The following is a 72,089-nucleotide window of genomic DNA, read 5'->3' as shown; positions in this document are numbered from 1 at the left end:
ATTTTTGACAGGAAAATTCAAACCTATCCGAGCCTGCACATCCCTAGTGTAGGTGTACAGTGCCTTGCAAAAGCATTCACCTCCTTTGCATTTTTCATGTTTTGTTGCCTCACAACCTGGAATTAAAATGGATTGTTTGAAAGTGTGCATCATTTCATTCACAGAACATGCCTGCAACTGTGAAGTTGTTTTTTTTTATATTGTGAATAAAACAACATTTAGTACAACATAACAGAAAACTTCAGCGTGCATAACTATTCACCCCCCCTAAAGTCAGTACTTTGTCGAGCCACCTTTTGCAGCAATTACAGCTGCAAATCGCTTTGGATAAGTCTCTATGAGCTTGCCACATCTTGCCCCTCGGACTTTTGCCTATTCCTCAAGACAAAACTGCTCCAGCTCCTTCCTGTTGGATAGTTTCCGCTTGTGAACAGCAATCTTCAAGTCTGACCACAGATTCTCAATTGGATAGAGATCTGGGATATGACTAGGCCATTCAAACACATTTAAATGTTTCCATTTAAACCACTCGAATGTTGCTTTAGCAGTATGCTTCGGGTCATTGTCCTGCTGGAAGTTGAACCTCCGTCCCAGTCTCAAATCACAGGCAGACTGAACCAGGTTTTGCTCAAGAATATCCCTGTATTTAGCACCATCCATCTTTCCCTCAACTCAAATCAGTTTCCCAGTCCCTTCTGCTGAAAAACATCCCCACAGCATGAAGCTGCCACCACGTTTCACTGTGGGGATGGTATTCTTGGGGCGATGGGATTTGTTAGGTTTGCACCAGGCATAGCATTTTCTTTAGTCTCATCTGGCCAGAGCACATTCCTCCATACATTTGGGGAGTCACCCACATGCCAAACTCAAATCGTATCTTTTATTTTTATCACTAATGGCTTTTTTCTGGCCACTCTTCCATAAAGCCCAGTTCTATGGAGTGTACGGCTTATTGTGGTCACATGCACAGATACACCAGTCTCTGCTGTGGAACTCTGCAACTCCTTCAGGGTTACCTTTGGTCTCCGTGCTGCCTCTCTGATTAATGCCCTCCTTGCCTGGTCTGTGAGGTTTGGTGGGTGACCCTCTCTCTTGGCAGGTTTGTTATGGTATCATGTTCTTTCCATTTGATGATGATGATGGATTTGATAGTGCTCCGGGGGATCATCAAAGATCTGGATATATATATATATTTTTTTTTTTTATAACCCAACCCAGAATTGTACTTCTCAACAACTTTGTCCCTGACTTGTTTGGAAAGCTCCTTGGTCTTTATGGTGTGAGGCCTCTTGCTTAGTGGTGTTGCAGCCTCTGGGGCCTTTCATAAAAGGTTTGTTTATACTGACAGATCATGTGACACTTAGATGTCACACAGGTGAACTTCATTTCACTAATTATGTGACTTCTGAAGGTAATTGGTTGCACCAGAACTTTTGAGGGGCTTCATAGCAAACAACATACGCATATGCACATGTCAATTTTCAGAATTTTATTTATAAAGATTATTTTTTATATATTTTTTTTCTCATTTCACTTTACCAAATTAGACTATTTTGTGCAGATCCATCACATAAAATTCAGATTAAAAAAAAAAAAACTTACAGGTTGTAATGAAACAAAAAAGGTTAAAAAAAACCAAGGGGGTGAATACTTTTGCAAGTCAGTGTGTGCGTGTGTGCGTGCATGTGTCAGAGAGGATCGCAAGATTACACGCCGAGAAATATATATGGCATATACTCGCATACAATTTACTACAGAAAATTAATATAAAATTATAATTTTTTGCCTAACAGGTCACATTCTAAAATTGTATTAGCTCTTTACATTATTTTAATGGGAAAAAGTAAAAGTTATATTTTAATACTGTAATCAAAATCCATTATACAAGGAATCAATGGATTAGCACACATTAACTCAGTGCTTACCACGTGGGGAAAAGGCTAAATAATTGAACAACTATTCCCCGAGCGGCATGATCAATTAGCTGCAGGGTATATCCCACAGCTAATTATATTCCCCCCCCTAAGTCATTAGTAAATGAGGAATCCCAGTCTAGCCCAGGATTTCACACAAACAGGCTCACTGACATTTACCAACATGAGCCCAATCAGTTAAAAGCAGCACAATTTTGGATAAAGATCATTTGGGCCACACTTGTTATAAACAGAAAAAAAAATATGATCGCCAAATGTGCAGAATAAGAAGAAATTCTGTCTGGTGAATGTAAAAAAATAAAAACACACAATGCAAATTTGCTTCAGACAAAACAGATTCCCCAGATTTGCTAAATCTTTTCATACAATGTCAAATGTTGATAAGTTACAGTTTGGAGGATTTAACCTCTTTAATTAGCAGCTCCAAAATTGGCTGCAAATTGTTAGTATGCAGGAACTAGGAGTGTGACTGACTTCTGCCCCCTAATATCATCTTCATATTTTCAGCTGGATGAGTAGTTATAACATTTATGTCTCAATTGGGAATTGGAAAGGCGTGCACACACAGCTGTCTGCAGATAAGATTGACACTGGCTACTGTATCCTATACATTCAAGAAATGACAGGTTACCAGTAGCTGTGGGACATTTACAAAGACTGGTGCCATGTAATATCTTAATTAGTGACAAGTGGTCTGGAAAGAAATCAGTGTGTTGCTGCTGATGAACAAGAGGGATAACATTCCAGGGAAGGCATTACTGGATACCTACACATTATGTAAATTGGGTAAACAGGTTCAATAGTGGTAGCTCTAATTAAACACTTAAAAAAAAACCCACACAGGATAGAATGCAGACGTAGGTTTACAAGAGATCCAGGAAACATTCAAACATAGAAAAGTAAGTTTAATTGTACAATTTAAATAGGAAACTCAGGTCTGTGTTTTTTTGAAAGTCAACCAATTTTCAACAGGTGAAATAATTGTGTACTTGTCACCTACTTAAAGTTTAATCTATTTGGTGTACTGTGCAAGTCACGTGCCGTGCACATGGGGTGTGACATGCGTGTGCACTGCAGCTGTGATAACGGGATAGAAGAGGACCAAGAACGGGGGTAAATATAACGGGACGGTGAGGGCCCATTTACTAGTTAACGATAAACGCATTACTGCTCCAATACCGAACATTCCTTATTGCAGAGTATTTCAGCAATTTGGATTTGGGGTAGTTTATTAAGGGCCAGTCACCTGGATAAGAGCATTAATAAGATAAAAGCCCTTCAGACTTGGCCATGCAAGTGCAAAGTGGAATAGTTGCAATGGGAATTGCAATAATTTACAGCTCACCGGGAATGGATCAGAAGACCCCTCTCCTGTCGGACTGCTCCTATAGGGGAATATGGGCCAGCTATCACAGTGAGGCTTGGAAAACGTGTTTTACAGAACAAAAATTTACAAATGTAACATCCAGACACATTGTATGGGTACTTTGGTTAAATAAAAAATAAAAAATCTAAAATAGCCAATGTGTAAATCATGCAGAAACTGCCGTTTCCGTTTCAGGTATGAGGACAGACAGCTTAATAAATAGGCCCCTAAGAGAGCTACCAATCCAGGGCACACTAGGGGTATTCAGTTAGTTGTGGGGTTTACCCCATGGCTAATTGCTGGACCAGAGTATTTCAATTAGCGGGGATCACCCCGCTCGAGAGTCCCTACAGTCGGACTGAACCCCTCAGCTCATGGAGGCGCAAGGTAAAGTCCGTGGGAAAAAGGCTATTTAATTGAGTAGCCTTTCCCCGCACCGCATGGATTTTGGCCAGCAATTAGTCGGGTGGTAAACCCTGCCGCTAATTGAATACCCCCCTAAGCGGTTCTAATAAGGAAGGGAACACAGCTTTGTTTTATCTAAGAAAAAGTACCGGCATTCAATTAAAGTTCCGAGTTGATTCAAAATGCATAGTAGTGTCCATAATTTGGAAGTCGTCAAATGCTTATTTTAGTCATTTCTGAAGAGATTTTACTGATTTACTTGTTTCCAGGAAACGTGCAAAATTATAGCATAATAACAGGTTGCAGTGCTGCGTATCGTTGGGTACAAACAGAAAAAAAGCACTGTATGGAGGGAAGCATTGCAGGTGGGAACAGCAGACCATCTGCATGAATGTTAAAGTGAAAATACATTAGAATCTAGTAGGGAACATAGCCTGGAGTACTTAAAATACGGAAAGTTGCACTTCTATAGCATTCTGCTAGTCTGTGGAAGTTAGCAAAGGAACAGAAAATGAAAAAATGGTGGTGTATACTTTGGTATGAAATGCTTGTGCCAAAAATCCCCCCCCCCCTCCCCTCACTGCCATGGGAACTGGAGCATATAAAAAGAGTGAGGGGTATTCAATATGGGAGCGAAAAGTCCGTGCTGGACTTTTCGCTCCACATCGGAGATTTTCCTGGGATAAAGTATCGGGCGCGCGCCCGCTTTATCCCCGTATTCAATATGAAACCTACGAAAACGGGAAGGTGTGAAGTGGGATCTGCGTAAAAAAACTAATTTTTCCTGGAATAAATTGTAGGACCCCCCCTAAAGTTGTAAAAACATGGGGGATCACTATGGGTACCCCGTTTTAGCCTGCAAATGAAAGTCAGGGATTTAAATAGCCACAGCAGGTGTTTTTTCCCGACATTGAAGAAGTGTTGCAGAAGAGCACTTAGGTTATTTTTTTTTGTTTTTTTAAGTGGTCCCATCAAATTTGGGGTACATGAAAATGGCTACTAGCATATTTTTATGTCCCTGAAGTTTGTTTTAAAAAAATTCTGCAACTATGCACCTGCCGCTAATAACCTATTCTAGAAAATACCTGCATATTTGCAGAATAGCCCTGAACCTATTTCCCTATTTTTAAACACTTTTTTTTTTTACCCCAATTTTTTAATTAATTTTTTGGGGTGTCCCTATTTTCTTTTAAAACTTTTTTTGACAGTTATTTTGAAAATGTCATTCCCAGGGGTGCAGGCTATTTTTTTTAAGCCTGCACCCCTAAACCCCAATTCTGCACTTTTTTTCGCCACCTATTCAAGTGGTGAAAAGTTATCCCCGGTTTTTTTCAAAGACTTTTCGAACCTGCGAAAAGTCTTTGAAATTGAATACGGTGTAAAACCAAAACCAGCGAAAATGACGTAATTTTTTGCGAAATTATCACAAAAAATGACTTTTTGCTCCATATTGAATGCCCCTATAAGACACTCGCTATACTGTATTCAGGATCCTGTTGTCAGATGAGGGCAGAGAGCAGAAGTTCAGCACTTTCTACATAGAAAATAAAAAGTTAAATAACACCTGAGTTAATTATTGTAGAGGAGGAATGCCTCCAAATACCAATTCTCTCCCTAAAGGACATTAGGTGTGAATCGAGGTTTGTTCTAAGTAGTCAGCAGAGCAGGTAATCCTGTGGGAAACGACTGATAAATAGGACTTATTCTGATTAACTAGGTAAACATACGTGTTTACATTAGCAGGCTTAAGCTTGCTGCACCTGCAGACTTCCCTTTAGCATACAGGATTTTACCATAATGATTTAACTTATAACTATGCTATGCTGCCTCTTTACAACCGAGAGCATAGTCAAAAAGAAAAGATACATTGTCCTTGATAACAAATAAACATGATCTCTTAAAAGGTTAATTCTACTTTCTTGATGTAGGACGTGTACTCCTTTGAAAGGCGTGAATTTGAAGTAGATAGGGAACACATACATGGTTACTGAGGGAAAGTGTAGCTGACATGTGAACACTGCAGGGCAGGAGTCCTGTCATCAGTGCATGCACATTAGGGAAACTAAATTATTTCCATTACAGTACATAGAAGACTAGGATGTGATAGTAACATTCAGTGGACAGTCCCCACAGAGCAGACTTACCATAACACAAAGGGCCAAATGTAATAGGGTGAGAGTTTAGCAGTAAACTCACTTTTTAAACTCAGCCAATGTAACAGAACCCGAGAACATGCAAACTCCCATGTTATCAAAGACTGGAGAGAGAGAAATTTGTGAGAGAAAGCACTAACCAATCAGCTTCTAACTTACATTTTACAAGCGATGTTTGAAAAATGACAGTTAGAAGCTGATTGGTTAATACTTTCTCCCACAAATTTCTCTCATCAAGCTTTGATACATAGGCCCCTAAACTCTCATCCAGATGTTTTCCCATTTTGAAGATAAACCCTGACCAATGTAAGAGTTTACTGTTAAACTCTCACATTTTCTAAACGCTCACCCTATTACATTGGCCCAAATAATCTGATACATAGGGGCATATGTATCAAAGCTTGATGTGAGATCAAATTGTGAGATATACATCACCAATCGGCTCCAAACTATAATTTCTTAAACACAGCCTGCAATATGTAAGTTAGAAGCTGATTGGTTGGTGATATATATCTCACATCAAGCTTTGATACATGTGCCCCTAAAACAGTGTTATGCCATCATCTCACACAGTGCAAACAAAAAGCTAAAAACCAGAGTGCAGTTAGTGAGATATGCCATTACCAAAAAGGACACCGATTGATTAGAACAGTGGCCCCGCAATACCATCTCTTAAGGGCCCCTATACTGCATGAGCACTAAACTACCAAACACCATTCTTCTACTCCATACATGCAAAATGTGGCCCAGTTTAAAATGAATATTTCATGGACTGTATCTCAGCCCCAATGCCATCAGTATAGATAAATCCCATTACTTCAAATTTATTTTTAAAGTCCAAATTTCAGCAGCAATAACCTCTTCCTAAGAATGCTAAAATACTTCAGTCTATTGAAATCAGTCTTTGAATAAGGAAAGTCTCCTGTGTTCTTTTTTTTGACAGGGCCATGACATCTATTCAATAATACATTGCTCTAAATGCACAGGTTCAAATAATGTTAAATTCTCTTGGTAGTGTCGATTGGAAAGTTCAAATATGACTGTGTGTGGCGGGTGGGGAAACTTTTTCCTTGGCTTGGGACTGCATTAATTGCTATTAGCGACTTCCTCCCCCCCAAAAATTTTTCATCAGCTGATTAATAATGCTCAGGTGTGCAGTAACAGAGCAGCTTGCTGATCTGGGATCTACAGGCTGCGAGTAAAATGACTAATGGAGCAAGGCGTTTAAACAGTCTACAGTTTCAGATCGAATGGAACAAGGGCAGAGGACTGAGGGGAATTGTCCTTACCAGACACTTCCTTCTGCTTCTAAGTGATAATTGAAGCAGTGAATTATTGACAGATTAACCCCGCAGATCCTGTCTGTTGATGTTCTTTTGTCATTTATTCTTACCAGTTTGGGAGGGGGGATAATGACCTAACCTACAGATTTATTGTAGACAACCACCAAGACTTTGTCAGTAATTTCACGTGAGTGTATAGAAGTAACCCCCAAATATACAACAATAAATTGCCACATTCCAAACTTCCTCCCAAAAAGCCCAGTATGGACAAAGTCTAAGGGCCGAATTTAATTAGCCATGGAAAGTGCCATCTGGCGAAAAGCAGATTGAATTTGCCTCATTCGCCCGTTTTGCAGCGTTGTTTTCTCCATATGTGTCTCCGATTTTCGCCCTATTCAATTATAAAACTGGCAAAAACGCGTATAGGCGAATGTTTTACAAAGCAAATCTAGCGAAAAGGACCTCTTTTTTGGGGAAATCAATCTGTACTCCATAAAAAGCTTCAGTGACCCTGGGAAACAACATAGAATAGTAGCAGCCCTAAAAAAAAGTAGTTAGTGAATTTATTTTGAGGCAAAGGGTCGTTATATGCATATTTGCATGTGTGTGGAAAATTATAGAAAGGAATGTTTTTCAGAAAAATAAAGTACCGTAGTTAAATTTGGGGTACATGAAAATGAGTACTAGTATGTCTATGATGTCTCTAAAATGATAAAAAAACAAAAAAAAACAAAAAAAAAAAACTTAATACAACTGCTGCAGCCTCCTGCAATCTCAAAAACACCTGTCCCATCCATAGATCCCCCCAAAACACCAGCCCCCGTCCACTTCTTACCCATTTTCCAACACTTTACATTTTAGCCCCAAAAATTACATGTAATTGTTGGGGCGTTTTAAAATAATTGTATACTTTTTTTTGACTGATTAGTCATTGGGAGGGGGGGGGGGGGGTGTTCAAAAGAGTTCTGGGTCAATTCCCCACATTTGCCCCCCAAAATAGCGATTTTCCAATTCGCCTACGTATATGTGGAGAAACTTTTTCGCCTATTTTTCCATGTAAACTTTTCGCGTAGGTGAAATTGTCCTGGAATTGAATACAGAGGAAAGTAGAAAGAAGGCTAAAAGCGCAAATCAACGAAAACTTTTTACAAACAGCACTTTTAGCGGCTACTTGAATCCAACCCTAAGACAGAAGAAGGAGTTTCCTCTTAAACAATATTTTTTGCTCAAACAGTGCTCAGTAACCAAATATAGAAGACTTAATAGAAGAATAACAAATACAAAAACAGTGATTGGAGATAGTGGTAAAAAACTATTGTATGTATACACACAAAATTTTATATATAATATATATATATATATATATATACATACATACATACACACACTTAGTTGTGATATACGCTTTGCTAGCTGTATGCAAATAGAGGTCCGATAGTGCTGTCAAAGACAAAATAGGGACATATTAAAGCGGTATTTAGCATATAACTTACCTATATAAAATAATGGAATCGGTATGACATACCACCGGACCTTAGCCCGGCTGATTAAATACAGACGCCAGAAGCCCGGCAGATGAAGATCCCAACAGCGCCTGGTAAGTACCCTAACCCTCCCTTAGGGGCACCTAACCCCTCCCCCCTAGAGCCCAACTCTAACCTCCCCCCCGGGGTGCCTAAACCCCCCTCCCTAAACCTAACCCTCCCGGGGGGGTGCTTTGCCCCAAGCCCCCCCGGGAGTCCCTAAACTTAACCCCCCCCCCGTGCTTAACATGTGCCGTGGCCCGTCTTGCCTACGTTCGGTATGCGGGTGTCGTGATTTTGGCGTGGAGCTGATAGGCGTCAGTATTTACACGCCTATCATTAGTCCCATGCTGGGATTTCACAATCGGTAAGCCGGCGGTCGGCATTTTGACCACCTGGTTTCCTGACTACATACCTAAAATAACAGATTTGTCAGATATAACTGAAAACTCTTCTTAATTTGATAGTTATAAGAACAGCTCTAAAAGAGGTCTTCTAGTAGTCAGCATATATCTAGAGTCATATCTGTTTTACAGAATAAAGGAATGAGATATTTAGTACACTCACATGCAAAGGTCACACGTTAATGGTTATTCAGAAAATTGGATCCACTTTAGTCGCTGGGCTGAAGACTATACAACTTCTATTAGACACACTTCAGTGAGATCATTAGCAGAAATCGGTGGGATCAAGATTACACAGAATTCTACTTAATCGAGGTAACAGAATGCAGGAAACGTTGCGGACACATTACGGAAACATAGTTCCAAGTTAGACCAAAGGAGCTGCTTCCAGACATGATTCTTTGTGAATTGCGATTTCTTGAGACTAGTGGCTCTAGCTTGAAGATCTTATTTAAACAATCTTCTACTAGTCATTAATCAACTGCCTTGCGTGATATAATACATTGATTCCTAAAAGTTAATTATTTTGTATAACAGACTTTTCTACCTTCAGGACCTCAGAAAAGCTCATACAATACAAATCTCATCAAAATCCAATTATAACAATACAATTCTAATTTTAATCTAACACCTTTAACTTTTTATGGCTGGCTGAGTGTGGAGCAAGGATGGCAGAGACAGTAGATAGTTATGTAAAGTTAATAAGAGAAACATTCTTGTAATAAATAGCATCAGCTGGCTTTTGAAAAGAAAAATGCATCAATAGCAAGTTTTATACTATTGAGCTTAAGCACAGGTTCATAGTTAAGATGTCAAATTTATATTGTTTACAAACTGTTGATCCATTTTCATTTAACGCAGACAGTAAAAATACTAATCTTTATAAAAATATATTCAGAATGAAAGCCAAATGTATAAAACTAGTTTAAATATAATTCTCCATCCAACTTTTTTTTTTTTTTAGATAAAACATTAAAAAGGCAAGTATCAAAAATGTTGTGTTATCTTTAAAGAGGGCACGGTTTGTTTGCATGAATAGAACATTACACAAATTCTATGTATAGTTTAATCACTGTAGCATATGATATACTTCTGCAAACCTAGGGCTTTTAAATATGGCAACATATTGGATCAAATAGTTATATTATAAGTGGATTTTATGGGTATAAACAGAATGTATTTCATTTACATAATTCTTACCAATGTTATTTTTTTGTTAAATCTTTCTTCATTGCGGAATTATAATACACAGAACATTTGCTCTTTTTATGTAAATTTGCAAACACCAGAACATTATCCAAGTTTCCCACAAAATAGAAAACACAGATATGTAATTCTGGCTAGATTTTGGTTCCAAGAACAACTATACGGATTTTTTTCACCCCCTCTATACTTTACAAGACTGAATAGATCTCACATCTTATCAGCAATAACGTACACAGCAACTGCTATTAATTGCATTTTGCATGGCTCAGTCAGTAATGCTTTTCCTGGTTCTGGTGAATATAACAGTCGCTTTTCTTTCTTGACGTTGGACTAATTTCCCATTACAGATTTGGAAATGTATAGTACTGCATTTAATGCTATAATGACCATGGAAACCACCAGGCCACTCAGCAGTAGGTTACAGCATACGTCAATATTTTCAGCATAACCAATTGGGGTCAAGCACCCCCTCCCTCCCCCCAGTGTACACATACAATAGGCAGGTGAGTTTGTTAAAAGCTTTGCCTACTCAGACAGCATTGCCTCTTTAATTGTACGTGCTTTAACAACTCTCCCAAAATGACCCTGGCAGTAACAGCAGAAGGGAGCTATGCTACTGGTTTACATACGGGATGACACTGCAACTCCAAGTGAAGAGGACTCAATCCAATCACTCAGCCCTATTCAATAACCATATAAAAAAAAAAAAAAAAGGTCGGGCTAGGTTGAACCCTCAGTCACTGCCCAATCTGCTACAGGAGAAGAATGATAGAGGTGGGGAGTACATAAAGAGATGGCAGTTACCCAAAAAGCTATGCCCCAAATGTTGGTAAAGTAAAGATATCAATATGTCTGTTGAGTACCATAACTAATCTGAAGGCATCAGCCAGGGGACGAAACTATAGTATTGCAGAGGCACAACTTATATGGAGTCTGGCAATGCCAGTTCATCAGAGGACCCACTCTGCTTATGTAAGCATGCATGGGGGTGGATGCATACACTAAGAAGCGGATGTCAATTCCAGAATAGACATATATAGACCCCCATCCAAATGATGTTATGGGGACGATGATTGTAGGTTATGTCCTAAGCTTTAGCCTAGTGACCCAAGTCTTTCAGCACCTATATATAAAACAACACTCTAAGCGCCTGTATCACTGGCCTTTGTGGTTTATTACCGTGGAAAACCTTTCTAGCAGCCAGTAAGATGTGTTGAAAGCCACCTGTTGATTTTGAGAGCAGGGAATCAAGTCTGCGATTCATTAGTTATTGTTGAAAAGTTTGCAATATTCCTGCAATATTTTGATATACATCTAGATTAGTATTATCACAGTGAAATATAAAGACTTGAGCAGAGGCCAAAAAACACAAGTGAAATAATATATAATTGAAAGCCAGAAATTCCCAGTTGGAGGGTACAGCTGGAATGTACATGTAAAACAGAGATGCCTTCAAGTTTTCCTATTTAGTACTAAAATGCTAGTGGTGACTGATAGCATCTGAAAAACGTGGTTTGTTCTAGTTTAGTTCAGCCGATTGCTCATATGCATTATATTTTTTACACTATTAAGAGGTCTGAATTTATTCCTCATTCTTGGTGTTTGGTATGTGGCTTCATGAGAGTTTTTGCTCAAATGGTTTTAGCTTACATTCTTGAAAATCTAGGGTTGTACAAGTAGAATGCAAGAGGTTGTGAACTTTTCTTCAAGCATGGAACACAGATGTTAGAGTAGTTGGCCTATGCTACTTGTATACCTTGAGCTGCGTAATTTATATATTTTAAATGCATCAATACAAAGTCATGTACTAACATTAATCAATTCAACCAATAACAATGTTTCTGCTCTCAGTCTTTTTCTGGAGGGTCTGATTAATTTATGAAGTATAAAGGAGGACAGCACGTGTATAACTAGACACTACAACAAGTGTTAACATTATGTGCAATTGCATGACTGACAGTTTAGACGTGGGTAGATTCATTTGTAATATATACACCATTATACTGTACATATTGCAATATGTAAAAGGATATTTCCTCCAGATTGCCAAATAACTATTACACCAATTATAAAACAAAGAAATGAAAATATTTTGTAAAGCATAAGTCAACTAAAAGTGCTTGCCCCATAAGAAGCAATGTCACATTTCCGATCAATAAGAATTAGCAATGCAACTAAGTCCATACTAGACAAGTCACGGTTTATACTTTTCCCCAAATTAAAATCTGCTGGGAAGAATAAACACAGAATAAGCTAAGCAATGTTTCAATTTCATGATCATCAATAATAACTGGATGAGCCAAATAAGTTAATTTAAACAGATGTTAGGGTCACACACTTATAAATACCTTCAAATATTGACATAACCGCCAGCAATAAAAAAAATATGAAAAAAACATCAAAAAAGAGTAAAAGGAAAATTTTAAATTCACAGTTGTGACAAACGAGATAATGAAGGGAAACATCAAACATCTTTCAGAAACAGGGTGGTCTTTACAGATAAATCCAAGTCAAACTGAGCCAACTGATGTGTAATATTGCAGCTGTAAATAACAGCTCTATTCATTCCACACAGTACTCTGGTCTGGGCAATAGTTTGCAATGGAAGTAGGATGAACTAATCACATGCCTTACTTGTGTAGACTTATTCTTGGTGAGTAAGGCATTTCATGACCCACTAAACAACAGAAAAACAAGACACTAAGACATTAAATAAAGAAAATGTTCTACATCACAGCACATTATAAATGTCTGACATCTGAGTAGAACACAAGTGTCCTGCCGGGCTGTAGTCAAGCAAACCACTTTCCCTAAACACACTATTGGAGTTTGCTATAACCGCTTTCCTGGGATCAGTAGGTACTTCAGAAAGAGGATTTGGCTCAGTGATTAAATGTGTCTACTGTAACAAAACGTGACACTGGGACATTTGTTAGAGACCCTGAATTGAATCCCGATGTCATGACTTTAGTTATTGTTGTGTCCCAAACAAAAGATTCGCACTGACAAATACACTGATCAAAAACATGTACAGTTCAATGCATAACCCAAATACAAAGATTACCATCAGCCTTAGCATAAAAAAAAAACAAAAACAAACTTGGGAGCTACAATGGGGAACAAAAAGACAGCTCGCAGTAACAAAACCAGCAGCCAATAGCACCCATTTTCAAGTTAAACTGGTGCTAGTAGGATCACCACAAAAGCACCACTATCTGAGTCCCAACAAAAAGGTCAACAGGATATGTAGTATATAAATTGGAGTATACCCTACCCTCCTAAGCCTTCATTATAAATGCAAGGCTGGCCATACCCATAAGCATGGCAAGCTTCACTGTACCAGTGTACCTTATAATTCAGTGTCACTTCTAAGTTGAAAGTACCCTACTTACTGCGTAAAATATACAGTGACCCATATAACAGTAAGGATCATTGGAAGGAAGCCTTCCGAATGTGATGAATACATTGGCAAATGATTTTGGAATATATTATGCATTGTCTATACCATGCCTAATGTGGTCTCTACTCCCATACCCATCCTTTATCAATACAAATATAGCAAGAAATCTAGTGTTAAATAAATAAGACAACATTTTGCTTAAAATGCTACGATGAAACACAAAAAAGAATTCTGAAGAGCTAGAAGGAAAACCATGTGGGGATAAGCGGTAATACATTGTTTTAGTTGTACTTATAGTGTATGACAAATAGTCATTTGGATTTTGTTCTGTCCATAATTCAACATATCAAGCCAGGATGAATACAGAGACCTCTTCTAATCACTCTCCACTACAGGCCTTCTTATTTAGGCAGGTCAAGCCCCAGAGGCTGGGTTATACTGGGGACAGCCTTACAAGCATTTGCATTAAGCATAGGAGATACATATTACAGACAACAGTCTCATGTATGTATGTATGTATGTATGTATGTGTGTATGTGTGTATGTAATAAATTCATAGTTTGTAAAAAAAAAAAAAGGCATACATCTCTTCCTGTCCCATGCATTTCTGTAATCTCACCGATCTGCACTTTTGATAAAATTATTAGTACAAAATAAAGTCAGAAAACATTACTAAGAACTAAATTATGCACCGGATGCAAGCTATTTCATTGTATATGCAACTATAAGTTACAGTCCTTTTGGGACTTTGCTACCTGCAGATTGCTGATAGTCCTTATATGTAAAAGCTTTAGCAGGCTTTTCATTGGCGGATATCAAAAAGAAATATTGGTGGATATGTTACAAATATAAAAGCAGACAGGGAGAAGTTTTTATAACGAGAACAAAAAAAACACTGCTTTATTTGAACACCATCATTTATACACCTTAAAAAAAACAACAACAAAAAAAAGAAGATAATGGCGTCTGAAATAGAGATCTTATATGTGCGCACTATTGGATATGTTTTTCCAACTTCCTTTGGCACATTGTATATCATTAGACTTCACATCAGACAAATAAAAGGTGCTGGTCTCATAATAAGGGGTTGTGTATGGAATCCCGGCAGTCAGAATACCAACGCTGGCATCCCGACCAGGTTAGAATGCCGACGCCCAGGTAAGCCTAACCCTACCCCTCCCCGATGCCTAAACCTAACCTCCCCCCAGTGCCTAAACCTAACCATCCCCGCAGCATAACCCTAACCTCTCACCCCCCCCTCCCCCCTAACCCCAGTACTTACCTTCGGGATTTCGGCGGTCAGGATGCAGACGCAGGTATTCTGACCGCCGGAATCCCAGCGGTCAGCATTCTGACCTCATTCCCATAAAAAGCCATCACATTTCCTACTAATAGGAATGTAACTGTGCAACTAGTACATTTCAAATGAATAATCAAAAGTTATTTTTATCTTTTTTTTATTACTTTAAAAGTAATTTCCTTTGTAAATGGAAGGTGAAATTGTAAAAATGTTTTCAGTCGATCAAATACAGTAACATCAGAATTAAGAAAAGCTTAAAAATATTCTCAATATATGCAGCCTATAAACTTCTCCCAAACCTTGGGCGGAATTTAGTGATCTACCATTGTGTTTATATTCCCACTCCCCTATCCGCCATATAACATCATGAAGTGTTTTGGCCAGTATCCCAGTGTAAAGTCTTTCACAGTCAGTTGACAGCTTTACCTTATTGGCTGTGCAACTAAAAAAAAACAAAAACACTCCTTTCTGAGACAAGCTTGTCAACAATACAGTGCTCAAATCTTCTTCTGACAGGAGTAATTGAATCTAACAGTGCTCTTAAGAAGTGCATGTTCCCAACATGCAAAATACTGAAATCACTTGTCTGATTCATTGAAACTTGTCCAGATTTGAATTAATGTATGTATTAAACACAACCTTTCTTTGACCTCACACATGCAGCAGTGAAACCTGTCATAGCTGTTGTAGGCTTCTGGTTAAAATACAAAGTAGTGTCTGACAAAAATGGGTTTTCTTTAAGGCGCACCCGTCACACATACACTGTGGAGGCAGACATTTTTAGGCAGCCAATTCAGAATTAGCGAGTACTGTATATGGACCAGAAAGGGACTCTGTGACAGCATCATTTCCTACTGACTTACTAAGTTTCATTCTTATGTGAAGAAAATTACACGTATAAAGTAAAAATGTCAGGGTTTAGTTGCTACATAAAGACATTGGAAATAGACAGGGGTTACTATAAAACTTTTTCCACAACAAAACATACATTTTCAGTTCAGACACATAAGAAAAAAAAAAACCATGATGCTAATTTTTTTTCCTTAAATAATTTAATTGAAAAAGTATTTCTTAAAAAAAAAAACAATTATAAAATGCAAAGTTATGATGACATTTTCCACTTTGAATACATCCTCGTATCATTGAAAGTGTGAGTACACTCACAAAATAAAGACCGTAACATGGCTGCAGGAGGTCAGGTGGGGCGAAAAAAAAAAAAAGGTAGTAAGAGAATAAAAGGAAGGTGTTAAAAAAACAGAAACAAAAACAGCAACATGCTTGTGTGTGTGGTGGTATAAGCGAGATTAAGATGGGAGATTCCAACAAAGAAGGAATAAGTAGGAAGGGAAAAGGGGAGGCGACATAGCGAATAAGAAAACAATAAGTGACAGGGTTTTACAGCGCAAATGCCTCATCTACGAGGCACATGAGTTTCTGAATAGACAAAATGGCCCCTATTAGATAAAACTTGGTGCCAAGTATTAGTTAAAATCAGATTAATAACGATGGGCCGAGAGGTAAAAATCACAGGAACTCACACAGAAAGGTCTCTGTACAATCTCACGCCTGTAGGATGTGGACACACTATATTCTGCATGCAGGTATAAAACATAAAAAAAAAAAAAAATAATTAAAAGAGGAAAGAAGTGGGGATTATGGACGTCTGCTGTAGGTACATACAGAATAAAAAAAAGAAAATAGCTAGCTCTGCAACCCTGCACCTTTATTATTGTTATAGAGGTTTTGAAGTAAGTGGAAGACACTTTAAATATATTGCCTTTCTTGTACTCTCGTGGGACCCTCTACTTACGCCTACACTGTTCATAATTACACATTCTTCACATTCACGCTTTTCAATCTCTTGCACACATCATTCACATAAACCCATTGAGACTGATGCCCCTATCAAAAAAAACAGAAGTAGGGCTGTAATATACAATCTATCCTGCCTACAGCAGCAGATCACAATGAAGTGCAAGTAATCGGCAAGCAGAGGGCTGAGAGTTCTTTTGTGCAAAGGGACTGATTCCACTCAAAACCTCACTATCCAGGTTGTCTTGTGCGCCCTTGAGCTCCCGTAGAGCCCTTTGAAGTCCATATTATTTCTTCAATATGAAGAGCTTTGTCCCGTGGTGTAGTGATCTCACACCTGAACTGGAAGAGTTTGGCTCATTTGCAGCCTCATGTCTTGGACACTATGGAGAAGCTTCTTTTGATGACCAGCGAGTGTCACCCCGATACGGAGTAAATCCCTAAAAAGAGAGAAATTTAGATTTACAAGTTCAAACAAATCTTCAAGCCACATAGAATATTCTTAGCTGAAACAAGGATGTAACCTTTCTTAGTAAAATAGCTTTATTATCTTGCTGCCCATCTCCATCTGACCTACTTACTCAGCAGTCATTTGTGCCACCAAATGGAAAGAGGTAAATCCAGCACTCAGAAATTTCTCCTGATACTGGCCCATCTTGATGGCTTCCAACCAATCACCAACAGTAGGAAACGTTGTGTAATCTGGGACGGTACGGTCTAGAAGCTGTTGGGAAACACTGGCAGAAATAACACAACGTAAGCCCAATGTGAGACACAATATGAAAAAACAGGATCAGAGTAAAAATAAAAAATAAAACGTTTACAGTGAAGAATGACAAGGAGGAAGGGAGTTTCCAACAAAAGACAGATGCCAAGAGACAGGTATAGTATAGATAGAACATCTATAGTGTATAAATGATGTATGCAGACTAACCCTGCTTGTGCTGGACTGGTAACTTTCAGACTTGCTGCATTGCGTATTAACTTGTCCAAAGAGCTGACAATCTGTGAAAATTTGGGCCTTACATTGCGATCACGGAGCCAGCAGTCGAGCATGAGTTGGTGCAGAGCAGATGGGCAATCCATAGGAGGTGGCAGACGATAGTCCTGCTCCACAGCATTAATTACCTACAAAGAGGCAACAGGTTTACATTTGCCTATAGGTTCTCTGCAGTTTTATACCCAGTTCAGTTCCTAGATCAGCTTTGTTACTGATAAGGCAGCTTTACCAGGGCTCCACTTACATCTTGATTTGACATGTCCCAATATGGTCGCTCACCATACGACATCACTTCCCACATGACAATACCATAACTCCAAACATCACTTGCAGATGTGAACTTTCGATAAGAAATGGCTTCTGGGGCAGTCCAGCGAATAGGAATTTTCCCTCCCTGTTTAGAAAAAGATACACAACTTTAATTTGTTGTTGTGATAGAGGAGTCTGTGGGGGAAAACTTAGTAGCTTACAACAGTGAAATAGTCAAGAAGTTCACTCGCGGTCCTAAGACACCCCGACAGTTCAGATCTTAAAGATATCCATGGTTGAACACAAGTGGTTAAATCAAATTGACTGAGGTACTAATTAAGTCACCTGTGCTAAAACCTGAACTGTTGGGGAGCCTTGAGGACTGTTTGGGAACCTCTGAAATAGGCAATTCTACACCAGTTTTGCAAACAGAACTGATCTTGAGAATGTGCAGTGCCTTCACTGCTGCCCAGACCATTATGCAGAATTTTCTACAATTTTAGGTATCCAGTAGAAGCCTTCCAGATTATTTTCTCGTGGCACAGTGCTCCGAAAGTCTTCTATTGGAGTCACATGGCATTCCTTGCCAATCACCATTGCCTACAAATAACAAGCCATTAAAGGAATTCCCAGCCATCATAATAAACAAAGGTGATCTGTAGTCCCTTTTTATGTGCAGGACCAGCGAAACTCTTTGTATGTGATCATGATTCTCCAACACCATACCTATAGCTCTTCCCATGTACAAGAGGCCCCATTGTGAGGTGAATGACTGTATTCCACACAACACAATAGCAGTGTGTAGTAATTCTCAAATAGCAAATGTGCCACCACTATACCAGTAGTGACACAAAAAGTATGTACTGCTTTGGCATCATTAAATAAAAACATAAGTAAACTGAAAATTAAATGGTACAGAAAAAAACAAAGTAAAATGGATACAGCAACAGACCTGGAAGCAAAGTGCCAGGCAGAGAAGCTAATGGAAATGTTTAATCACATTTACTTTATTGCCCATGTGAGTGGTGATGTCGTCCCAGGATTCTCAGCATGCTGACAGGGATCTTGTAAGTTCAACAAATATACTTACTATTTTGATTATGTAGCTATAGTGACACAAAGGATGAAATTTGGTCCAGTGTATTTAGGTTTTATTAGGGTACTGGACACTGTCCAGATACAAAGCCGTTCAGAAACCGAAAAAGACCATAATGCAAAAATATGCAAATTGGCACTCAAGGGGGAAGATAAACAACAATTGCAATGGTTTATGGAAAATGGTAGCACAGAGCAAAATGTGGTTGCATACATACATTTAGAGTAAGCAATGATAAATAATCTCCCATGCTGCAGTTGCGCCAAATTGCCCATCTCTACGTACGAGATCCCTTGAGACTCTGCTAGGACCAGGCGTCTTGTTTTGCCCGAAAATGCGTCTTAGTCGCATCGCACCAGGAGACTCTGCTGATTTGAGATGTGACACTTGTATATCTGCGTGCGACTTAGCACTTTGTATGCGGATTCAAAGACTATGATGCAGCAGCTGCAGATTTCTTTCAACGCCAAATCCCGTTTCCAGACTTAGTCGCACACAGATATGCGACACTTGTATATCAAATTAATTAGCAGTCTTCTGGTGCATCATAGTCGCATTGCAACTTAGAAGCATTTTCAGTAAAAAAATAAAAAAAAAGAGAAATGCCCGACAGGAGCAGATTTGTACAGGAGCTGATGGCTCACTCATGCCAGGCTCTTTGCGCTGCTTTGCGTATTGAGGATACATCTGTAAATACAGCTCTGCAAAGTTTTTCTACACACACACACACCCTCACTTCTCTAGTCCTTTAGGTCCCAAGACTAGAAATCACAATCACCCACATCATGTTCTTTTTCACAATGGGACCTACGTCCACCTCAATTCGGTCACAAAAATTTCTTACCAAAGAGCTGGTGTAAGTGGGATCAGATCGGCTGTTCTCCAGGAACCTGGACAGACCAAAGTCAGACACCTTACAGACAAGGTTGCTGTTCACCAGAATATTACGGGCAGCAAGATCACGATGAACATAGTTCATCTCTGCCAAGTACTTCATTCCTGATGCAATGCCACGTAGTATTCCCACTAGCTGGATCACTGTGAACTGTCCATCATTCATCTAATCAGAAAGAAAGAATTCACACATTATAGAAGAATGCATTTATTGCTGGACAACTAAATCTCACCTATAAACTTTGGCTAACATCAATTTTACCCCTTCCCAAACTTAGGCTACCCCCTTTTAAGTCTCATTATTCTCAAATACATTTCAATGGATTTCCTTTATATGACTTTTTCCAACATTTTATGTGAAAAACTACCCAGATACATGTCTTGCCAAATTGGAGTATGGTAGCTTTTTATATTATGTCACTACATATGTTCAGCCAATCATGTCCTAATAATGCAAATGCTACAAGATATATTCATTTTTATATATGAATAGATGCTCAAGTGGGAGATTATCCCCAAAAACCCCCCTATAAAAAATAAATAATTTGCATTTCATTTTACAATGTGATTCTTCATGGACAATCATGTGAAAAATTTGACTTGCTGAAACAAAACTCACTCACTGTTGTGAAGTCCAGACAACCTTGAGTGCTTTTATTTTACTTAGAGGGGGTTAGACATTTTATCACTTTCCAGAAACTACTACAAATATTTCTGATTATATTTATTTGATCAGTAGCATTTATAAGATTTTTTCTTTTATTTATTTATTTTGCTTAAGGGTCCTTTATAATATAATCAACAAGTTGTCAACAAAGACAACCTTGTCCTATTATATGGCTGTACAGGCTCTCTTCGCCTCCATCGGCACTTTGCACTGTGTGTGACTGAACATCGCATGTGCGGGGGGAGGGGATCCTATTATATGGCTGTACAGGCTCTCTTCGCCTCCATCGGCACTTTGCACTGTGTGTGACTGAACATCGCATGTGCGGGGGGAGGGGATCCTATTATATGGCTGTACAGGCTCTCTTCGCCTCCATCGGCACTTTGCACTGTGTGTGCCTGAACATCGCATGTGCGGGGGGAGGGGATCCTATTATATGGCTGTACAGGCTCTCTTCGCCTCCATCGGCACTTTGCACTGTGTGTGACTGAACATCGCATGTGCGGGGGGAGGGGATCCTATTATATGGCTGTACAGGCTCTCTTCGCCTCCATCGGCACTTTGCACTGTGTGTGACTGAACATCGCATGTGCGGGGGGAGGGGATCCTATTATATGGCTGTACAGGCTCTCTTCGCCTCCATCGGCACTTTGCACTGTGTGTGACTGAACATCGCATGTGCGGGGGGAGGGGATCCTATTATATGGCTGTACAGGCTCTCTTCGCCTCCATCGGCACTTTGCACTGTGTGTGACTGAACATCGCATGTGCGGGGGGAGGGGATCCTATTATATGGCTGTACAGGCTCTCTTCGCCTCCATCGGCACTTTGCACTGTGTGTGACTGAACATCGCATGTGCGGGGGGAGGGGATCCTATTATATGGCTGTACAGGCTCTCTTCGCCTCCATCGGCACTTTGCACTGTGTGTGACTGAACATCGCATGTGCGGGGGGAGGGGATCCTATTACATGGCTGTACAACCTCCATTTTGAGACCTGATACAAGCTTTAATAAACATAATTGCACTCTTGTTTAACACAGCATGTGCGCATAAAAAGAAGGACTACATTCACCTAAAAGCAGTGTAGTTCCCCCATAACCAGGCAAGTGTAGCTTTACTCTGCAGACTGCACAGACAGATTATACCTGTCACTATTTATCTTGTTAAATTAAGACACGTTACTGTGACTCCCAAACACAGTATAATGGAAGTGATTAGTTTTACAGACGTTTTATCAGGGAAGAAAATAAATGTGTTCTCTGATCATGCTAGGACTTTAACCTTAAAGATCCCATGGCAGATTTTTTAGTCCCCACATACTGAACCATGCACACTGTCTGTTTGCTAGCCCAGTATACAATTTTATTTGGGAAATTAGTGTTCAGCACTCCTGCTATATGCATGTATTGCTAATAATTCACCCTTAGGAAAGAATCAAGTGCTCCGTTCTCCATAAACTCTGTTAGGATCATCACTGGTCGACTCCTGGTTACAACGCCTTCTAGTCGTATGATGTTTGGATGATCGAACTGTCCCATAATGCTTGCTTCACCCAGAAAGTCACGTCTTTGCTGTTCTGTATAACCTGCTTTCAGAGTCTTGATTGCCACCAGCTGTTCCCGGCGTCCAGCCTGTTTCAATCTTCCACGACAAACCTCCCCAAACTCACCTAGAAATGAGTAGATAAGAAATCAATCTGCCCATTCTTTTCTGCAGTGTAACAGATCACATTTCACCTAATATATTCACGATAACCTTACGTCTGCACTCTGCACTTCTAAATCCTTCCCTGCATCATTAAGTGAAAAACTAGAAGCATCTGACTCTAACGGATATGCAGTGAATGTTTTTAGGAGACAAACCTGCACCAATCACTTCTTCAATCTTCACACACGAAATGTCAATTTCTTTAGCAAAGTCTCGCACAGCTTCATTAGGATCCTCATAAGTAAACGGATCAATGTAAAGCTTCATGCCAGGAACCACTGTGAGAACAAGAAGTATCAAGTACCTTTGTCACTCCACACTCTCTTTAATAAGTAGAACTACAAAATCATCCAGAAAAGACACTCAAGGTCTCATTAGTAAACCATGTACAAAAAAAAAATATTTTTTTTTTTATAAATAATATCCAACTCAATTAATAAAGAGTTATATAGAATATAAAAATTATATATAAAATTGTATATTATTTTTTTCCGCTTATTTATAAAACCATCACAATAAACTTACATTGAATAAAACATGAATCTGCTATTGTAATTTTGCCCTAGATTTACACCAAGGGCCATCTATTAAGTAAACCAGACAGAGGTGTTTGCCGTAGACAGGCAGACTTGCTCCCATTGTCCAATGAAGACTTTAGAATGAAAGAAGTCATCTGTGTTACAAAGGGAGAGATTTATACCCCCTTATCTGGTTAATCTATTCTTGTGGACTGAGAATTTACAAAAAAAATAAAAAAATTTATGCATTTAATATGTTTGTCCCAATTTATTTTTCCCGCCAGGTTTTCATGTAGTGATCAACGCAAAATGTGAGCAATGCCTGGTTTATAGTATTATTATATTCGCCACAATGAAGAAGACATAGAAAGTATAGATTTAATTTCCCAACAAAACCTTTTTGTGCAAACTGTGGACTGTGGTGTATTCAAACTGAACAATCTACATGTATTCATGGTACATATGTCAGATGAAAACCTGGTGCTCAAAGTGAGGTAAAACAATTACTACTATCAGGGGTAAAGTAATTGAACTGGACTGTACCATTGAGTGGCAATTAAAGGTTATGTTTAACATGACACAATGTACAGATAGCAATACATTCACAAAAAAGCATATACTAGCAATCATGCATTGTGCAGGAAAGTAACATACAAAGGCTAATTGCTGTGTTACCATTATAACAAAACAGACTTCTAGACACTGTGGAAAGTCCTATAGAAAGTGCACTGCTGGAACCATGTCTTTCACAACTTCTGACCACTGTAATGAGGGCTGGTCTAGGATTCCTTACCATTTAACACACAGAACGTAGGCAGTCTGTGGCACACCAGTTGTTGTGGAACTACACATCCCAGTATGCGCTGCCATGGTTTTGGCATGCCCTAACAGCAAAACTGTGGCAGGGCATGCTGGGATGTGTAGTTCCACAGTAGCTGGAGTGCCATAGGTTTTCTACCTCTGATGTAGGCAATATTTAAAGACCACCAAGCCTAAAAATATATAAATACTAGCAACATTTACAAATGTATGTAGTCCTTTCAGGATCTTTCACATAAAACTATTCATAGGAAAGATTATTTTTCACTGTTGTTTAAGGAAATTGCTGGTGATATATTTTTCTCTCTACCTTTAGAATCTCACATAGCAGAGGATAGACTCAGCTGCATGGAAAATGCTCTGTCCCTGCATAGGAAGTATTGGGTGGCCACAAAACAAGAACATCTGCCTGTTTGAACACTAGCCAAAAGGCCTGATCTGATCCAAATACTCAATAGATCCAATGTCTTTGCAATCAGTCCATGCACGAGGCTACCTCTATACATACATCTGTGAATGTTAGGAGATCCTTTAATAAATTTGGTGACAACTTCTATTTTAGGTTTAAAAACATCAGGAAAGTCAAACAGAAAATCATACTGTGAAATGCCTATAAGTGTGTGTGTGTGTGTGTGTGTGTGCACGCGCGCGCGCGCGTGTGCGTGTGTGTGTGAGACAGTCTAGTTTTCATGAGATATACTACACAAAAACAGAAGCCATCACCATCCTATGCTATTTTTGATATGCTATAATACAGCAGACATTAAATAAGATTAAAAGAAAGCCAAGTTTAACAAGAGCAGGTACAAGTGTAATGAAAAAATATAGACAGCAGATGCAGGTTATTTACAAGCACAGAGAGATACAACTAGCAAAGTAGTTTTAGCATCTGCCAATAACTACTGAACTCCACAGGATGCTAATCACAAATTGCTAAGCAATGCAAAGTGAGAATAGACAATGAGCAGCCATCCAGAACAAGCAAGTCAGCTGTAACTAGCAGAAGGTACTGTAGGTCATCACATGTTATGACCAGTCAGACACTCATAATGATGAAAACAGAAAGGGAGATGCAAAAATCACAGGTTAAAATGAAAGGCACTGGGTGAAAGTCACTTCATACAACAGTCACGCTATCAGAAAGATCTATATCAGCCGTGCCACTAAACTATACTCACTGTATTGTTGCAGTTTTTCGGTGTACTCAGATTCCGGATCATTTCTCTGCTTTCTGCTGCATAAGGGATCACAAAGTTCTGTCAAAGTTCTGAACACTATCTACACAAACAGCAATGCAGTTTGCAAAGCTCTGCCACACCCAGTTTACTTAAACCGTTATCACTTCTCAGACCCCAACATATCACTCACCTGAAACAAACAATTACAATAACGACCACTGCAATTATAAAAATCAGCCCAGCTGTCACAGAGCCAACCACCATCGGGACCTGCTCCTGAAGACTGCTCCGATCCCCTGTGGGGCGGGGGAGAATAGGGAAGGAAAAAAATGGGAGGGGAGATGAGGGATCAGTGGGCACAGGATAAAAAGAAGTGAGAAATTACAGGGATAGAAGGTATGGGATCTGTGGGCAGAGGGGACACCAGAAGTAAGGACCGTTTGTGAAAGGGTAAATAATGGAATTGAGAGGTGAAAGGGGAAACCACAATCAGCGGATGGAGGAAAATATAAGAGCAGCAGATCTAATGTACATGCTGGGAGTCATATTTGAGAATAGGAAAATCACTTGAAGGGTAAGAATAGGTTGAGTGAAGTCAGAGGCGCCAAATTAAGACGACAAAAACATGGGAGGCGCAGCTCTCTATAAAAAACACTGGGAAAGGCTGCAGGCGAATGGTTTTTCATTATGTGACTCATGGATAAATATTAGATTTTGGGTGTAAAATCTCTGTAAGAGTGATACTAGCATTGTAAAATATGGACTTATGCTGGCCACACACACAGCGATATTTTACCCGATCTGGCCGATTCCGACACATTGGAACGACAGATCGTGTAAAATATGGCCAAATCGTGAGAAAAGTGCTCACTCACGATCATGATGCGCATCCCGCTGGTCGTACATTGCATCTTCAGATCTGCCGTGCTGTAGGGCAGATCTGCCAATCTGGGATACAAATGCACTGGAGCAGTGTCTGGCTGCACGATAGATCGTTTGAAGATTGGACACTGCAAACACCAAATCGTGTGCAGAGCTGCTGAGGAGAGTTTTCATCGTGCACGAAGTTGGATCGTGAGCACATCGCTATGTCTGTGGCCAGCTTTAAGTTATCATGCAGAATCATGCACCAGTGAGTTGCCACAGACATTAGTGAAACATTGTGGTTTGTGGCGAATTAACAATATAAACTGAATATATAAGAGGACCTGACTGAACGTAGTGGAGCAGCTTAAAAAAAATGAAAATCATCAAAAAACAAAACCCCATACCAGGCAAACAAGCACTAGTAAAGAGTAGTAAGGTTGCTCAAACGTTAGTGTGGTTACTTGATTATTGATTTACGGTTCAGAGAGGATTTATGGGGGGGGGGGGGGAAATGTACGCACCATCCTCAGCTATGGTCTGGAACTCTCGTGGCTCACTGTAAGCTCCATATCCAGCCACTGTACGAGCACGTACTTGGACCACATAAACAGTGTCTGGAAATAAGCCCTCCATACGCACACTGGTGCGCTGACTGGTCACTGTGTTTCCTGCACCGCTGTGACCCTGGGAGTGACAAATGCAAGGAAGGAAATGTAAGGCACAGAAGTCAGCAGGTGGCCACAACATACACATAAAAAGAGATGCAAGCATTTAACAACGGGAAACCTGAAAGTAGGAAAAGATCTGGGATGAGCTTGAAAGTTGACAAACAGGACTTAAATGACTCTTTGGGATGCTCACCTTTGCATAATACTTTATCTCATAATCCAAAATGATGCCATTGGGCCTTTCAGGGGGAACCCAAGATAAAGTGAGAGAACTTGCTGAGCTTCCAAGAGATTGCACAATAGGAACCGATGAAGGAGCTAAAGAGAAAATCTAGTCATATTCTGTGTATTCAATTCACTTTCCATTCCCAGTTTTATATGCATTTCACACCCTCCCATGCCATTTCCACTTCTGATCACCTTTTTATTGTATCCCTATCACATTCTTTTTTTTAGATCTTATCTCAATATTTCAATCCTCTCACACTCACCTGCTTGGTTGGTTGTTATATTTACAGAATAATAATTTGGGATGTGGGGGCTCTTGGTCGACACTCCATTTATAGCCTGGATTTCAAAGCTGTATTTCGTATGGGCCTGGAGGTGACTGACTGAGACATGTCGCTGCTTGACCCCAAGTTGACGTGGCCAAAACTGAACGTTATCATCACAGCGAGAGCACATTCGTTCCGAGCACTTTTTACAGATTACATTGTATGAAGTATCATTTCGACCGCCTAATAAGGTAGGTTCTCCCCACTCTAGGATAACAGAGGTCTCGTTCACATTGGAAATCACATGTCGTGGTCCTGAAGGCACAGCTGGAAGTAAGAAGAGATTACATGTGGCAAGTATATCAGACACCACTCCATAACTCAGGGCCTCACATAATTCTCTTCTACCTTCACATGACATCACATTTCCTTCTCCCACCTCATCATAATCGGTCTTTGTGTTTAGCTTTATGGATTAAAATGGCAGCATACAACACTGTTATATGAGCAAATTGTAAAGTGAAATACATTTTTGTAACAGCTGTACATAGTCTAGATATACAGGTGCCACACTAAGGCATAATTTATCGATGGAAAGGATCATAACCCGAGGAGAGGTAACAATGTACTTTCAATTTGATTGGTAGCCTGTAATAAGGTGAAAATTTCTAGAAGTAGAAGTGAACGTAAAATCTGCCCATGGAAGATGCATGTGAAATACGATTAGTGACACTATATGGCTCTAGGTTAGAGGAAGATAAATTGGCAGGGTTATACACGAACAACAAGTCAATTTATTGTCATCAACTCATTCTGTTTTTAGGCCATATTCTCTCCACACTAAGCCCTCTTACTTGTGCATGGCCTGTCAGGGGACTCGTTGTCGGCTCTGTAGAAGCCATTCTGGCAGGAGCACGCAGTGGCGGCAGAAGAATTGGCTCCGCTGTTTGCTGGACAAGGAGTGCAGGGTCCTGTCCCTTGATTTAGCTTGTATGTGTTACTGGTACAGGCTGGCAAAGAAAAACAAAAAAGGTTAAAGTTTAACAAATGAGATATAGGAAGGCCACATGAATGGAGGAAAGGTAGTAAACATTTGCAATATATTTCCACTTGAAAGGAGTTCTGAAGCATTTTCTTTGTACAGATCAGCAACATTGAAAACAATCCTCTTTCATCCAGTAGACATGTTGACAAATCCACGCTCTGAATTACCTTGGCACTGTGTGTCCTTTGTGGCTGCTTCATAGCCAGGCTTACAGGTGCAGGATCCCACAGGTACCATCCAATCCCCATCTCCATTGCAGTATAGTCTGAGAGGGACAGAAACTTCCAAGGCATTGGGCACACAGACACCAGGAGCAATGACCAATGAGGTGGGTTCAGCACCAGTGAGTGTCTCTGGGAAACTTGCAAATCCTGCTAAAGTTCGTGGACACTTCTTGTAGAAAACACGCAATGAAATTAAAGAAACACAGGCACCCAGGTCCTGAAACGCCAGGTAAAAGCCAGCACGAGAAAGGGGCCCAAAGCTCCGCAATTTGGTGTTAGCACGGGCAGAGTCACGGCGTTTGAAAGTCTCATCTGGTGCAATAGTGTCCACCTTAATGTATGGATTTTCCATCCAAAATGGACTGTTAGCAGATGCAGAGTCTGTATCAGACTCGTAGTAAAATAAATTAAACGTCTCTTTGCAGGATCCTGGAATGTTAGGAAGACTATTACAGTCTCGCACTGTGAACTTCAACTCCACATAGACACGCTGTACATTCTGTCGAGGGATGAACTGCGTCCGTAGCCAGTTATTCTGATTCATCATCTGAACATTACACACCTGATAAGTCCGTATCGGGTTTAATGTATCGTCATATCCACTTACTTCTTCCCACTACAAGAATAATACAGATGGGTTACTTCCTAGAGGAACTTTAATGGCATTATTCTTTAAAATATTCTCCCTCCCCTAACAAATAGAATTTCACTTGGGACCTCGAGGTTCAGGTAAAACGCCCCGACACTGTAATCCATGCAGATAGCCCAGAGAAGTCTGAAAATAAACTCTGCATGGAAAGGGTGCCAATGCAACCAACTATCCAGTGTCATGAGTTTACTTTCACACTTCCTCCAGTCTCAAAACATCTTACAGCACTAGCTGGAGCAAGTACCTCCCGCATTGGGTAAAGTACCTTTTAAAAGAAGAAATAAGCTGATAAAGCTGAAAGTAAAAAGAAATAAAGGGAAGGAGAAATATAGGTGATGGAGGAAGACAGGATTAAAGCAGGTTAAAGAATAAGGGGAGTGATGTTTCTTACCCCAGTTTCAGGATGTGAAACCCACGCCAGCTCTGATGTTGTCCATCGAGTATCCAAGAGAGTTTCTGCACAAATAAAACAGATCCAATAACGACAAATTGTTTGGAGATTAATAAAAAACATTTTCATAAACAACATTTCTCATTCAGAAGATGGACATTTTCTCAGAGAAAAGACAGAAGCTGTATCATGTTATGTTCCTCAAATACATACATAAATGAATAAAATTAATAAATACATTGCCATTTTAGAGTGCACCGTATGTACTAGGCTGTTCTCCCCATGATCAATTTCACGGGTGCCCTATATTGATTTCTTACATGTCACGTGGGGTTTGAGGGTCAAAAAAAAAAAAAGTCACTCTGCGCTCAAATTTCAGTGACAGTCACAGTAATAGAGATCCATCCCCAGTCTTTAAGTGGCAGAGTGTGGTTTGGACACTGGAAACATTGCAGAAAGGGAAGATGGAGAGTGCATACATGTGTCCAGCCAGCAAGTGGGCAATATCAGCATACATTACAAGCGCACAATCACAAAAACAAAGTACTATAAAAATAAAGGCCGCCATTTATATATTTTTCTTAAACTCACAACTAAGCCTCATCTATAGCAAAACAACTTTGTACTTGCTGTGGGGTGTACAAATACCAGCGTTTCATTCACAGCTTACAAACACACAACGCTACAAATCGTAAAATGCTATCAATACTGTGGCTCTGTCTAATTCATAGACAGAAAAACCAATACACATTATGCGGCCCTCTAACTCACAAAAAGGGGCACACATTACCCTTAATCTCAGTAATACATTTAATCTGTACATTTAATACATAAAAGAGGCTCCTATCTAATGACTTATTAGCAGGCATTTTGGACCATGCTATCAGCCACAACAAGCAAATATGACAAAGCAGAAATGACCAAGGGACCACAAATGAAAAGTACATCACAGGTTTAATCTGGGGTATTCACAAATGTATTTAAGCCCAAACAAAACCTCTAACTGCACACGTAAATGCCATCTCTACTTGTATTAATCTGAATGTTTATGGATTTTATGGCTTTTCCATTAAAAATTCTTCTCCTCCCTCCTCAATTTCCCTTCCCTTTTATCATGTTTTTAAGTCGTTAACTTATGCAAGGCGGTCTCAACAAAAATTACAGGAAGACTCAGTTTTATACCACTGACACACCAGAGACCAGTACCAAGTTTGTAGTTGGTTGGGAGATTAAAACAGTGCAGAAAATGAATAAAGCCAAGAATTTTTTTCCCCCACATTAGAAAAAAACAAAAACCTGAAAAACCATCATCCTCAGCATTGAAGACATTGTTGACTTCATGTTCTCACACAACTATTAAAATGTATACTGTATTTTAAATCATGTTCCTCTCCAAACTGCAAAATGTGATTTGCTTATAGGGTTATATGAAGAATAAGTTCCCCATAACCTGTATAACTAGCTATTTTTATAAATAATTCTAAGGGGGATATCTATTTATAGAAAAGACTACGCAGTTTCTTTCATGTGTTTTGTCTCCCAATAGTGTCAGATTAGCAAATGACATCGAACCCTGCTGATTGAGAAGATTATTTATATTTTATTTATTTTTCTATTTACTTATTCATTAAATATTTAGTTATTTATTTATATATTTAGTTTTACATTCATTATAATTGTGCTTCACAAGCACCGGGTGTAGACTAAGGTTGTCAGTGTAACCGACTAACCCCAGTTTATATTTATAGAATTTTTTTCATAGTGATATCCAATTATCCCAGATATATTTATTTTCAGGGACGAAAAACTGAGATTTTTTTGATCGTTTTTTTTATCCCGGTATTCTGAACAAATAGGATTTTTTGGGAGAAAACACTATAGGATCCATGATAAGTTCACGGACCTGTGTTTTCACCATTGCAGTGGTGAAAACGCAGCTCTTTTTAGGGATAATTTCTCAGGACACATCACGTTCCTGAAAAATAAATCCCTGATAAGTGCCAGCGTTAAGCGCTGGACAGCCCTGAGGGATCGATTAGCGCCTGAACAATTAGCTAATTTGATACCGACCTGAGGGAGAATAAGGGCTGGGACACAAAATAGTTCCTTCATACTAGTCACAATGTGGTGAGTGCATACGTATTTACTGGATAATAATTTTAGATCACCACATTCACCTTTAAACAATTAAATCCCTTCAACAAAAGGGCACAATAAACACAAGCTACATATTCAGTCACAACATCAGAGCATAACTTATTTAGAAACTGTATAGGTCAGATTTCTGGCTTATTTTATTTAGCAAAGGGGTCTATTATATGACATGACACTGGGTACTGGTAGTGAGTACTGGGTGATAGCAGATATCCCAGTTTCCCACCAAGTATTAAACCCCTTTTACACCACTAAATAATACTGTCCTACAATTCAATGGTTTCTACTCAATTAAAAATAACAAAAAAAATTTCACACTAAGGGCTGCTGACTTTACACTGCTACTATTAAACTGGACGCCAACACAGCAATATACTTTTTATTTATGGGGAGATTGTATGGAATATAAATATTAAGTGAAATTGTTCTTTATTAATGTAATTCTGATAAACACTAAACAAAAACAAGTAACGATGAGGACAAAGCTGGATTTTCTATAGTGGGATTAATAGCTCATTTGCAATGTGGTTGCAGTGTGGTTGTCAGCTGGTTCCATACATTTTAAATCTGCACGGTAATTCAGATGAAATCCATGCGGACATGAAAATACACACAAGTCTATGATACCATTCCCATTGTATCTTTTTTTTTTTTTTAAAAAGCAGCAAGTGTTTTTTGTATGAGACCCATAGGCGGTGGCGTACATGGAAACCCAGCTCAAAAGAGGTTATCTTGTAAAATTGTCCAAGTGCAAAACAGTAAAAGAAGCTGGACAGTGCCCAGGTTTTGCCATCACATACTGTACCCAGATAAAGAACATTATACTGCATTAATAATAATATATATTATTAATTTTCAAAGCAGGAAACATTCTCTGCAGTGTTTGGAGATGCACACATGCAGAGAATGTATTTTTGGCTTAGCACTGAGCAGACTGTAAAAAGGCATTTTTCTTAATTAGATTTAAGAAAACGTTTTCACAAAACAGTCTACATTTAATAGCCAACAAATGTAAATGTTATTTTCCAATAAACCAGTTTCTCTCTGGACAGTTAAGGAATTCTATTATTCTCTTATAACATCAGGGTGCCACAAGTTGGACCAGCTGCTTGGAGTTGACTTTCTGATTTCAAGATACTACCCGAAACAATTGCAGATGTAATGTTGCATATAATGAACTGTGTCCAAAGACTTGCTAGGGAGCTGACATTTGATCCAGGATAGCTGAGCCTTTGCTTTCTGAATGTGAAGTGCTTATCTGAACCTTATTGCATGGTCTAAGAAAAATCACCAGAATCTGAGGCTGGCTGGAGTATCATTATTTCCGTGTCATGTTCTAGCGTTTTTATCTCGTAAGCCAATCAATGGTGCTCCAATGAAGTATCATTCGTGCCCTGTGAATCATTTCACAGAAAGTTTAAAACCACTGCTAAGACGACATTTCACAGCTACAAAGTCACTTCACCACTTTAGAGAGAGACCGGGTTATGCAAATTTCAACGTTCTGCCCCCTGACTGTAATTAACATTTGCATTAACGTTGACTCTTCAAATCTGGAGTAAAGTACAAATCCAGTAACCCAGCAATGTCTGATAAAAAAGGAAAATTGCTTTTCCTCCCTGGCGACTCTTAATCAAAATCAAGCAAGGAAAGCTAACCTTTAGCCCATAGCAAAAAGGAAACTCCCTTAAAAAGAGAAAAATCATAACAAAATATTTGTGCATTTATATCACGATAGCAATTTTCAATGAAGCCCTTTGTCCTTTACTTTCCTAAAGCTATAGTATTCTTACATAAAAAACATGCATACGGAAACCACAGCAGCATGGTACACAGGATTGCTGCGTTAATAAACTCTGTGGAACCAGGCACTGTGCCCCTCACCAAAGGTGTCTATAAGTGACATGTGTTGTTATGGGAGTGCTCTAGCTAGTGTCAATTCAGTTTGCAGGTTATCACAAGTTTGATAATCAGGTAGACGGTGATGTACAGCTCCAGCTATGGCATTCATATTCTCTGTCAAGCATATGTTGGCACTATAATATCATTTACATAAGTCCCTGCCACAGAAGACTGTCTAAATTTGATCCAACACAAACACACGCTCACTATAGGGTGTGTATATATAGGATGTTAAGCCACCAAAACCCATTCATTGTACGTTGAACAGAATCTACAGCCCCAGCACCGTAAGCGAACAAATTTCTGCAATGTTAAAGTACTGAACAAAGATGTATTCTACAAGTAGGAAAACAGCAGGAGCACCTTTTTGTCCTTACTGTGTGGAAGAATTTCACCACTCTATTCTATCCAACCCATATTACTGAGAGTATTGGCAGGGCGAGTGCAGTTTTCTTATGGCAACCACAGATGTAAAAAGGTTACCCCTCAAAATCTGCGATTACAGCTAGGGGGAACAACAGTGATTAATTGGGGATGAACTTTGTTTTAGGACCTCAATATAAAAGCTAGGTACACACTGGAGCGATGTTGGGCTGATTTGCAGTTTCGTAATGACAAAACACCTACATCACTCAGTGTGTATGGGCAATTTCGCACTCCTGCGGTCACTAGGTGTCATGTGCTGCACATCAAACCTAGCGACATCGCTAGCGACCAGTGGTAGGATAATGAAGGATGGAACAGTAATCTTTCCGTTGTTCATTAACTCATTCAAGAGTGTACGGGCAATCCCTGTTCAAGGGAATTGCTCAGATGTTGGAATTAATGTCTGACACTCCAGTGTGTGCCCAGCTTTAAACACACAAGAAAGTACATTTTTATATTTGCTTTTAATATTAAGTAAAACGATCAAACCTGATTCTGAAGTTAACCAAAGCTAAAGCAGCATTTTATTTCCCAACAAAGTGCATGAGGCTTGTGAGGCATTATCAAGCAATTTGTAGATATGAAAAGTGGAGTCAACAAGAAGATTGATGAGTAAGCCTAAATGAGCTCCTGATGAGTAGATCAGTAGCTGACTAGGAGTAAAACTGTCAGATGCTAGTATACCTCCACATACGTACATCTTGCTCCCATTAGAGTGTAGTATATGCAAACCTAAACATATTATATATCTGTATAACTATATGCTACCTACTGGCAGAGATGACATGAGCATCAACTACTGCAGGAGGATACATAAAATGTCATAGTCAGAGGCCCTCCCTGATGAGTATGTAGCTCCTTGTCTCGTGTTGTGGATTTAGTGAGGAAAGATAGATGAAGGTAGATATAGCAAGGTAACCACCCCCCCCACTCCACTTACACAAATAATATAATAGAGAAGGGGAAAAAAAAATTGTATCCATAAGCAAAGGTTGAGATTCCTGTACAGTGACAAAACACACAAACACACACACACACACACACACACAGATGTAATATATGCATTTACAAAACTGCAGGGTTATCGGGAGTTCATAAATAATGGGATTTTGGTACCTACCGGTAAATCCTTTTCTCTGATTCCACTGGGGACACTGGAGGTGCTTACGCTGGGGTATAGAGGCGTGGATAACTGGAGCCGGCACTTTAAATAATTTAGAAGTGTGAAGCTCCTCCCCCTCTATGCCCCATCAGCCCTCAGTTTAGAAAATGAAGACCGAGGGGAGATGGAGAACAAGCGGAGTAAAAAGGGAGAGAACACACAACAATCAAAACATACAACATATGGAACAAACCGAACAGGCAGGCTAAGAGCGCAGAGGTGGGCGTCCAGTGTCCCCTGTGGAATCAGAGAAAAGGATTTACCGGTAGGTACCAAAATCCTATTTTCTTTCATCCACTAGGGGACACTGGAGGTGCTTACGCTGGGGACGTCCCAAAGTTTTCCCCACGGGCGGGAGCGCTCTGCGGGGCCTGCAGAAAAAGACGGCCAAAACAGGATGCCGAAACCGCAAATGTATCAAATTTGTAAAACTTGACAAACGTGTGCACAGAAGACCAAGTGGCCGCACGGCACAACTGTGACGTGGAGGCTCCCCTACCAGCCGCCCAGGACGCACCCACAGAATGTGTGGAATGAGCCGAAATGGACAAAGGAGGCCGGCGTCTGGCACCAACATACCTGATGAATAGTCAGTCGGATCCAACGTGCCAAAGTCTGCTTAGACGTTGGCCAACCCCCCCGAACCGCATCATAGAGGACAAAAAGTGACTCAGACTTACGAAGGGAAGCAGTCCTGTCAACACAGATGCGGAGAGCTCTAACCACATCCAAGGTAGAAGAACCACCAGAGTCCTCCACCAAAGACGGTACCACAATAGGCTGATTAATATGAAAAGCCGACACTACCTTGTGAAGGAAGGCGGCTACCGTCCGGCGTTCCGCCCTATCAGCATGAAACACAAGGTAAGGTGGCTTATGGGACAGAGCACCCAATTCCGAAACTCTACGAGCCGAAGCTAGAGCCAAGAGAAGGACAGTCTTCCAAGATAAGTACTTAATATCAACCTCTTCCAAAGGTTCAAACCTGGACGACTGAAGAAACAAAAGAACTAAGTTCAAGTCCCAGGATGCAATCGGAGGTACAAAAGGAGGCTGCACCCGCAAGACCCCCTGAAGAAACGTCTGCACCTCAGGAATGAGGGCCAATTTCCCTTGAAAGAAAATGGAAAGGGCAGAAACCTGCACTTTTAAAGTTCCAAGCCGAAGGCCAGAATCCAGACCAGTCTGAAGAAAAAGCAGAAACCGGGACAACCGAAAAGTCCTAGATGGAAGATCCCGACTGGAACACCACAAGATATAAGAATGCCAGATGCGATGATAATGCGCAGCCGAAACTGGTTTCATGGCGCGTAGCATGGTGGGAATGACAGAGTCTGGGATTCCTCTGTGTCTTAAGATATCGTTTTCAAGAGCCACCCCGTTAAACGCAGTTGCGCTAGGTTGGGGTGTACTAAAGGACCTTGCTGTAGCAGATCCGGGCGCAGAGGAAGGGGCCACGGATCGTCTGACAATAGGGACCGAAGGTCCGCGAACCAACTCCTCCGAGGCCAGTTCGGAGCCACGAGAATGACAGAGGCTGACGTGTGTTTTATCCTTTTTAGCAGTCGAGGAAGAAGTGGAATCAGAGGAAAGAGGTAAACCAAGTCGTAGTTCCATGGAACTGTCAGAGCGTCTACTGCCACTGCCTGCGGATCTCGAGTTCTTGACACGTATACCGGGAGCTGACGATTCAATCGTGACGCCATGAGGTCCCCATCGACGTATCAGCGCGTTGAACACGTCTGGATGAAGCATCCATTCCCCGGGGTGGATATCCTGTCGGCTTAGGTAATCTGCTTCCCAGTTGTCCACACCCGGGATGAATACCGCCGACAGGATTACAGACTGGCTCTTGGCCCACCTGAGAATCTGAGTTACTTCTCGCATGGCCATGCGACTCCGGGTCCCTCCTTGGCGGTTGATGTACGCGACGGCCGTCGCGTTGTCGAACTGAACTCTTACCGGACGAGTTCTTAGAAACTCTGTTGCTTCTATCAGAGCATTGTAGATCGCTCTGAGTTCCAACACATTTATGGGCCACTTTTGTTCTAGAGGGGACCATCGACCCTATAAATGATAATCAAGGACTACAGCACCCCATCCTCGAAGGCTGGCATCCGTTGTTACGATGATCCAGTCCCACACTCCGAATCTCCGGCCCGCAAGAAGATTGTTGGATTGTGTCCACCAGAGAAGGGCCACTCTGGTAGCTGGGCTCAGACGGATCTGGCGATGTAGGAGCAGATGAGACCCTGACCCCTGTGTTAGTAGGTCCAGCGGAAACACCCTGGAGTGGAACCGCCCGAACTGTATTGCCTCGAAGGCCGCTACCATCTTCCCAGGAGATGCAGACAAAGAAGGAGGGACACCCTCTTTGGTCTGAAGACCAGCTGAACTAACAACCGGATATCCCAGGCCTTGTCTACTGGAAGGAAGATCCTCTCTGATGCCGTATCTAAGATCAGCCCCAGAAACATGAGCTTCTGAGACGGATTGAGATTTGATTTCTTGAAGCTTATTATCCAACCGTGTTGGATTAGAGTCTGATATGTCAGTAAGGCATGACTTGTAAGAAGAGATACCGACTGCGCCTTGAGTAACAGGTCGTCCAATTAAGGGATTATGTTCACTCCCGATGACCGAAGGAGAGCAATCATGACTGACATGAGTTTGGTGAAGATGCGGGAAGCTGAGGATAACCCGAACGGCAATGCCCGAAACTGATAATGATCCTTCAATATGGCGAAACGCAGAAAGGCCTGGTGTGGTTCCCAAATGGGAACGTGGAGATAAGCATCCTTGATATCCATGGATAATAGGAACTCTCCTGGTTCCAAGCTCGCATAACGGACTGCAGAGACTCAATTTTGAACCGATACATCTTCAGATACAGGTTCAATGACTTGAGGTTCAAGATGGGCCTGACCGATCCATCCGGTTTGGGTACTACAAACAGGTTTGAGTAAAACCCCATACCTAGTTGATGTTCTGGAACTGGGACTAGCACAGATGACACTACTAGAGACTGGATAGCCTCCTGTAGAACCCTGGCCTTGTCTGCATGTATGGGCAGACTTGTAGTGAAGAACCGAGGTGGAGGGGGGACCTCGTACTCTATTCGGTACACCAGGGAAATTAGTCTGCGGATCCACGGCTCTGGAGATGTCGGTTTCCAAACTTGTTGAAATCTTTGCAGGCGGCCTCCCACTGTAGGTGGTCCCAGGTGGGATGGAAGACCGTCATGCCACCTGTTTTTCAGCTGGCTTAGGCTCCTGTCTACGTGCAACCGAGTGTGGGCGACCTCTACCTCTGCCGCCTCTTGCTTGGAAGGGAGCACCTCTGGCTCTACCACGAAAGGAATGTGGCGCACGAAAGGAATGAAAGGAAGGTCCAGTATAAGATCGTCTGGGAGCCGGTGCAGTAGACGAGAGGAAGGAAGACTTACCCCCCGTGGCCTGGGATATCCATTTGTCTAATTCCGGGCCAAACAGCATGTCGCCATTGAATGGTAAACCCTCCACCGCACGCTTGGATTCTGCGTCCACATGCCAGGCGCGCAACCAAAGGGCTCTGCGGCCGGAAATAGCAGAAGCAGATATGCGAGCACTAATCTGACCGATATCTTTTGACGCTTCTCCCAGGAAAACTGCAGACTCGCGGATGTGTTCAGCTAGTAAGCGTAACTCTGCTCTAGAAGTACCAGAGTCCAAACCTGTAATCAACTGGTCAGCCCAGCAAACCACCGCTTTGTTAACCCCAGCAGTAACAAGGGTGGGCCTAAGTTGAGCACCCGCTGCGGTATAAATAGATCTTAGCGTTGTCTCCAATTTACGATCCGAAGGATCTTTTAGCACTGTAGCTCCCGGTACTGGGAGTGCTGTTTTTTTTAGAAAGACGGGAGACGGATGCATCTACTGGAGGGGGTGTTTCCCACTTCTCCATCATGGATGATGGAAAAGGGTAGCTAGAAGGAAACCGGCGTGGAATTTGGAACCGTTTATCCGGTTGCTGCCACTGAGAGCTGCTGTTGAAGATGCAGTGAGAACGTAAAAACCGCCAAACTCTTTGGTTGTTCATGAAATAATTCACACTCCTGGGATGCAGGAATAATATCCTCAGGTAAGTTAAGGATTTTTCTGACCGCCAAAATTAAAGATTCCACCCTGGGAGAGGTGGACTCTAACTCTAGAGGGGTATCGTCCTGTAATGCTTCCTCCAATTCCCTTTCCTCAGTATCCTCTGTAGCGAGGTTTTCCTCGTCAGACTCTTCTGACTGGAGAATAGCCAATAAAGGACGCTTTTGTGTCGGTACTTGTAAGGAAGTGGAGTGAGCGGACACAGCTGTACCCATTACCTGTACCATGGTGTCTAGAAACTTGGTTAGCCCAGCAACCCAGGGAGGCTGAGACTTGCGTGCCTCAGCTAACTCAGACGTTAAGTCCGTCATTACTCCTACCATGTCAGCGGCCCATGTAGGCGCAGGTGAGGCAGTATTAGCCACAGGTGGATCAATTGCTATACAAGCATCACATAACGTGGACCCAGCCGCATGCAGCTTGGATAGTTTGTTGTTACACCTAGAACAACAAACATCTTTTGAGACGCCTTTGTTCTGTTTGACATGGATACACACAGTCACCACACACAGAGGGACAGAGTATATACAGAAGTAAAGAAAAACAGAAGGCTGGCTTGGGACACAGAGGAGGAGCACACCCCACTCCCTTCCCACAGATCAGATTCCCTGCACCCCCAGTGTATTATGCACAGCCTCTGCTTAACTTGTAGCTGCTGTAGCCAGTAATGGGGAGCCAAAGAATCCAGCCTTCAGTTCTGCTGCACCTCCTGTATAAAGGAGAGATGCAGGCAGTTAAGAGTTAATAAACGGCAGCCACGCTGTTATCTACAGCCGCTTGCCGAATATAGAGAGCGCCCGTGTTAATTAGGCCCCGCCCCCTTCTTCATGCCCTAAGGGTCCAATTTGGCTGCTATGTCCATCACCCCCTCCCCTCCGCGCTACCCGCGTGTATAAGCGGGGAGAGGGGAGAAGCAGGGAGCAGCGTGCAGCGCTGTGTATTTCTAACACAGCGCAGGGCAGCGCTGACATCGGGACCTTGTAGCGCTGTCTAGCAGCGCTATGCACACAGCCACACAGCGCAGCCTGCTGTGTCAGCGCGGGGCAGGAGCCGGGGGATGCGCAGCTTGTTACTCACTGCGTGTCCCCGGAGAGGCTTCTCTCGGCAGTCAGCAGAGTCTTCTCTTCTTGTTGTGAAGACCTGCTGTGGCGGTAAGGAGCGGTCAGGAGCTCTTGTAATGAGCCCTGTGCACTCCTTCCTGGTGTTTGCTAAAACACCAGGGCGCCAGGTACCCGGACCCCACCTTTTAGATAGGTGGCGAAGGGTACCTATAGGTGTGTAAAAGATGTCTTAAAATAAAATTAAATAAAATAAATGTATTTGCTGGAGCACAGCATGTAGTGACCAGCTCCTAGAGGCACATTTTCTAAACTGAGGGCTGATGGGGCATAGAGGGGGAGGAGCTTCACACTTCTAAATTATTTAAAGTGCCGGCTCCAGTTATCCACGCCTCTATACCCCAGCGTAAGCACCTCCAGTGTCCCCTAGTGGATGAAAGAGAAATATATACACATACATACATACATACACACACAAACTGGTGTCAATAGGTGCAAGTTGGTTTCATGAAACTTGCAGACTTCGCATGGATGTGCATACCCGAGAATTCTCCAATCTAGTTAAAAATGCCTATTCGCGGTACTCGCAGCGGGGGTTTACGAATTGTCAGCCAAATGCGATGTGGGTGAAGTGCATGAAGAATTGAGGTGACCATCCTGGACCCCAAAAACTGACCATTTCCTTTGCAGAATCATACAGAAGGCTGTTAGTGGAAATAAGAAAAGTACTGGAAGTATTTAAATGGTGTTAAATGGACGATTTTTGCATTTTAAAAGTAAATTTTTTAAAAATAAGTACTCTAATTAAATTTGGGGTGCATAAAGAAACAAAAGTTGATTTTGGGGTAATTTGAGGCCTTTTTTTTTAACCCCCAAAAATGACATGTAATTATTGGACTATGTAATCTAATTGGAAACTTACAAATTGCCTAATTAGTCATTAGGGGGTTCCAAGGGGTTCTGCATGGTGTCCCGTAATTTTTACCTTAAAATAAAGATCTTCCATACCAACTCTCACCCTCAGGGAGGTGCGAATGGAAAAATGTGAGTTAATCTGACTGGTTCAATGTGAGCTGCCAGGTGGATTGCAAAATTTATTTGAAGATAACAGCAACTCACACCCAATTAGATTGACTCCATTATATATATATATATATATAATGTGAGTGTGTATACGTGTTTAGCCTCAGATGTGAAATATGTCACAAGACAGGAAAGCTGACCATAGCAATGCAAATTTGACCCTAGTATGTAGGTTCAAAAATAGGACCATCTAATCAGACCAATGACATTTTCCTTAACCACTTAACAAATGGAGTGTTTTCAAACCTTCGTAATCAGAGCAAAGTTTAGGCTTTGGAGAAGAATTGGTTTCACTGGGAATAACTTTTTAAGTCTATCTAACAAAATTTGTATTGATTTTGTTTTTCTTTCCTCAGAACAGATATAGCTGTATTGTTGTAGTATATTGGAATAAAAAATTATTTTGCTGGCTAAATATAGGAAAACCATAGCCAAACAAAAAAATAACAAAAAGTACTTTTAGGCCAGGGGTGGAGAACCTTTTTTCTGCCAAGGGCCATTCGGATATTTATAAAATCATTTGCACACTTGTCTTTTCAGGACCTTTCTAGTTGTGATGGCACTACAAGTCCCAGCTCATCACAGCTGGACAGGCACTCAGTGATTTAGTTGCACATACTGTAGGAATGTTCACTGACTGGAGCACAAAGCTCTATACACTCCACTGCTCCTGACTAATGTTGCATACACACACAAAGATTTTCTGTCCAACCATCCAACTAGTTGATTGGTTGGAATGAAAATCTGGTAACGTATGGGAGTAAATGATGATCAGCAATTTGCTCCTGAATGCCAGAAAACAGATGATAATGGTCGTCAGACAAGTTGGTTAAATGTTTGATCTAAACAATTTGTTCAAACAGTTTTTGTCCATTTTCTTGCATTTGGGAGCAAATTGCTGATTGCCATTTGCTTTCATAAGTTACCAGATTTTCACTCCAACCAATCAACTAGTTGGATGGTTGGACAGAAAATCTTTTACTGTATACCCAAGCCTAACAATCTACCCGGGAGCTGGAGCAGCCGACAGCTTCCTGTTTGCATTCCACAGTGGAACGCAAATCCAGGAAGCACAACAGCTGGCACATAGTATTTGGCCTGGCCCGGCAGGCAGTGTCAGCCGGCCTAAGAGGTCCACTGACTGAGGGAGAATAGCCACAGCTGGCCGGGCCTGGCAAAATGATGTTGATGGCCGTATACGGCCCGTGGGCCGGAGTCTCCCATCCCTGTTTTAGGCAATCAGTGCAACATGAGAAATATACCTTTAAACTTAAAATAGCTAGTTCTCCCAGATATAGGAATATCAACTACTATCATTTATTTATATAGTTTCAACATTTTAAGAAGTGCCTGTCCCTGTTTCAATGGAACATGTAGCCTAAACTCTAGGAATTGAAGGCATGATTTAGAACTCTGTGTGGCTCAAGCATTCTTCAGATTAAATAATTTTAGGGAGCTAGAAACAAATATTTTAGTGGAGCATGTGGACAGAACATGGGGTTTCCAATCCATGGCCAGTATTCAATTTGAGGCGAAAAGTCGTTTCCGCGTGTTTTTGGCGGAAACTTTGCGCCGATGACATCATTTTCGCCTGTTTTGAGTTTACTCCGTATTCAGTTTGATAGACTTTCCGCCTAGGTGGAAAGTCAATGTAATAGCCGGAAAAGTTTCGCCTATGAATGGGAGGCGGAAAAAAGTGAAGAATTGGGGTTTTGGGGTGCAACATTGCGGGAACCCCCGTGCAGCCTTCAGACAGTCCCCCAAAGGTAAACTGGCAATTTTTTAAAAAAACATTTAACACCCCAAAAAATAACTGAATTTGGGGGGGGTGTAAAAAAAATGTTGGGGGACAGTTAAAAACTAGCGAACTTGACTCTGGGGGGTCCCCAAGTATGCCCCAAGTGTTTTTTTGATTGCAGGTGCTTGCGGCAGGTGGACTTTTCCCGATTTTTTTCAACTTAACTTTAGCAACTTTTAAATACGCTACCTCCATTTTCAAGTACCCCAAATTTGTTGGGATAAGTTATTTTCTGTAAAAAATACTCCTGAATACTATCCTGCATCACGTATAGAAAAATGCTATTTTTCAAGTTTCGCCGGGTCCCGTTTTTGCGTACTTCCATATTGAATACGGGGTAAAGCGGGCACGGCCGCGATATTTTTCCGCCTACAAAAGACGAGATGTAGGCGAAAAGTCTAGGAGGCGGAAGTGTATCGCCGATCCGCTCTAATTGAATACGGTTCCATATCTCACCACAAACTCAATGGATCACTATAGTTATCTAATATTACCTAACATGCCAGGTAACAGAACAGAAATGAGTAAGGGAGAGCTGAATCTACTCTTCCCACATGTGATATGGCTGTTCCTAGGCTGAGGGGGTGTTCTGGTAATATCCAAAATAAATCACCGGGTTCCTATGGCAACCCCAATCAGGAAATGGTATCTCTGCACAGACATTAGTGGAGTCATACTGAATGTATAAAACGATTGGATGCCTGAGACCCGGATAAAACAGTTCACATGCACAACTCTGAATCTGAAGCATTATTAAGAGGGGGACATTCAGACTCATTTACCCCTAGGGGTTCAGGAAGTGGTTAAAGAATAATATGCCTAATGTGTTTTCATTAGTTTTCCTGATTCATCAGTGTCTACTGTAGGATTAAGTCCTCTTTCAATTAGATAGCATTTCCTAACTTTACACCCCAGCACTTACCTGTCCCCCCTCCCCCAAAAACCTCTCTCCTCTGAAGGATAATCCCCTACTGTAATCAGCATTTTGTGGGGACTGGGCAAATTAGATCATTAGCTGTCAGGTTTACTACAATGAGGAACTGTACATAGCAATACAGAATTCCATTGCTTATTCATACCAACATTTCTACAGAATTTGCAAGAGGAAACATAAACAATAAGATAGGATTGGAAAATTGCTGCATCAACCAGGAAAATACGCCATTGGCGACCATTAACATATCTATGTTCTGCCCATGTTTGCATAGGTTTCCTCTGGGTAATCCGGTCTCCTTCCACAGTCCAAAAACATACCGACAGGTTAATCAACTTCTTATGAAATTGACCTTGCTGTATGAATGTTTGCATGTGGTAGGGAAATGACACTGTAAGCTCTACTGGGGCAGGGACCAATGTGGATGAATAAATTACCTGTACAAAACTGCACAATATTTTATAAAATTGCCTGGACCAATTCCAAGCTACTCATGAACAATTGCACAAGATATATTGTCATGTAATGATAGATCATTCTGAACGTAGTACCTGTATATGGATTACCAAATCAGGGCAGCAGGCGTGACATAAAAAAATAAAAATTTATATAATATAATATATATATATATATATATTATAATATATATACACACACACACACACACACACACACACACACATATATATATGTTCTTCTATAAGTGGGTGGTGATTGGAGAGTGTTGGAGGACCACAACCGGCCTTGGCTACCGCCGGAAAGAGCTGCTGTATCAGAACAGTTTTGTACACGGATTATTTATTAGCATTACATTACACATGCGCTGCCAAAGTACAATGATAGGATTTACAAAGAGTTTGGTACAAAACAGAAAGCAGCGGGGGAAGGGAGGGACAGAGAAAGTTCTCATCTTTTACTTCTGGTATTGTGGGAGAATTTGTTGCCAAAATGTAACACTTGTAAAAAAAAAAAAAAAAATTTGGATATCGGATACAAGCCGAAAACTGTATCCTCCACACTTTCACTATATCTGTAAATATCAGTTGGTGTTCACAAACCCATGTGTGACAGAGAAGTGTGTATAGTCTGAGGCTGCTCCCTTGGATCTTCTATAGAATTGTACTGTGCTGCTGACAGAACACGTTTAGCATTAGAACGCAGTAACACTATAGCCTTATGAGAGACATCTGTCCTATCCACATTCGGTATGCAAGACATGAGCCACACTATGAGTACTGTATAGGCAGAGTTATATACAAATCATACAGGTACATGCACATTTTTCCCCCAGAACTTTTTCTTTCTACAACATAAGGTTTCACTGTAATTTCCAACTCTGGCTACGATTCAAGGTGGACACATTTTTCTCATTAAAATAGAGAAGAAAAAAAAAGAAAAAAGAAAAAGAAAGGCCTGGATTTGGTGCAGATTGCTGTGTAAAACAGGGAAAGCTAATCCTAACACAACCCCCTCCATCAGACAGTCCCAGGGGAAACCCCCCTCCCTACAGGACAGCTCAGCTCAGAAAAGGGCCCCTGTCGAGGGGGAGGTGTGAGCACATGTACAAGCATTTTTAGGCCTTTTCTTTTTTTTAAATGTATAACTTTTTGCTATGTCTAAATGGATCCAGTGGGTTAAATTTAGCGGCACAGAATGTTAGGCACAGGTATGAGCGGTCATTTAGGGCCCCGATGTATGGGACTTTTTTCAATTATATTTATGTCAATGAATTTTAAAGTGTAAAAACATCAACTTGATCAGATATAAAAATAGTATAGTCCGCAAACTGAAATCTTAACCCTACCACACTAAACCTGATGGCTTTAGAGATGTTCCACCGCAGAAAACTCTGCCAAGAATCAGCCTGGCAAACTCTGCACAAACTAATGGTGGGTACACACGGTAACGTTCAAAGATATAGTGTTCATATTCTTAATTTTTATGCAGTGGACGACCAACGATGCACGTTCCCGCATGAACGATACCTAGGATTGTCCGTACATACAGCCCAACTTGAACGATATGGTCAACTTTGCCATTTCAGAGATGTGGCAGGATGACTTCACTGAAAGATATCTTTCAAGTAATTGGTGGTAACACATTTAAGATTTACATAAACTCTTCAACACAGAACAGGGTATAAAAGTGTTAAGTGTGTGCACCTTTATGTATTTTATATTCAGCCCCCCAGCAATTTCTCTCCCCTACACATTTTGCAGTTACATTACATTGGTCATTATAAAATCTGCACGGAGTTGCTATAGTAACAATCTGGGAATTGTGCCAAGTTGAACTTTGATATTTGTTGTATCATATTGTTGTTACATTATTCTGGGATAAGTGCCAGAACAAAGAATGACAGGCCGAAGATCTGATGTCATCTAGTAGTAATGTGACGAGTAAATCAAAAATCTTTGCAGACATATGCAAAAAATAAAATAAAAGTTGTTAATCTATGAGCAGCATCAAGCACTAAGGGTCCCATTTATAGTTCAAGTTTGATGAAAGTCCAATTCTGAGCCGCAAAAATGCGCACATGCAGAGAGGTCATCGCAATTTGCACATTCAAACAAAAGATACTTACAGTAGGGGTGTAGCCTACTTTGAGAAGACAGGGGGGGGGTCATTTATTAATCTGGGCGAGATATTAGCACACATGATCGCATGGAACCCTCTCCAGGCTAGTTTTGCGACATGTAGCCCGTAGGGTAAAGTGGCTTATGCTATCTGCAGATGGCGTAAGCTGCGGGGATAGGGTTCCAGAATGGCACTACCCCCACAAGAGGGGCAACCGGCACCAGGCCAATGTATTTATATTATACTATAATGGGGCATACTGGCAATTGTAGATCTACAGGGGCTGACATTTTGCAGGCCCTACTCCCGCTATTTCACCACACACTGATAACTCCAAGGTCAGCACAGTACGAAATGAGGACTCCATGCTGTGGGTCTCCATATAAAGATGTGACCAGCCCAGTATAGCCAGACTTTGTCACTTTTACAGGGGGACCCCATGTTCTTTGTCATCTACGCATTAGCGGTAACCAGTCACACATTAAGCATTACTTAACTTAAAAAGGCAGTCATAACCAATTACATGCTGATGACTGACGTAGCTTTACTCTGACTGCATACAGACCTAAAGCGACAACATAACTGCACACTTTCAGGATACATGCCATGCAACGTTAGCCCTATAGGCCATCATTTTGTGCCCAAACTTGTGTGTGTATGCTGCATACTCTAACTTCCCCCATATAGCCTCAGTCAACCTGTTTTTTTCTGCGGCCGCAGCTCCCATCTAAGATGACGGGATTTTTTGCAATTGTTTGTGCTGCTTGACGTGAATGCCACGTGCACCCATTATTTCTGCTGGTGCTCTCGTAAATTGGCAAGCAAAAATCCGCCCAAAGTCGTGCCTATTAGTTTGCACAGTTTTAGCAACGATACGCCCGGTGCATTGGGGCACGACATCGACGATAAGCAATGCTGGTCTGTAGCTCTTGTGCCCAGCACCACAAACAATTGAACAGTTCCCATCACTTTAGACAAAAAAAAACAAAAAAAAACTATTTACATTTTCCTCTATGTCTATCCACCTATCAAGGCCCATATTCAATTTGAAGCATTAAGTCCGTATCCGCGTTAAGTTACCGCCGATGACGTCATTATCGTCTGTTTTGTTTTGGTTTTACCCCGTATTCAATTTGAAAGACTTTCCGCTCAATGTAATAGGCGGTAAAGTATCACCTATGAATGGGAGGCGGAAAAAAGTGCAGAATTGGAGTTTCGGGGTGCAACGTTGCGGGAACCCCCGTGCAGCTTTCAGACAGTCCCCCAAAGGTAATTGTCAAAAAAACTTAAGGACACCCCAAAAATGTACTTTGAAAAAGGGGGCAAAAAAAAATTAAATTGGGGGGTACAAACTTAAAAACTAGCGAACTTGACTCTGGGGGAGTCCCCAAGTGTTTTTTTTGAGTGCTTGTGTTTGCGGCAGGTGGATTTTTTTAACTTCACTTTTTCAACTTTAAATATGCTGACCCCCATTTTCAAGTACCCCAAATTTGCTGGGATAACTTATTTTCTGGAAAAAATATTCCTAAATACTATTCTGTATCAGGTATAGAAAAACACTATTTAGCATGTCAGAGCATCATTTGGGGGGTATCAGGCTGATTTCCCCAAAACCGACAGTACTTTCCGCTTGTTAAAGTATCGCCGGGTCCCGTTTTCGTGTACTTTCAAATTGAATACGGGGTAAAGCGTGCACGCGCGCGATATTTTTCCGCCTGCAAAACAGGCGAAGTCGGCATTAAGTCCGGGCCGCGTTAACTTAACGCGGCTCGGCTCAAATTGAATACGGCTGCAAATGTGAAAAATCATGGTGAGATATTGCTTAAAAAAACAAAAACAAAAAACTCAGACATATCCAGAAAATGTAATTCGTAATTAAATAAAACTCTGCAACAGGCATCCACTGACACAAGTAAACATAAAAATGGGTAACTACTATACGAGAGCTATGCTTTGTTCTGTCAAGGTGGTGCAATGTGTAAATAAAAAACATTTTCTTAAGTACTTTTTAATTATACAGAAACCACTGTAACTTACCACTACAATACACTTATTTATTACCAGCTATTTATAGAGCACACACATTCTGCAGAACTTTACAGGGACTATTTGGTCATTCACATCAGTCCTTGTCCCAGTGGAGCCTACAATCTATATTCACTACCACATACTCATACACACTGCAAGGATCATCTTTTCCTCAATATGCCAATTAACCTATCAGTATATATTTGGAGTGTGGGAGAAAATCGTACAGGGAGGAAACCCCTGCACGCACGCAGAAAATATACAAACTCCACACAGTTAAGGCCGTGGCGGGAATCGAACCCAAGACCTCAGTGTTGCAAGGCAGCAATGCTAACCATTACACGCTCCATGCTGCTTTAATTTTAACTGTGGCTTCAAATAAACTGCTGCATAGCTCAAGTCAGTGAATAAATCTTGTCAGATAGACAGAGGGAGATATAAAACAGCTGGTTTGCCAACTGTAACTCACCAGCGCCACTTTGTTTCAAAAGTCCCCAAGAACACTTTGACCACAGACAAGAAACCGGCAGCTGTTTTCAGATCTCCCCCTACCTGCCTGACAATCATTCATTCACTGACTTCTGCAAGGCAGTGGGAAGGCTGAAACACTGGTTCAAGTGGCACAGCCTTGGTGAGTTATAGTAATTCTCACTTAACTACTAAGTGACCAGTCTATTTTACAGCACTTTGGATAGGGGACAGACTCAAAAATATAGAGGTTTACAGTGAGACGCTGTAACTAGTACCTCATTCACATCGCAAAATTAACCCGCGATATTGCCGGGTTGACCTAGTTCGAGGTGCAGTGTGAACGAGTTACCAAAAAAAAAAAAAAACACCTGGCATTTCAACCCTACAATCGAGCAGGGTTCAACACGGGAACAAGCCGGGTTGAAGTGCAGTGTGAACGGGCCCTACCCAGGTTTTCCAACCCGGGACTCAGCAAACACCACTGATTGGATGTTCCTGGGTCTCACTTGATGATGTCAGCAGCCAGACGCACAGGCAGTACACTGCAGACAACAGCAGAGGCAGTATTCTGGCAGCCTGGATGGGGTTAATACTATGACTATCATTACAGTGATGGCTAATTGGAGTGATGAATAAGTGAACTCTACACTATGCTGTCAGAAGCTGCATCATGCTCTCACTGGCTGAATCAAATAGCAGTAAAAGCACAAACACTCAAGAACTCAGGGCTACACAGTGGTATTCCATCAGCCATGATTCCTGCAAGTCCCCAGCCCTCCCTTTTGTGACCTTATCTTTAGGAACCTTAAAAAGTACATTTTTAATGACATGCATAGGGTTTTACAGGGCTAACCAGGGTTCAGTGTGACGGGGTCCAACCTGGGAATAACCCAGGTCAAATGTGCAGTGTGAAAGGGGGTCGCAGCGGGTTGGATAAGTGTTCTAAATCCCGGGTCAGAGACGGGTTTTCGATGTGGGTGAGGGTTATATCCAAGTTCCAATGAAAAGTATGACAGTGTACAACTACAGGGAACCTACAGTAGTAATAACTAACAAAGTGTACTTTATTACCATTATAGGAAAATATTTATTGTGCAGTAGACAAAATATTGAAAGCAAATTCTTCTCAAATAATTTAACAATCTGCCAGTCGATCAAGAAAAAGTTGAGAAACCCATGACAGACTAGAGATACTTACATTAATCAAACATCGGGGTTCACTGAAAACTAGTTAAGTGCCGTCACTTCCAAGGATATTATATACAATATATATATATTTTTTTAATCTGCTATTCTCGAGTGCCGCCTGTCTGTAGAGATAGATATATCCACACACACATATATACATTCATGCAATTATGTAAATAAATGTGCTTGAGCCATGTGTCTGCCGCATACTCAGTAGAAAGCTGTAGGAATACCCTGTCCTCTTTTGCATATCGCAGCTCTCACTTACTGCCTGCAAGATACAGCCTGCACTGAACCCCCCCCCCCCACCCCCCTCCCACAGGAGGAAAAAGATCCTGAACCAGATTCACCTACGCCAGAGAAGGTCCTGAACCCAATTGCCCTCTATATAGCTGGAGAAGGTGGTGACCCAGCATGTACCTCAGAGTCCCCGATGTCTGTGAGGGGCTGACAGCAAGCAGGGTCTTATATGGGACAGGCAGCGCATGATCCGGTGTATGACAATGCAATGCGTCGTTACATGCTGCATGTAACAGTACCGAATCATCCTATCTGCCATGCAGAAGAGCAGATAGGGCATACACACTATACGACGTGTACGATATACCGTTCCAAATCGTAGTATATTGTACAATACATATAGTGTGTACCCAGCAACCATCCTCAAAGACCCCCATCTTAATTCCAGCACAGCAGCGGGGCAGGAGACTGCAGCATATTCCAGGAGGAGGAATAAGAGAAGGAGCTACAGAAAATAGTCTGCAACTGCCAGGTATGAGGGATTAGAGGGAGGAGCTAGGGAGAGATAGGCAGCCTACAACTACCAGGTATGAGCGATTAGAGGGAGGAGCTAGGGATAGGCAGCCTACAACTACCAGGTATGAAGAGTAAAGCTGGGTACACATCATGGGTACGCACTAGACCAGTGGTGTCCAACCTTAATTGGGGTGGGAGCTACTTGAGAAAGTCTTGAAGAGACGTCTTGAAGAACCATATGTTATTATTGAAATCTAAAATCTTGCCAATAACCAAATTTTTCATAGATAAATCACTATTAATAAATGCATCATTGTTTTTCTATGAAAAATTTAATTAGTTTTTAGTTTTCAAAAATAAAATGTGGAGAGCTGTCAGCGGGGAGCAGGGGGGATGCTGGATGGTTTGTGCAGGCAGGACAGTGGCAGTGTTCACTCTAGCTAGAGAGGGCACTTCCGTGGGGAGTGGAATTCGGCAGGACTTGGGCGGAGATTGATCGAGGAGAAGCTGCAGATTGTGATTTGTTGGGGAGACGCTAAGGAACGCTATAGCACTTTTGCAATGAGGGAGAGGGAGAGAATTCTACACAAAGTGAAACCAAACTGACAAAAAGTTAATTAGCAAAATCACTAAATTTTCAAGGTAAATTTTGTCTAAAAAACATCAGTGTTTCCTATACTGGTGAAGAGGGTATGCGGTCAGGAAGCAGACTGTTGAAATGCCGACCTCTGGCTTCCCGACAGGGAACTAATGATAGGCGTCGAAATCCTGACGCCTAGCATCCCTACGCTGGGAGCCCAGCATACAGAACGAAGGTAAGCCGGGTGACAGGTGCAGACAGCCCGCGGGGCAGGGTTAGGTTAGGGGCTCCAGGGGGGGGGGGGGGGGGGACTTAGGGTTAGGCACCCTCAACCGGGAGGCTTAGGCTAAGGGAAGGGGAGGTTAAGGTTAGGCACCCCCAGGAGGGTTAGGTTTAGGCTGTGGGACGGGCGTTAGGTCTAGGCACTGACGGGGGGAGTGTTAAGGTGCCCACACACATACCGATGTGTTCCCGATCAGCCGATGTACACGATTTCCCCATGAACTCTCCCCGGGGGCTCCCTGGCAGTCCTGCACACGATTTGGTATGAAAAAGCTGCCAATGTGACACACCCTCTATCGTGCCTCCTAACTACTCCAGTGCATCCTGACTCAAGATTGTCAGATCTGCCCTACAGCATGGCAGATCTGAAGATGCGATGTGCGACCTGCGGGGACGCGCATTGCATCGTGATCGTGAGTGTTGACTCACGATTTTGGCCATATATTACACGATCTGTCGTTCCAATGTGTCGGAATTGGCCAGATCGGGTAAAATATCGCTATGTGTGTGGGCAGCTTTAAGCACTAGGGGGGGGGGGTTACTTAGTTTACTTACCTGTCGGAATCTTCACTGCTGCTGGTCTTCCAGCGTCTGGAGTTGAGCCGTCGGACATAGGTCCGGCTGTCATTTATACCGATCCCGGTGAAGACATATGTGGCAACACTAGTATTTCTGTAAATGCTAATCCTGAAGGTAGCTACTATTGGAAACAAATGCATGTGAATTGCATTATTTCAAGAGGAAGTTTAAAAGGTTTGTTACGACTGATCATAATAATATAATTTTTTGAAGACATACTTTAGTATATTTACTACTAAAATAATTTTATAATAATAACACACACACACACACACACACACACACACACACACACACACATTAATATATATATATACATATATACACACACACACACATTACATATATATATATATATATATATATATATATATATATATATATATATGGGATGTGCAGGCTCGGATTTTATTGGCTATCGCCTATCATGTGTTTTGGATAGCCAATATAATAAATCCGAGCTTGCGGTAAAGTGGCGATAAGTACAGAGTAAATCCGAGCCTTCACATCCCTAATAATAAATATATATATATATATATATATATATATATATATATATATATTTATTTATTAACTGTGTGACTTACGTTCATGCAACATTAGACAATGAAAATGCACGTCCCTTTCCGTCACACTGAAAGTCACACTCTATGCAAAAACTCCCCAATTGTTCTGGTGACTAAGAGCAAGTGCACAAAAATAGTTAGATTAATATATTATTAATGCATTGGGTCTGCTTAAACCGCACAGGGAAACTCATAGCCCAGCCCGGTATAATTTCACAGAAGTTTAATGTTAGGTTACCTCGGAAGGATTTTGGATTTTGTCTCGTTCCGTCACAAGAACATTGTAATTATTTTTTGCAACAAAAACTAACTTTTTTAACTTTTATTTTACTAGAATCAACTTTAAGCTTTAACTAATTTATGATAAAAAAAAGTAAGTTTAAGATTCATTATCCAACCTTATTCATGGAATGGGACTTCATTTTAAATGTATCCAAATGTCCCATTCCATCACATGGAATGGCCCATACACATATTATATATGTTCCCGCTAGGCTGTTTTGGCAGAATGCGGCCCCCTGCCCGATTTTAAAGGGGAAAAATGCGCCCTGTCTTTTTAGCCGCGCCCGAAAAAACGATGACCGATCACCGCCGGGTGGATAGATGGCATCTATTCACCGTGGGAGGGGGGGGGGGGGGAGGGTGGAGAGCTTAGGGGAAGCCCATCAACTCTGGTCGGCCATGACCCCTCTTCGGTAGCGTGCGTAGTCAGCGTCATTGCAGGTCCGACGAGCAACATAAGTTAGCGAGGGCCATGCTGCCAAATGTAGCATGACCTCCACTGTCGCTTCCGGCATCAGCAAGAGTGTACGCACTTGCCGATGCGGGTGCCGTCGCTAATGAGGTTGGTACACACTAGACAGTCTAGTACAGGGGTGGGCAATAAGCTGCCCTCCAGCTGTTGAACTACACATCCCAGCATGCCACCAACAGTTTAAGCATGGACAAATATCAAAACTGTTGCAGGGCCTACTGGGATGTGTAGTTCTACAATATCTGGGGGGCCACTTATTGCCCACCCCTAAGTGTGTGTAAAAAATATATAGCGGCACTCAGAGATTTAAAAAAAAACAAAAAAACACAAGACTAGCGTCTAATCCGTGGTCAACGTTTCAATGTGGATTCATTTTCATCATGTATCCACATTGAAACGTTGACCACGGATTAGATGCTTGTTGTCTTGTGTTTTTTTGTTAAACCTCTGAGTGCCGCAACACAATTTATTATTATGGATACCTGTCTGTAGAGGTAGCAGTGGTGCTGGCAACAGGGTCAAGTACTATCTATTTATACAGCGAGTGCTGACCTTACATGCAACCACCCGGCTGAAAACACGTTATCTGAAGACAACGGGCCAGGCGGATGAGGACTGAGGGTAAAGGTAAGTGGGTGATAAACAGAGGGTGGAGCAAAACGAAAGCACCGATTACAACTGGTATTATACACGTACATATACGCGCGAGCACACACACGCTTTGTATATACAGTGTAAGTAGGTCTGAGCACATAGTGTAAATAATAAAAACAAGTCACATGATGAGGTGCAAAGGAAAGAAAAAAAAATCAATCCTCACATGAATTCAAACATGTAAACAAATACATTTGACAATAAACTCCTCCTATGACTATAGTGGCTTCACTCCATATTTAAGAAAACAGATTATTCACAAATTCCAATGAGGTAAACCTCAAACTGCCCAAACCAGAAGGGAGGAAAAAAAGGGTGTGTGAAGCACACAAAACTTCATGGCCCTGATGCAGCAAAATACACATGAGCTAGTACTAGTCACCCCAAACTCAAATGCACAGTGAGTCTAGACATATACAATGGGTTTCACGTTTCAAGATACATTCAGCATTGATCTTGTCTACACAGGAAATAGAAGAGTTAATGAAGACTTATGAAAAATCCATATTGTTGGGACAAATCGTGAATCTGGAGTGTTATCCGTGTGCTTATTTTGCCACTCAGATGTGCAGGACAGGAACACACATTTATCATTAAAGGTTACCAATAGAAAGAAAAGTAACACAACTCTGTCACCCAACCAAACCTCATAACTTTTTACCTGTAATTTATATAGAACATACATATTAAGCAGGACTTTATATTGAATATTTAATCTTACATACAAGTCCCTTCCACAATGGAGCTAACAATTTATATTCTATACTATACAGAAAGGGTCCTGGTTGCAATCAAATCTATGACCCTAGAGATAAATGCTTAGGATACAGAGTCTCCCTCAAGAATAAAACAGCTCATAAGTAAAAACTTATAAAAGATGGCCTCTATTTCACATGAACATTCTCTGCTTTACCTGCTGGAAACAGAAAAAAATTCCAAAAACAACCTCCAGAATACGCCAAAAATACATATGCAGCCAACATAGAATGATGAAAGCCTGTCTCACACACACACACACTACAACAGTAAAGTACCACATATCCCGTATATATTTTAGACTAAACCAACACAAAAACAGCCAGCGTCTGCCAAAACATCAAAAGAATGGGCAAAACCCTCCTCTAACAGAAACTACAAACCAACACCACAGGAATGCGAAAACATCCCAAGGCACATGTAGCTCAGGAACATTACCAAATGAGTCAACACCCCAACACACTACAAACCAACAGCCAACACCACCACCATCTGTGTGAGAAAGCACCAGAAGTGTCACACGTACACAATAAAAGGTCCACGGGGACATAATAAAATAAAGGGATCTGGGTGGTGTAAAAATCCACAACACGCCGACGCTGCTGCGATCCCTTCCACTTTCTCACTCGCCCACAAACTGAGGTGTAACCAGAGCCACCACACAGGACTTGTCAGGGTTAATCTACATCAACATACCCAGAATATGTACAAAGACATTCCTAAACCTAGTATATTTATGTGCACATTGAAAGATGAGATATTATCCGTTCGCTGTTATGAGGGGTTTTCACCCAGGTGTCTGAACGTATAATTACACAGTACCAGCACGTATTACCCAACAGCAGACATCTCAGAGAACAATCCAGTCATATTGGAGCGAAATGCACAACTGATATGTAGCAACCACATTACAGCTTTGCTCAAACAAAGGTAAATATCCAATACTACGATCTAATATTCTGCAGGACGTGTGCACTGTTTGCATAAAGCGATTGCATAAATCCAAACTAATTCTTACTTTGTCTTGGCTTTTGCAGTTATCATGTACTTATCACCAAAGCACAATGAAAGCAGTCATTAAGTGACTGAACATATGCTCAGTCTATCAATAAGAAACAAAAAAGCCCAGACAGAAAACATCACAATAAAGTGCACAGCATTGCAGCACCTCCGAAAACACATTCACAACAAGACATACTAGTCATATATGTGTTATGGTATAATCTAGGGCATGTGGTGTACAAAGTGGACATCCAACACTACTATAAATTCACTGGGAATTACTCTACACAATGGGGGCAATTCAATTGTTCAGCCAGCGGCTATTTAATTGTTGCTCCCTCCGTCTGAACGCGATAGCCGCCGGCGCTTCTGCTCACACCATCAGGAGGGTGCGAGCAAAAATGTGCGAGAAACCAGTTGCCAGGGCGCCCTAACCAGGGTTCAGCCATTTCACACGGCTAGGCCCAGTCTAATAAGGCATGAAAAGGGCGATAATTAATGAGAACCCAGAACAATTGAATTGCAAAACTGGGCACTCAGTTATTACCACCCAGGCAACAATTGAATCGCCACCACTGAGTTGTGAGGCACAAAGTGTCTCTTGCCTAAATAATGCTACGAGTTCCTATAAAACAATAGGCTGCATTCAAATAATCAGCCCACAAACATACCTACCTCCATTGTGTGCAAGAGACAGATACACTAAAAGTTGTGAAAAAAGTGATATAGGTATAATTAAAAGGTAATTTAAGTAGGTTAAAGCTATCCACATGGGTCTTCAACTAATATACATTTGGTTTAATGCTGTCAGGTCCCTAAAAAAGTTGTATGTAGTACATCTATATAAAACAAAAAGTTGCAACTAAAATGGTTATAGAAAAATCAATGCAGACAGCAATATAAATTCTAAACAAAAGCCTTTCCCAAAAGGAATAATATTATGAATTAATTGTACTTTTATTTAGAAAAATATAACTTGCTCCCTGCAATATTTTTTCCCACCAACTCATCACTTCCAGTTAATGCTAACAGATTTGCAAGAGACTTGGAGAATTCACTTTCCTCTTTGGTCGGTGAAGTCATGATTACGCACTTTACCTGAGCAAATCAACGTGTAAGAGATTAATGAGTCACAATCCAGACAGAGAAGACATTTTAAAACGTGGATCGCTTTAGGAAATTAAAAAAACTTACCTATGTATCAAAGCTGGGAGAGAGATAAAATTGTGAGAGATAAAGTACTAACCAATCAGCTTCCAATTTACATATTGCAGACTGTGTTTAAAAAAATTATAGTTAGGAGCTGACCGATTGGAGATTTATTTGTTACAATTTTATCTCTGCAAGCTTTGATACATAGGCCCACAAGAACAGTATAGAAGAAAAAAAATTACAACCACAGAATATACCCCAACCCTATTAAAAAAACAACAAAAACAACCTAATAAAACATATACATTTGGGGGTTAAATACACTGGGCATTGTCCTAATTATACATTCTACAAATACAATCCAAATGTAAAACTTTAAGCCGTCACACAGCCTCTATATTTTCAGTACACCAGGATTTATTAAAACCAATTCCGCATTATAGTGGAAATTTGAAACTAACCACCGCCAGCTATTGCTCACCCTTTCCTGAATTATGGATGAGGGGCGCCAAGAGATGGACTCCCAAAATTCAGGTAAGGGGTCATCAATTGTGTGTAGTATTAAGTGTAAAAATGGGCCTGAATCAGTGTTTCCAATGATCACCATGTTCAGGAATGTTGCTCTTTCCACCAAGGTAACCTCTACTAAAAACACAAGTAATGGCCACATGTCATACACATTTAACATACAGTTTCTATAGCCTATGTTTCTGGATTTTTAACATAAAAAACAAATGATATAAGGGCTTAGTGTTCTCACTTCAGACAAAGACACTTAGTACATAAATGATTATTTAGTTACAGGTAAAAAATACTGCAAACAAAATAAAGGAATTGAGAGATGCTTATTTGTTCATTCTATAATGTTAAGTCAAAACACAAACAACCCAATTAAAGCAAGTTCTGCAAACACAGCAAATGGTCGCTAATTTACTTAGGAAATGTGATTTAAGTTAGCTTTCCTAGAGGTGTCCAAATTGTAAATAGTCACCAATTGTTTCCTTAACCACACCCTGTTCTCATCAGATATCCAAAAGGATAAAGCCCAGAAAGATTGGAGATAGGAAAGGCCTTTGCCAGAAAAGCAATAAATCAGTGTTAGTAAAACACACAAAAGGTAGAATAGCCTGAAGGAATCAAACTTTACAGTGCTGCAGATAACACTTATCAATCATTTAAAAAGGACTCATTCAACAAGTACCTGGCAATGCATAATTCTGTTACAATAAGCTCGTGTACAATGAGCCCGTTGTTCAAACATATCCAGGAGTAAAACGACATAACTAGGAAAGCTGAATGAGCACTCACTATCTTATTGGGAGAAAAGTCACTTACAGCAAGCCTGTGTGTCTCGCACAGACTATGCACCTGGCTTAACCCATCATCATCTGTACTCCTGTCCATAGACATCGAATGACAAATCAGTGGTTAAAATTGTACCGTGATCATAAAGGCAATATGGTAAGACAATATCCAACTATTAACTTACAGCAACAATGTTATCTTTAAATAAGGTGCCAAAACATGTAGGTAACACAGGCTCAACCAGCCATAAATCGTGAGCCTGACTGCAAAATATAATGCAGGTTTTTAATGAAATCAGAGTATGAGAACACAGTGACTGTGAGCAATGGCAGTAAGTGCTGGCACAGACCTATGCACAGGTATGTCTGGCTGCTCTCCTCTCAGGGACAGGAGAGAGGTGATACGGCCCCGACCCTGTGGTCCCCTGTATCGAGGGGAGGGGGTTCTAAGTGAGGCCTGCACAGCGCAAATTATAGGGGAGAAACCACCGAAACTAGGTTGGAACAACCTGTGGCTCTCCGGCTGCGATGGGTGCTACAGGCATGCTGGGACTTGCAGTTCTCCTGCAGCTGGACATTAGAGCTGGGGCGCCAGCAGTAGGCAGCAGCCACAGGTGTCAGTATAGCAGCGCCCCCCCCCCCTCCCCCCTCCCGGTGTAATATCAGGCTGCTCCCCGGTACCCGGGCACCTCCGAATGCTACACACAGCGGCGGCGTCTCCTGTGCGGGACAGAACACCGGGAGCACCGAGTATTACACCCCCCCTACTCCTCTCCCCTCCCGGGTCAGCGGGTGCCGGCGCCGTGTGTCCCACATTAGGGACGCGGAGCACGTACCGAGCAGCACACGGACACCCCGACCCAGTGCACGGAGCCTGCTCACCTTCCAGTCCTCTCACACCCGCCAGGAGCAGCAGCAGCATCGCCAGCACCACCGCCAGCATCTCCGGGTGACCCGTGGGCACAACACCCAGCATTCCAGTAGGAGCAGCAGCACACCCGGGTTACCCGGAACACTGAGCACCCGCTCTCGCGTGTCCGTTTGCACCAGCCCCGGTGTATCTTGATAACTGTTACCCTCCAGCTACGGCTCCAACGGGTATATCCGAGTTGTGTAGCACAGTTCGATGTCTCCGCCCGGCTGTGCCCAGCGGGTGTAGTCGAGTTTCTTTGTTCCTCCTCCCAGCGGGTGTATCGGGCAGACTATAGCTCCCCTGGGGTATACTCGTGTCACTTTGTCGTCCCCGCGGGTGTTTCCAGTCTCTCGGGCCCCCCCGCGGGTGTACTCGGGTCACTCCCGACCTCACACTGACGAATCCCGCACTGCAGCCGCAGCTCAGTCTGGGGGAAGGGGCGCGTCAATCACGGCTCAAACCCCGCCCACATGCCCGCTCAGCAGCAGCAGCAGACCCTCTCCTATTGCTGCCAGTGCGCTACAGGCGGAGGATTCTCCCAGCAGTGCGCGGGACACGTGGGGGCAGAGCAGCGGGGGCGGGGCCTGGTAAAAAAAAGATGAATTGAGTTGGGCGGACTGTGATGTTCCGTAACTCCGCCCCTGTTTTCTATTGGTTGCTCTCTCTGTTGCCATAGTAATAGGATGGTAGTTGTCAATCACGGCAGATATTCGATGAGGCTGGCGACCTCTTGTGGCGAAGGGAGTTTACGGCAGCAAAAGAAAATTGAGGAAGAAATAATGAGGGAGTGCAGGAAATAGGAAGGAATTATGCGAAGTAGGGGCATCATTACAGACGATCTATCATCGGTCTAATCTCAGATCAATGCTCTCATTTGCCTACAACAAGGTACATACACACTTGGCGATATTACTGAGCGATTGCTCGATTACGACATCGTATTCGTGCAATCGCTCAGTAATCGTGCACAAATCGTAAACTATAATGTCGGAAACGACCAGCGATGCACACTCCTGGCCATGTTCAGGAATGATGGAGGGTGCCTACAGTGAACGACTTATCGTTCAGTGTAGGCACTACAGGGGATCAGGAAGTACTGTACGATTACAATGTCATAATCGTACTGTCTTTCCATAATCGTACTGTCTTCGGGTGTGTACGCCCCCGAAGGCTACTATGCTGCAGTAAGGGCTTTGTTTAGTTTGTGCAAGTTTTTGTGCAGTTACATTAGAGTTACGTTCCAAAAACATACTGCATATTAAGGGGTCTATTCAGCAATAGTGACGATGTTGCCCAAAATATTATGGGGCAACATTGTCACAATTTTTTATCAATTATAAATATTTATGGCTGCTATTCAGCATTATTTTGAGCAGGGACAGCGGTTGCAGTAACACGCTGTCCCTGCGATGTTACAGAAGGCATTGTTATCGGTTTCCGAAAACAATTCCTTCTGTTACTGCTACTGCACATGCTCAGTCTCTGTCCCTGCTTTGATATGACCGCGGAGAGGTAAGTGCACCTCCAGCCTGTCCAAAGTGATTGACATGTGTATACAGGCTCTATGTATATTTATGTGCTTTTATATTTAACATTTATATATAAATGTTAAATATAATAGCACATAAACATACATGTATACAGGCTAATATAAAGCCTGTATACACATGTCAATCAATCTGGGCAGGTTTAACATGCTCTAGAGTGTGGGCGGTCACAGCAGAGCAGGGATGGAGACCGGGCAGAGTTACAGGATGCTGCAGGGATTTAAGGGAAAATTTCCCTCTGTCCCTGCAGTTTTTTGGGAATTTAATGTAATTTCTTCAACAAATGCCATTCAAAGATTGCTTTTTGCTTTGCTGAATAACAAAAAGTGTTAAACCACTGTAGAGTGCAATAGCTGATCTCTACAGTGCGGTACTCTATGAGATGGGAATTAATGGAGAAGATAAATGCGTTATTTCTTCCATTATCCCATTGCTGAATGGGAATTTACATAATAAATGCAGAAATGATGATTTCCGCATTTTTTACGTAAAACAAATCATTGCTGAATAGACCCCTAAACCATGTATAGCAAAAGACAAACTAGTCAGAAAGCAAATAGAAAAACATGCTCCATTCCCGCTGGCTGCAGCATGGCAAGCTTAACATTTTGTCATGATCTATGAAACATTTCTTGGTGATGTTCTTCTTATTTAGTTAAGGAAATAAATCAATAGCAGAATTGAAGTATTCACTTTTAGCGAAAATATATAATATAATGGATCTGTAGACTAAACTTGAGGTTCCCAAACTCGGTCCTCAGGGCACCCTAATGGTCCAGTTTTTAAGGATATCCATGGTTGAGCATAGATGGGTAAATCAAAAGACAGAGGTACTAATTAAGTCACCTGTACCAAAGCATGGTTAATCTTAAAAGATGGACTGTTAGGGTGCCTTGAGGACCGAGCTTGGGAACCTCTGGCCTAAACGCAATGGAAGCTGGCATGTTTTTAGGCTATAGTAATATTCATGGAAATGTAGCTAATCAACCCACTCGGAACAAGAGACCAGTTGCAGTTCTGTATTAAAATGCAATTATTTTGTATTTTGATCACTCTTTATATAAAACCTCAGTAATAAGAATAGATTATGAAAGCCTAATAAGATATGCTTGAAAAAGAGCTATCGACTGAGCAGTTAGTTCATACTTAAAATTGCTTTAAAAGAAAGGACTTTCCCTGGAAATTAGTGACTGTTGGCCACCACGCTCTCTATTGTTCCTGGTGACTGATAGTCTATATTCATACACATATTGCATAAACTAAAAAAACTATTCTGTCTCTAAACTATATAGGCTTGTACATCTAGTTCTTCCAGTGAGGTCCAATAGAACTTCCCTCTCAGAACAATCATAGAAGCAATTACATCATTTGCAGTTCATTTCTTTCTTTCTTTTTTCAAGTTAACATTTTTTCATTGAGTCGCATCATAGCACAACATAAATAAAAGTAGACAGATAAATAAGAACATTCCCATATAAAATGGTTCTGATGTGTATCATGCTTTGCAGACTTGATGGCAGCCATCTCCAAGTATGTGTAAATATACTAGATAAATATAACAAAACAAAAACACAAACCAGGATCCAAATAATCAAAGCATAAAGGAAATCTGCAAAGGCAGACACCCATTTCTAGAAATTACTGAAGGTAAGATAGAGAAAGAAGAGGTCTCACCCAATAAGTAATGCGACAAGTAATGAATTATCCCAGTTGTAAGTGTAAATCAAATTGTTATGTGTCAGTAAATAATACAAAAAAATAGTAAAACGATGGCATTTCACGCAATATACAACAGGAGCATGGTTTAAGATCACTTGTTTATAGTGTGTCTATAAATCCTCTAGGCCAGGACTACTTAACTAGTTTCAGTAAGTATCCCTTTACCCAAGATTCAAGTCAGGTAAGGTGCAATCTGAACACCAAAATAAAAATAAAAGTTGTCCAGTTAATTATTCACAAACTTTGCACAAATATTTACATCTAGTTTTCTTATTAGTATTATTTTAATAGTTAATGGGAAAACTGTCACCTTTGGATTTTCCTTTCCCTTGGTGTGCTAGCCATGATTCACTTCCTGACATGTTCTCACACATGACTGGCTGCATCTAAAACCCATTTTGCTCTTCAAATACACAACAGGAATCTGCAGAACATTTTAAATGCTGCCAATGCCTAATTGTCGGATTTGTGGTATTTAAAACACAAATACTGCAAAGAGAAAGTTATTGTGGTATTTAAAATACACATTTCTCTACAATCAGAACACAAAGTTGCTTTTAAAATAGAGACCAAACATGCTAACTAATAGCCTGAACATTTTTGCCACGTACCCTTCTGCCCTTTTCACTATAACTTCATCTTCAGTTTCATGGGTCCTGGCCCAGTCTACCTGCCTCGTTGCCCGTTAGGCAGTGCCAGATTAACGTCCACATGGGCCTGGAGCTGAAATGCATGAAGGGCCTATTGTGTGCCGCTGTTGGGGGTGTGACAAGTGCCGCAGCAGTGTGACTGGTGATGTGGGGTCATGACCAATGTGGTGTAGGTGTGGTTTACATAGTGGTGTGGCCTGTGCTGTGGGTGTGTTTAATTTCATGGAAGGTATTGCTGGCGCCTAACTTCAAACTAAGCGGCTACTGTTATTTATATATATATATATATATATATATATACATACACACACAGACATGCATTGAGCGCAGCGCTGCACTATTAAGACTTTTTGCACTAGAGTGTGTCCAGAGTCTATAGCGCATGCGCAGGTCACCAAGAAAATGGCCACGGCGGCCATTTCCCCTGTCCTGCGTATGCGCAAAATGGGAAAATGGCCACGGCAGCCTTTTTCCAGGCATTTTTTACAGTGCTGACATCAGCGCCGACATGGGACTCCTGAGTGGTAAGTATATATATGTATGTGTATATATATATATATATATATATATATATAGGTATAGGGTGTGCGGTGCGGGGCACACCCTGCACCCATTATAAATATGCCCCTGTATATATACACATACATACACAATAATTATATATATATATATATATATATGTATGTATATATATATGATACAAAAATATCATACAAATATATATACATATACACATATACACACACACACACACACACTCTGGGGCCAGACATTACACTGACCTGTAGCTGTAGGAAGTTAATATGGACCTGCTGGGCTGCCTTCCCTCCTGATTCCTGAGCTAGGTGACAGGACGGTGGAAGCAAGAGGGTCAGGGGTCGGAGCTTCGGATGAGTTGGGAGCGGAGCTTCGAGGTGGGCAAGGCTACAGCCGGCTGGTCCACCGGCTGAGGGGAAGGGAGGGGAGGTGGTTCAAGGCTACGGCCGGCCGGTCCACCGGCTGAGGGGAATGGAGGGGAGGTGGGCAAGGGGGTGTGGGAAAGGGATAAACTTAGCTACAGGCAGCCAGGGGAAGAGTTAGCTGGGCTGTGGTGACAAGAAAAAAAAGTATTTTTCCTGTCTGCAATGCAGATACATGTATGTGGGCCTATTTTCAATGGGAGGCCTGGAGCTGTAGCTCCACCCGCCCCATTGTTACTCCGGCCCTGCCTGTAGGACAGCACACAGGACATGAGTGGGAATGCAAAGCTGCAATTGCTCTGCTCTCCGAATTAGGAATGGCCATGGGAAGTGCAGCATCAAATAGTTCCCAGGTTTCTGTCATCTCATATGTCGATGGTGTGTTACTGTTCTTCAGGAACCATTCAATGGTTAGAACCATCAATGGTTCCTGCGCAGAAGAGACCTGCAAACAGATTTGTAGAAGATTAGGGGCTCTATTCAGCAAAAGTGGCGATGTTGCCCCAAATATTTATGAGGGCAAAAGCGTCATAATTTTTAAAAATCAATTATTCCATTTTATGTCAGCTGTTCAGCATGTTAGTAAGTAGAAACAGCAGTTGTGTTAATACGTTGCCCCTGCGAAGTTGCAGATGCCATTGTTTTGGAAATTCCGAAAGCAAACCCTTCTTTTTCTTCTACTGCACATGCTCAGTCGTGCACTTAACTTAAGTTTGAGAATTGTCTCCTTCCTTACATTGTGGCGACCTGCAAGTGTAAGTCCAACTCCAGCCTCCCAAAACTGTCTAAATTGATTGAAATGTGTACATATGCTTTATATTAGTCTGTATACATTTATATTTATGTGCTTTTAAAAAAAAATTATATATACATTTTATAGATTAACGCACATATATATGAATGTATACAGACTAATATAAAGCATATGTACACATTTCAAGAAGCAGAAAAGTTAGTTGCCAGACTTTTCGCCGTCTTTGCTGGTGTTGGGCGCGAAAAAGTATTGCGCTCGTCCCGGCTTATCCCTGGGGGATCACTATGGGTACCCCCGAATAGCCCTGCTAAAGGTATAGGCGCTATTTAGCGTCTATCAGCAAGTGGTGAAGGATATCATTTTGCAACTTTTTGGGGGGAAAATAAGTAGTCCCATCAAATTTGGGGTAAATGAAAATAGGTAGTTTTTAAAGTTGCTAAAGTCAAGCATTAAAAAGCGCCAAAAACACACCTTCAGCAAACACTTGCAATAAAAAATACACCTCCCCCCATACTTGCAGACACCCCCAAAGGCTGTTTTTCTAGTTTTTGAATTTGTACCCCCACTTTGATTTTTTTCGCTCATTTTTTCAAAGTGATTTTTTGGGGTGTCCTTTGTGGGTTTTTTGCGATTTTTGAAGCTGTTAGCGTCGGGGGGGGGGGGGGTGTCAAAAGGGTGCAGGGTGGTTCCCGCAATGTTGCACCCCAAAAACCCAATTCTGCACTTTTTTCCGCAGGGTATTCATAGGCGAAACTTTTACATTGCATTGCGTTATCGCGCCAGTGAAGAGACATTACAATTGAATACGAGGATACGTTGAAACCAGTGAAAATGACATAATCGGTGAAAAAGTATTGCTGAAACGGGCTTTTCGCTTCTAATTGAATACGGCCCTATGTACACATTTCAATCAATTTAGACAGTTTTGAGAGGCTGCAGTTGGACTTACACTCGGCGGTCACCACACTGCAGGGAAGGAGACTGGGGTGGACTTTTATGATCCTGCAGGGACTTTTGGGACAATTTCTCTCTGTTTCTGCAGTTTTCGGGATATTTAAGGATGTTCTTCATATAATGCCATTCTGTGATGGCGTTATATAAGGTAAAGTTTTATTGAGTATTTTAACATTTTATTGCACTGTAGAGAGCAATGGCTTGCTCCCTACAGTACAATACTCTGCGAGATGGGAATTAACGGAGAAGATAATTGCCTTTTCTTCTTCATTAACCCATTGCTGAATAGTGAAAATACTTATAGACTGCAGAAACTGTAATTTCCGCTTTATGTAAGTAAAAAAAATCATTGCTGATGGAGCCCTAGGGCAACCAATAATAGGCAAGTAAGTAGAGTATGTGGTTGGCCCTTTGTACAAATCTCTAAAGGCCCCTACACACTAGATAAAATTTTGAACGATATTTCTGATTTCGACACATCGGAATGACAAATCATTCAAATCGTCAAGTATGTACGCATTATGCGCGCTCCCGTGGCTTTGTCCATCGCATCTTCAGATCTTCTCTACATGCAGGAAGATCTGTAAATCTCGTTAACGATTCCCCCCAGATAGTGCAGAGTGTATACACTACCGGACGACCGGGCGATATGGTTACATTATATCGTTAATGATCTAACCACCAAACGATGCAAGATATAATGTTTGGTGGTTTGTTAGATTGCACAGTGTGTATGCACTATATTGTTTGCCCAGGAATTCAAGGGAAATCGTTGGCGACATCGCATCGTTTGCAAGTCCTCTAGTGTATACCTAGCTTAAGAGGCTGTAAGAGGGGCAACCATTTAGACCAATCCATGTGACAGCCCCCAACAAACAGGATAAGTGCTCTCAGCAGCAGGGGAAAATATAACCATTGTTTCACCTTCTTCAGTGGTGGCGAACTTTGCTATGCCACTGCCGAATGGAACTTGCATTTTTATAAGAAAAAAACAAAACATTGTTGGTTCATAACAATCACCCATTGATGGCTATCCCTACTTTAAAGCGCAACCCTGCCTGTGGGTGTAGTTTTGAACAGCAGGGTGAGTATAGCTCTGCCTGCACTCTCTAAGGGGCTTATTTAATAACCTAATTTTCCCCGAAAATAATGTAGAAACTGTATATTAATCATGATTTAATTAATTAGCTTATTTACCAATGGTTGAACATTGGAGATATCAGAGATATCTTCTGCATTAAGGGCTCCTTATATCTGGCGAGCGATTCCCTGACCGATCGAAAACGCACAACTGCCGGTTGGAAATGCCGACTGGCGGCCATCGATTGTTGCCGATCCGTCGAGGAATCGATGATAATCTACATGTTAAAAATGGAATCGATATGTAATGCCGGAAGTCGGGATGCCTCCTGTAAAAATACTGATAGCGGCCTCCCGATGGTTGGTATCTCGACAGGGGTCAGGTAAGTATACTGACCCTCCCCCCTTCTCTCCCTAACCCTAACCCTTCCTTCTTGTAGCGTAACCCTCCCCCCCACCTTAACCCTAACCCTCCCCTTTTCGTGCCTAAACCTAACCCTCCTCCCTTAGTGCCTAACCCCCCCCCCAGTGGTGCCTAACCCTAACCCCCCCTTAGGGGTGCCTAACCCTAACCCCCCCAAGCCCTAACCCAAACCCCGCTTTGCTGCCTAAAGCGAACACTCCCCCCCTCCCCCGCGCGGGAGTAAGATAGGCGTCGGTATTTCGATGCCTATCTTAAATCTGTGTCAGGTTTGCACCGTCAGGATTTAGGGCCTGATTCAGAGGTGCACGCTGTTTGCGAGTGCTCGCTCTGAATCAGGGCGTTCCTTGACCACCCACAGCTTGTGCGAGCAGTCTGGTGATGGTCGCGGTTATCATGACCATCGGGCTTGCGGTGAGACCCTGCGGGAGGGTCTCGGCTCCCGCAAGCCCGAGTGGATTTTCTTCTCTATTAGAGCAGGAAGTCCACTACTGACATCACGAGTGATGTCAGTAGGGCCACCTACAAACGGCAGGCGTTCCTAAGGGAACGCCTGCGTTTGTGCAGCCACCCCCCCTCCCTGCCTACAAAATGGGGCGAGTTGTCAATCAACATCGACAGCTGCCCCGTCTTGTAGCGAGCCCCGGAACGACGGAGCTGCTGTCGGTCGCTGGGGCTCGCGCATGCATACGCCGGAAGCAGGGGCCAAACATCGACCTGCTTGTGAGCACTATGTGCTCGCGAGCGGGTCTGAATCAGGCCCTTAGACCGGTGGCATTCAGTCCGCCGGTCTGCTAACTACAACCCGTTAAAAATTCCCGATTTGCTAATCACTATCATATTTTGTTCACGTTTGGCAGATCAGTGACAAGCCAACATGTTGGATTTCACTGATGCCCCAACCTCGGCATCTGGGGATCGGGGAATCCATCGCTAGTGTATGGTAGCCTTTAGATAAGCCAACCCTGCTAAGCAGATCTCTCTCTGGTAGCTGCGGGCATCTAGGAGTGATGTTGTTTGCTAAAAGACTTCACAGTAGGGAAAGTGCTTGTCAGGGCAGCCTCTTTTTGGAAGCGCCGTCCTGGAAAGTGAGCATTGCTAAATAGCCCAGATAAATCAGGGCCAAACAATGCAATATAATTGTTATTTATTTGGAAAAACCCAGGATAAATAATAAATTGTCCCTAAAGCTTTTTCCCTTGCACGACAGCCCTGGGTACACCATGGACTCCTGTCCAACACACAATTTCCATTAGCATGTAAAATATACATTATGCAGTATGTCATGCAGCTCCCTCACCTGGCCCTGTAAGTACTCACCGAGTAGTGTTATCATTTAAAAGTATAGGTTATTTTTAGAGAGTAGTAGCACCACTTGTGTCACATGACTCATTTGAAATGCATACCATCATAGTCATAGAAGGTAAACACACCTGGATATGAGGATCACCTCATACAAGGAACTTGCATTGTTTCAAAATGAAATGAAGTATTATAAGAAATAATGTATCTCTTTACGGTAAAATAAAAACTGTATTAGAAGTCACATTAACACTCTTTGGCATGTATACAAGCCCTCATCCGGACTGCTCCCTTCTAATAGCCTTATATAATATTACACAACAGGTAGGCTGGGTACACACTAGATGCTGTATTCAGGATGAAGTGAAACAGTTTATGAAACCGATTTACAGAAGAGGGTCATGTAACACCTCCTTTTTTCACAGGTGTATTTTATGAGTTGTATAAGTTATGGTCTGTTATGGCATAGTGCGGTGGCATCAGATCTGTGCAGCAGGTATTTACCTTTATTGATACTGTATTTAAATTTCCATAAGCACATTTCAAATGTTAATTGCTATTAAATTAGGTGTACAGTACAGCCTGGACCATAATAGTTTTAAAAGTATGATTTATTTGCTGACTCGAATAGTGGGGGTCATTCAGACCCGTTCGCGAGCAAAGGACGCTCGCAAACGGGTCAATGTTTCCCCACTGCGCATGCGCACGACGGAGGGAGCTCCGTCGTGCGCATGCGCGAGACCCGGACTGCGACAGCCAAGCTGTCGCTCTGGGTCTCGCACCAAAGGGGGCGTGCTGTCGATGTTGATTGACAGCACGCCCCCTTTGGTGGGCGTGCCGGGGGCGTGCCTGCCAGACGGAGGCGTTCCCATGGGAACGCCTACCGTCTGAAGCCGGCCCCACTGACATCACTAGTGATGTCAGTGGGAGTGATTTTGGCTCTGATAGAGCCAAAATCACTCCTGGGCTTGCGGCAGCGAGACCCTACCGCAGGGTCTCCGTCGCAAGCGCGATGGTCAAGACCATCGCGACCATCATCATGGACGCTCGCATATGCTGTGGGTGGTCACCCACAGCTATGCGAGCGTCCAAGAGGACGCTGCATTTTCAGGGAGGAGGGCCCTGATTCAGAGAGAGCGCTCTGGTCAGAGCGTTCAGCTCTGAATCAGGCCCAGAGGGCCTGATTCAAGGGCGCTTGCAAAAAGCGAGCGCTCGCTCTGAATTAGGGCGGGCGCTGTTTCTTTTAGTTGCGGCCTCCTGGCCGCTCGCAATAGCTGTGGGTGGTCACCCACAGCTATGCGAGCGGCCAGGATGATGGTTGCGATGGTCAAGACCATCGCGACCATCGGGCTTGCGACGAGACCCTTGTGGTAGGGTCTCGTGGCTGCAAGCCCCAGAGAGCTTCCGGCTCTAATAGAGCGGGAAGCTCTCTCACTGACATCAATGGTGATGTCAGTGGGGCCGCCCACAAACGGCAGGCGTTCGCTTGGGAACGCCTCCATTTATGAAGCCACCCCCCCGGCCACGCCTTCAAAACGGGGCGAGCTGTCGATCAACATCGACAGCCGCCCCTTTTGTAGTGAGCCACGGAGCGAGTGCTTTTTGCGCTCACTCTGGGGCTCACGCACGCGCAGTGCACACGCTGCGCATGCGCACTGGGCCACCATCGACCCGCTTGTGAGCTCTGGGCCTGATTCAGAGCCGTTCATGAGCGGCCGCTCGTTTGCTCTGAGTGATGTTCGCACATCTGCGCATGCGAATGGGTCGTAATGCACATGCACCAACCAGTCAGTGCGATCGGAAATCGAGCGCTCGCCAAATAGCGAGTGCCTGCTAATTTGAGTGACAGGATGAGGCGTTTGTGGGTGGTAACAGGGGAAGGTGCTTGAAAACGAGGAGTGGAGATCCGAACGCAGGCGTGCCAAACTGTCAAAACGGGCATTTTAAGGGTGTGCATAATTAACAAAGCAGAGTCATCGACCACGTCACTTGGTTGTCTCTTAGCCTGAACTGTTTGCATGATTGCAATAGGAAAATCCTACCACAAGCACTGCGAGCAGTTCAGACGCCTTTCGATGTAATCGATTAATCTAATAAATAGCGGAGATGACGTATGATGCGAATGGCCAGGGGGCGTCTTTACAAAATAGCGAGCGCATGTTTTGTTCACTCGCTCAGACATAGAGGCGTCAACAGACCGCAAAGAGCGAGCGCTCAATTTAAATAGCCGGCCCCTTTTTCTGAACGAGCGAGCGCAAATAGCGTCCGGCTCTGAATCAGGCCCTCTATGCGCTTGCGAGCGGGTCTGAATCTGGCCCAGAGACCACATATGTGAAGAATGAGTAATACCATAGAGCAGTGGTAGGCAACCAGTGGCACTCCAGCTGATGTGAAACTAAACATGCCAGCATGTCCTGCCATAGTTCTTCATACCCTAACAACAAAACTATGGCAGGGCATGCTGGGAGGTGTAGTTTCACAGCAGCTAGAGTGCCAGAGGTTGCCTACTCCTGCCATAGAGAAATAGGTGACACCACTGACTAAGCGATTGTATAAACATATTGGGGCTGATGCAGTGGGATAAAATTTATTAAGCAGGGCTGTAGCTAGGGTAGTGCGGCCGGTGCCATCGCACAGGGCACCACAGGTCAGGGGGCGCTGTTTGGGCCTGTCAAATTTCTGTTTATTATCATTCTCACTTGTAGCTTCCTCTTAGTTCATCCCCAGCATCTCCTGGCCTCTCCTATCTCTTCCCTGGCCCTTCCCCATGAAGCCATGGCCCTTTTTTGGGTGCATTATGTCCCTTTGAAAAATGAGGGGGGCACCAATGCTCTTTCTGGCACAGGGCACCAAAAAGTCTAGTTACGGCTCTGTTACTAAGCATCAATTTTGGTCAATTTGGTGTTTTTCTACTATCAGGAGTGTATCTAGGGGTCCAAGTGCCCCCAGCAATGTAAGGGACTAGCATCCCCCCAATTTTAAATAGAGTCAGTGCGCACCAAAGGTGAGCATGTCACATAAGGTGTATGGTCTTGTGATGAAGGGGTGTGTTCACACAATAGTATCCCCAATTCAAATCACGCCACACAGTAGTGCCCCTTATACACGTTACCCCACACACTAAAACCCCTTCTTCACATTACGCTAGCCAGTAGTACCCCTTTTACACATTATGCCACACAGTAGTGGCACTTACACATTATGTCCAAACAGTAGTAGTGCCCCTTAAACAT

The 72,089-nt window shown here is 42.0% G+C and overlaps 1 protein-coding gene across 1 annotated transcript; it reads right to left on the bottom strand.

The window, feature by feature from the left end:
* Positions 1-15,690: 15,690 nt before the first annotated feature.
* EPHB3 (EPH receptor B3) lies at positions 15,691-59,922 on the bottom strand. The gene is made up of 16 exons (XM_088479700.1): positions 59,440-59,922; positions 29,256-29,320; positions 28,159-28,831; positions 27,801-27,956; positions 26,944-27,273; positions 26,646-26,770; positions 26,306-26,468; positions 25,108-25,213; positions 24,918-24,973; positions 22,558-22,680; positions 22,117-22,364; positions 19,976-20,191; positions 18,031-18,180; positions 17,721-17,914; positions 17,368-17,523; positions 15,691-17,226 (listed from the first exon to the last, which is right to left on the bottom strand). Exons 1-16 carry the CDS (start codon positions 59,531-59,533, stop codon positions 17,118-17,120), a joined length of 2,964 nt encoding a protein of 987 aa, XP_088335826.1. The 5' UTR covers positions 59,534-59,922; the 3' UTR covers positions 15,691-17,117.
* Positions 59,923-72,089: the final 12,167 nt, after the last annotated feature.

The sequence above is a fragment of the Taudactylus pleione genome, unplaced genomic scaffold (genome assembly GCF_031769625.1).
Source record: "Taudactylus pleione unplaced genomic scaffold, aTauple2 ptg000244l, whole genome shotgun sequence".
Taxonomy (NCBI): Eukaryota; Metazoa; Chordata; class Amphibia; order Anura; family Myobatrachidae; genus Taudactylus; species Taudactylus pleione.
The sequence above is the reverse complement of the archived record's forward strand: the minus strand, read 5'-3'. Positions and strand labels throughout refer to the sequence as shown.

What these genes read in the sequence shown, in the direction of transcription:
- EPHB3 (XM_088479700.1), bottom strand. Translation starts at nt 59,533, where the DNA reads ATGCTGGGTGTTGTGCCCACGGGTCACCCGGAGATGCTGGCGGTGGTG. An exon ending in TTTCACATCCTGAAACTGGG is followed by an intron (nt 28,832 to 29,255) that starts GTAAGAAACATC and finishes TTATTCTTGTAG; the next exon opens with TGGGAAGAAGTAAGTGGATA. An exon ending in GGGACATGTCAAATCAAGAT is followed by an intron (nt 17,915 to 18,030) that starts GTAAGTGGAGCC and finishes GCCTCTTTGTAG; the next exon opens with GTAATTAATGCTGTGGAGCA.